Raw genomic sequence first — 70,877 nt, forward strand, 5'->3', positions numbered from 1 at the left:
TAAGCCCCCCAAGTGCCCCTCATTCCTTCTTTTTTAAAAAAAATCTAAAAAAAAAAAAAATAGGGACACTCAGCAGGGAGTCTCCTTGAAGATTCCCTCCCTCTGCCTCCTCCCCCAAGCTTGCACTTGTGTACACACATTCTCTCTCTCTCTCTCTGAAATAAATAAATCTTTTTAAAAATCTAAAAAAAATATTTTTTTAAATCTAAATTTTTTGCCATTTGTACTGAGATATAATTAACCTATGACATTGTATGAGTTTTAGTAACATAGTTTTTTAAAAAGATTTTATTTATTTCAGAGAGCAAGAGAAAGAGAGCATGAGCAGGGGGAGGGGTAGAGGGAGAGAGAGAAGCAGACCCCCCACTGAGCAGGAAGCCTGATGTGGGGCTCGATCCCAGGACCTTGGAAGCATGATCTGAGCTGAAGGCAGACGCTCAACCGACTGAGCCACCCAGATGCCCCACTAACATGATAATTTGATATATGTACATATTGCAAAATGATTACCACAGTCAGTTTAGTTAGCATCCATCACCACAAATAGGTATAATTTATGTGTGTATGTGATGAGAACTTTCAAGATCCATTCTCTTAACAACTTTTAAATATAGGATGCAGTAATAACTATAGTCACCATGGTGTACATTAAATCTCCAGAACTTATTTATTTTATAACTGGAAGTTTGTACTGTATGACCTTCACACACTGTGTCCAGCCCCCAACCCCCCTGCCTCTGACAAGCTCGGTAACTGTGAGTTTGGATTTTTAAAATTCCACATATAAGCGAGATCATGTAATATTTCTTTTTCTGACTTACTCCATTTAGCATAAGTTAGCATATCCTCAAGTTCTGTCCGTGTTGTTGCAAAGAGCAGAATTTCCTATTTTTTGTTATGACTGAGTCATAGGTAGATTCTCACATTTTTTTTTTTTATCCATTCATTCATTGATGTATACTTAGGTTATTTCCATGTCTTGTCTATTGTAAATAATGTTGCAACGGACATGGGGGTACAGATATCTTTTCAAAATAGTGATTTCATTTCGTTCAGACATATTCCAGAAGTGGAATTGTTGGATCATATGGTAGGTAGCTCCATTTTTAATTTTTTGAGGAAACTCCATACTGTTTTTCATAGCAGCTCAACCGGTCTACATTTCTGACAGTGCACAAGGGTCCCTTTCCTCCACATCCTCACTAACACTTGTTATCTCTTGTCTTTTTGACGATAGCCATTTTAACAGGTGTGATGTGATAGCTTCTTGTCGTTTGGATTTGCATTTCCCTGATGATTAGTGATGTGGGGCACCATGAACCTGTCGGCCTTTTGTATGTCTTCTTTGGAAAATGTCTATTCAGACCTGGCTATTTTGTTTGTTTGGTTTTTGTTTTCAAGATTTTATTTTTAAGTAACCTCTACACGCAATGTGGGGCTTGAACCCCCAACACTGAGATCAAGAGTCACATGCTCCACCAATTAAGCCAGCCAGGCCCACCCCCCTCTGCTCATTTTGTTCATCAGATTGCTTGTTACTGAGTTGTATGCATTCTTTATGTATTTGGGATATTATCCCCTTCTTGGATATATGCTTTACAAATATTTTCTTCTATTTTGTTAAGTGTCTTTTCATTTTGTTGATGGTTTCCTTTGCTGTGCAGAAGCTTTTTAGTTGATGTAATCCCACTTGTTTATTTTTGCTTTTGTTGCCTTTGCTTTTGGTGTCAAATCCAAAAAATCATTGCCAAGACCAATGTCAAGAAGTTTATGCCCTGTGTTTTCTTCTAGGAGTTTTATAGTTTCAGGTGTTTGAGCTTTGTCATCTCATTTCTTCTTGCTTTTTTTTGCTGAACGCAAAATCCAAAGGAACAAAAGATGTGTACCCTCCCTAAAATTGGCATAGATGCAAAATCAGAGTTAGTGAGCTCTGTAATTCCCATCTCTCTTACAAATTGCCTGTAAGACAGTTCAATCCTGGGTAGGAACCTAAAATAAAAGGCAAGACAATTCCAGGGTAGAAGTCTAAAATAAAATTTTTATAGTAGGAAAGCTTCTGTGTTATGGTCATAGAAACAAGGATTTATTTTTGTTTCTCTCATGTTGGAAAGAATAAAGAAGTTACTTAGCAATCCCTGTTTCACCAATACCCTATTGCTATTTACTTGACACTGAAGAATGAAGTCATTTAAATGTGTCAAAGGGACTTTTTAAAAATAGGGTGCCCACCATGTTCAAAACATTTACTTATTCACGAAGTATGAATTGAATATTTGATGTTCAAATAAGCCAGGAGTAACAAAAACAGGTTAAACATTATTCTTATCTTCAAGGATTTATTTTGGGAGGGGTAAAAAAAAAATAGCACCTGGAAGCACTGGCCTCCTGCTGCCCATTATAGTGTTATGGAAATCAAGGAGAGGAAAGATTTTGTTTGTTTGGGTGGATCATAAAAGGTTTCATAAAAGCAGTGGCATCAAATCTGGTCTTAAATTTTGGGTAGAATTTTGACTGGTAGGGGGAAAAAAGAATACATAAGCTGGGAAAAAACACATAGTCAAAGATAGAAAAGAAGGGAATAGCGGAAGGTCCAGTTTGTCTGGAAACTAGAGGTAGCAATGGGAAGGTAATGTGGAGTCTCCTTGTTGGGAGTTTAAATGACAGGTTTGCGGGGGGGGGGGGGGGGGAGCACCAGAAACTGAGAGGATGTTGTTGATCATAGGAGCACTGTGACTGGAGCTCAGAAACATTCCTCCAGCCACAAAAGGATGTTAGGACGAGTGCTAGCCCACAGAAGAGTTTCCAACTACTTGAGTAGGAAGTCTTGGACACTGTAGTGAGTTTGCATAAAATTAAATATATGCAATGTAAATGATTCACCTATATTCTGAATCTGAGTCCTCCTTATATGACCATGTTTTAAAAAAGATTTTATTTATTTATGAGAGAAAGAGAGAGAGAGAGAATGAGCAGCAGGAAGGGCAGCGGGAGAGGCAGACACCCTATTGAACAGGGTGCAATGCAGGGCTCCATTCCAGGACCCTGGGATCATGACCTGGCCGAAGTCAGACGCTTAACCAACTGAGCCACCCAGGTGCCCTTATATTACCATTTTTAAAACAGTCTATAAACAAATAAATGATAAATGCCCATGTTTATTGCAGCATTTTTTACATTAGCCAAGACATGGAAACAACTTAAGTGTCCATCAACAGTAAATGGATAAAGAAAATGTAATATATCTCAGTAGTCTATATATCTCAGCCATAAAAAAAGTTTTTTACCTGGCAAAAGTAAAAGTTGGTGATGCTATGTTGGTCCTTAAAACACTTTTTTTTGGAAATGTTACTGGTGAAAAAAAACAAACAACCAGAAGCCTGAGTACTACTGTCACATTGGGTCAATGTGGACACGAGGGAGGTTAGAGCACTCTTAGAGCAGAGAAAGTGGGCTGAAGGGAGCAAAGATATTTGGGGAATAAAACTTAGAAGATGAGGTGACTCTTTGGCTATGTGAGTCAACAGAGGACAACTCCAAGGGTGCCACTGATAAGAATGGGAGAGGAGGAGCATGATGGTATTTTGGTGCAGCCAGAGCAGGGAGAGGCTGACAGAGATTAGTTTGGGGAATGTTCTGTGGATGTTCCTGAGGAGAGCTGTTTGGAACTGTCTCATGGGCAATGGAAATGTCAGCCTGGAGCTTGGGAGGGAGGCTCATTTATTGATGAGCCGACAGACATTTATTTCATGCCTACTATGAACCAAGCACTAACTGTGAGAGAAAGAGATATATTTGTGTGTCATTTCTATAGACTCTCTTACAATTATCTTTTCTTCGTTAAGTCCTTGTGACTTCATATGATTCTTTTATGGCTGTTTTATGGTGCTTCTGAGAACTTATAATTCAAAGATATACTGCAAATACAATAATAAATATTTGAAATATGCAATTCATCTACAAAATCATAAATGGATAGAAAACTAAGACTGGAAACACAACTTTATTAGTGTATTAGTTAGCATAGGCTGTGGTAATAAACAGGTATTGGCACTGTACCATCAAAGTTTCTCTCTTGGTCACCAGTTGTCTCTTGATTAGCAAGTGAACAGGTTGGTGGCCAGGTTCTCTCTGGACACTCAAGCTGAGGCAGGTTCCACCCTCAAGAATAACATGTGGTTCCTCAGGTTCTTTGTCACCTTCATCTCAGCCGGCCAATACATTGGAGGTTTAAGGCATCAAAGCAGCAAATGTCACTTCTAGGAACACTTCATGGCCTAAGAGTCATATGGCTTGACCTAACTACAGGGGCAGTGGGGAAGTGCAATCCAGCTTTGTGTCCAGGAAGAAGAGGAAATAGATCTTGTTGAATAATTAGTAGTCTGCCACAATTTGCATTCAGTCATCTGAGTACAAAGTTAAATTTAAATAAATTACTAAAACTGTCGGTCATGAAGAGCCTGCCTGTTTGTGTGTCAATGAACAGAATCTTCAGCACTGCCTGTCTGGAGAGAAGTTATTGCCATTTGTAAGGAACTTCTATTCGTGTAACAGTTTAATAGTTATACCAATCAAACTCACAAACAGTTGAATTCCTGTAACATTGTTCAGAGTCCTTGCAAGCATTTGCTTTTTCTAGCTGAAAAGCAATCTGTGCTAAGTGACCTGAGATGATGGGGGGCAAGAGGAAAGAGGATAGTACCCCAAGATTAATATGTTTTCTATAAGCAGATCCTTTATGGCCTTCCTCTCTGTTCCCAGGAATATGGGCCTCTTTGATGTGTTTGTGGTTTTGACATTTCTTTCACCATCAGCATTTTTTCCTCAAAGTTGTCCTTAAAGTGACTGCATCCTTTTATGATCCCTTACTTAGCCTGTGACCACTTGCCTACTCCCAATAAATTTTTACAACAAATCTCATCCACTTCAGCTTCGTCCTGCACTTGAGCCTGAACGTGTTCTCAGAGTGGCAGATGGAAACCCATCAGCAGTAATAAATACATCACTACTCAAGATCTTCTATTGCTTGATATCCAGAGATTGCTGCCTTTACTCATGAGCTGGAACAGATTATTAGATATAAGAGATTATTACTATCTTCAGTGTATGCCTCAGGACTAAATTCTTTGTGGCTTAAAATCAGATATCTCTACTGGACAGCCTTCTTCTCAAAGTCTTAAAGTTATGATCAGTTAAGTATTCCATTGACACCAACAATAATAGATTGTTAATTATGGCCTGGGATTTGGAGAGGGAATCATTTGAAAGGAAATTAAGGATTTCAGGTATTAGCTGTTTTAGGTTGATCCCAGGTAGATGATGCAGTCTTGTCTGGTTGGGCTGCTATGACAAAATACCAGATGGGGTGGTTTCTAAACAAACAAGGCATTTATTTTTTTCACAGTTCTGGAGGCTGAAAGTCTGAGATCAGGGGCCACCCTCTTCTGAGTTGTACTTCTTGCTCTATCCTCATTGGTAGAAGGACAAGGGAGCCCTGAGGGTCCTCTTTAATAAAGGCATGAATCTCCATCCTGAGGGTCCAGCTTCATGACCCAGGCACCTCCTACTAGGAGGCCCCTCCTAGTACCATCACCTTGGGGATTAGGATTTCAACATGTGAATCTGAGGGGGGTAGGTGTGTGTGCAAATATTCAGACCATAGCGAGTCTCTTCCTGGTAAGTAGTAGGGAACCAGAGAAGAGCTAAGAGGGGAGTAATTTGGATTACTAGGAAACCTTCACAGTATTGTTCAATCAGAACACTTTAGTGGATTTTACCTTTGGTCTCCTAGCATCTCTTTGGGCAGAATCCTAAAATAGATAGGCAACAGGGTCACACATTCCGCTGTAGAAACTAAAGAGGACAGATAATCATTTTCCCTCACAGCTGGGGCATCTGCAAATGTTCCTGGCAAGAGCTTTGAACCTTGAAGGAGTGACACAAAAATGGAGGCTCCTGAGAGGTCACTTGCAGCAGTGGAGGGGTGCAGCCACAGTCCAGAGATGACTTCTGAGGTTGGGGTTGCGGGAGGTGGTGTGCTGTCCTCTGCAGACCATACAAGGAACACGATCTTGGCCGCACCAGGTTGCCCAGCTTCCCCAGGTTCCTGCTTTTTTCCTGGGCCTTGTTCTTCTTAGGTTCTGTGATTGCCTTGTATGAAATTGCTTTCTGCTTGCATTGGTCAGGGAAGACTTCTGTTGTCTGCAACCAAGAATTCTAGCTGGCACAAACATCCCCCAAATCTGCTATACTTCTATTGCCATTTTAAAAAAACTTTATCTTAAAAAAAAAATAAAAAAAAACCTTATCTTATTGCAAAAATTATCAACTATATCAACTACTATTAATTTTTAAAAATCGCATGACTGTCTTCATCCAACAGTGCTTTTTCTCCATGTCCAACCCACTGAAAAACTTAGAAAATATAAGCAAAAAACACTGTAACACTCTTACCCAGAGAACTATGTAAAAAAATTTTTTTGAAACATATTCTGGTGCAGACTCTCCCCAACTTTTTCCTGGGCATATGAATATATTGTTTCTTTCTTTAGGTATTACAGAAAAGCTCTACCACACTGCAATCACATGCTTGCTATTTGCCTGGTATTATAATAGCTTCATCTATAGCATTTCTTCTTCATATGAACATAACACAGGCATGAGGAGTTGGTCCAGCCTAGTAAAAAATATTTGTCACACTCAAGTTTCTTTTGAATAAATATATGCAGAAGTGAAAGCAAATAAAATGATTTCGGGTACATTCTTAGGGCAGAACTAATCCAGGAGAGCAAAGCCTGTGTTCTGTGCTGGGTAAAAGTCCTCCTGCACCTACCATGGCCACCTTAGTTTGGTCATGTGCAAATGGAGGCATCATTTCTATATTCAAGTTGCTAGGATTCAGGATTTCCAGAGAAAATTTAGGCTATAGGTATACTCTTCCAAGGACCACTATTTCAACTAGGAATTCACTTAAAAATTACTAATTTCTCAGAACGCATGAAATTGATCTCTAATTCAAGATGAGCTGTAGGATTTATATTTTAAAATTGTTACTTATGTGTACAAATAACTGCTGCCACAAAGTAGATAACCAGGACCATTTGGGGCTTATAATTAGAAATACTACTTGCCAAATAGTAAATATATTAAAAGTTCTTGGAAAGTCTGTTTTCTACCTCTTATATTTTAATAGACTTTAGTACCTTTTTTTCTTCAGAGGCAAACTTCAACTGCAGGTAGACTAAAAAAAAAAAAAAAAACAAAAAAACGAGCATGTTCTAAATTAATTGCCTTTCTGCTTTTTCATCCTTGCTTGTCTTTAGCCAGTCTTGTTTCTACTGGCTCCTCGTTCCATTATTTGCCTTTAAGGTATCTATTTTTTAACCTTTATAAATCATATTTTAATTCTAGAAAGAAGAGCGTATAGCTCTGGTTTTCTTCTTGGTGAATGGTCATCAAACTTTCTTTTATCGCTACTCCCAGATTATTGTGAATAAATATATTTAAGAATTGGATTCAAAACATTTCTAGGGATTTCCAAACTAGTGCGCAGGTGATAGCTGTGCTTGGGTTTTTTTTTTTTTTTCTCCCCTCTTTTCAAAATAAACCATCTTTAAGCTGGTGTTAAGATTTTTTACTATTTTTAAAAATTGCATGACTTTTCATCTAACAGTGCTTTTTCTCCATGTCCAACCCACTGAAAAGATAACTTCAATAACTAACTAAATAAATCAAATCAAACCAAACCACCCAATGCTGTATTAAGTAAACGAATTAATAGTTAACTTTTTAGATCCTGGACCTCGAAGTTCCTTTGCTATTCAAATCAAAATGCAGTAGTCTTCACATTTGTTAGCAAGGATTTCAAAAGAATAATCTACATTTCTAAAAGCTATTTATATAGAAAGACAAAAGAGAACATAATTAAGCTGGAGCCTTTCCACAGCATTGTCTTTTGGGGTCCAGGCAGCAGAACCACGATGTAGGTGAAAAAGTACTATGGCCAGCTTCCAATGTATGTGATTCAAGCTGATGAACAAAAAGTTGAACTGTGAATACATTAGCTCAACTCAAAAAATGAATGCTACCCAGAGGGTCTCCATCTTTGGAGACCAAACAAGGGCAAAGAGCTTAAATGGCAGCAGCAGCATCATGGTGGGTTATTTATGAAACAGTCCTTTGCAAACCCTATCAAGAAGCTAATTGCTCGTGCCTCTTAGAGAACAAAATAGGATGCTTGTTTGTTTGGAATGGTTCTTGAAGGAAGATATTCTGGAATATCCTGGAAGGCAGGAAGAGAGCTTTCCTTACTTGAAGGCTTTCTCCCTGTGGGCTCAAGCCTTTGAATTCTCATTTATTCTTCTCAGTGTGAATCCAATCCAGTTCCAGAAGTTACGGACTGCAGCTTTCATAACCTAACTCCCATTGTCGAACGGGCTTCTCTTCTATCTTCTGATATTCGGACCCATTCAGAGCATTTATTTACTACTAGAATATGCAACGAAATTCTATTTATTTAAGAAACAAATCTGCAAGATAAGGAATGTAAGAGCGGTTTGGTCTTTTTTTTTTTTTTTTTTAAACATTTGGTCAAGTAGCATGGGGAAAAATGGCATCGCTTTAGCTGAATTCAATTCCGACTTCCTTTTGATCAGAAATAGTCAAAATTAATACAATTTTCTTAGAAATAACTACAAATATATTTGTAAGAGTGCGAGGAACTCTGTTTTTTCAAAGTATTTTTGGATAGATGCAAAGTATTCAATTGGTTATATGTACTTTTTGGATATTTCAACTTCTGTAAGATTGGAATCTAGTGAAGATTTCTTTCGGTTTTCTAATACCACTACAGAATGTTATCAAAATCAGAATGTATCAAATGTTATCAAAATGTAATGCTTCTAAAAACAACTGTTAAGTGTAATGCTTTTGGTTTAGTGGTCAAGCCATAGTTTTTTCAATTCCAACCTTAATTTGTTCCTGTACACCCTCTTTAGTGGGGGTCTGGGCTTCCAAGTCATCCTCTTGAGATCTTTGTAAGAACAGATGAGCTATACTTGCTGCTGTTTAGCAGAGCTGGATCAGGAACATCTCTGCATTTGATTGGTTGGCTTTTAAAGGATTACTCCTCTTGAAAGGCACTGTTCTGTATCACATTGCTAGCAGTGTAGACTTATTTGTGGTTGATAATTCAAATTGAAGATAAGTATTTGCCGTCAAAGAGAAGGTAAACTTCAGTACTCCTATGCTGCATAGTTCCTACACCTCATATTGACCTAATGTGTGTGTGATGAAGAGCTCTGTTTTACAACAACCTTAAATGCCATATCCAGAAATAACCGACTCTGGCAAAGAGAGGTAATTTGGGGTCCCTGTATGTTCTATAACAAGGCCAATACAATTTAAAAATAAATGAATTCCAACTACACAAATTGAGTTCAATAAGATTAACAAAACCGAGGAGGGTAAATATGTCAGCTAAATCAACAAGTCCAATACATCATACTATTTATACCCAGATGAAATAAAACAATGACTTTCCATTTTTATTTGCATTTCCCAGCTACTCAGAGTAAACATTATCACTTTTCAAATCCCGCCTATCACTTTATGGGAAAGAAAAATTCCCGGAGCAAAATGCTTAGCTGTAGGATTTTACGTTTACAATCCATCAGGTTACAATATGAAAGTTAACTACGGTTTCTTCCCTTGCGTGAGCACTCTGTATGTGCGTTTTATTTACATTCTGTCACTTTATGTCTCCCACTAAACTTTATGTGCTCAAGAATGAAACACTGTATTGGTGTTATGTAACAATATTTCAAATTTGCAACATACATACTGGGTTCCCTCTCCCTTGAACCCATGTGCCTGAAAAACAAACACAATGTATCTCCCTCAATTGAAAAAACCAACCAAGCAAACAAACAAACAAACAAAAAAACACGTTGGTGTACATAAGGAAAGGTGTAGAAGCACTGAACAACAGTGTGGAAAGGTAAAGATGTATCTGTCCTTGTTGACAACAATCCCCAAGATTTATTAACAGCCCCAGGCAGCCAACTTAGTAAATGACAAGGTCCGAGGCCTGGCCTTAAGAAGTGGGTAACCCAGTGGGAATGAAGGCTTTTAGGTTTTACAACTAATGTGATAGAAAAGAAAGAAAAGAAAAGAAAAGAAAAGAAAAGAAAAGAAAAGAAAAGAAGAGAAGAGAAGAGAAGAGAAGAGAAAAGAAAAGAAAAGAAAAGAGAGAAAGAAAGGAAAGAAAGAAAGAAAGAAAGAAAGAAAGAAAGAAAGAAAGAAAGAAAGAAAGAAAAGAAAGAAAAGCCCAAAGCAAGCAAACCGTAACACCTGGAGAAAGTGCTCCAAATAGAGCCTCTTTGGCAACCCAAATTGAACCAAACCATTAGATTAAACTGTGCGCCGTTTTCTTTCCCTAGGTCTACAAAAACCCATAAAGGATGTCGGATCCAGAAAACCGGGAGTTATTAATTAGCACCTTCCTTTTCCACTTTTTAATATTCGGTATATTCGGCAACCATCCTTAATCCACGGTCTTCATTCATTTATTGACCCAACAAGGTCCTGGGTGTCTCCTGGTGATCGCTCCTTCCAGGCTGACCTTATGTGACGGCAGATGGAAAAGCCCCTCGGTGGCGAGGGGGTCACGACCGCGGGGGGAGGGGGGAGTCATCCTAAGGTGGACGCATCTTGCTTTCATGTGCTTGTTTATTAGAGGGGCGGCGATGGCCGCGGCTGGAGGGCGCGGGGCGCAGGGGCGCAGGGGCGCGCGGGCCGCGAGCCGCAGCCCGGGGGTGGGACGCCGCGCGGGAGGCGGAGGGCAGCAGCCGCGCTGCACCGGCTCGGCCCGCGGGACCCAGAAGATGACCAGCCCCTCCCCCGCTGCACCCTTGACCCCTCCCCCTCTTTGCAGGCCTCCCATCCGCCCGCCCGGCCGCGGCCCCACGGCCCCACGGCCCCCAGCCCGCGCGCCGCCCCCTCTGCAGCCCGGCCCCGCGAGGGACCCGGACCCGGACCCCGACTCCCCGCCCCCCCCCCCCCCCGGCCGCGCCCCTCCCCCCCGAGTAACGCACCTGCGGCCCCGCCCCCGGCCACACGCAGCGGCGGCAGCGGGCTGGCGGGGCCGAGCGGCTCGGCCCTCCAGGCGCAGTCACCTTCCCTTCCCCCGCCATCCTGCCCACCCCCCCAGCTCCGCCGCCGAGCAGCCGCCGCGCTCCTCAGCCGCCCCGAAATCTAAAGGGGTCCGTCTCCGGCACCACAACCAAATGGCTGAGCCTCCCTGGCCGGCTGCGCAGCCCGCCCATTGGTCCCTTCCCCCCCCGCCGCCGCCACCATTGGCTGTTGCCCGGAGACCCTCGGCGGCGATTGGCTCCCGCCGCTGCCGCTCATCCGCCGGGCCGCAGGTCCCGCCCCCACCGTGATCAGGTTAGTGTGCGCCGCGGGTGCTGGGGGCTCGAGAACCGAGCGGAGCTGGTTGAGCCTTCAAAGTCCTAAAACGCGCGGCCGTGGGTTCGGGGTTTATTGATTGAATTCCGCCGGCGCGGGAGCCTCTGCAGAGAGAGAGCGCGAGAGATGGACATGGACAAACGGATTCATTTAGAGCTGCGGAACAGGACGCCCTCTGATGTGAGCATTTGCCAAAAATATCTCTGTCGGTCCATTCTCCTACTTTGTGTGTGTGTGTGTGTGTGTGTGTGTGCGTTGGGGGGCGGAGGGGGGGCGGAAGGCACTTTCTTTTTGGGGGGGGCGCCCGGGAGGCGTGGGTTCGGGGGTCGGGACTGCAAATGGATTGCAAGGTTGGGGGGGTTGCAATGCCATCCGAGCATGTTCCGGCTGCCGCCGCCGCTGCCCTTGGTGTGTGACTACCTGTGCGTGTGCTCCCGCGTGTGCGAGTGTGGGTGCGAGAGTGTGCGTGCGAGTGTGCACCCACCGGGAGGCCAGCGGGCGCACGCGTTTGGGTCGGAGAGAACGAGGCGGAATAAGCCCCCGAGCTCGCTGCTCCCCGGACTCGCGTCTGCTGGGGGGGGGGGGGGAGGAAGATTAGCGAGGGAGGAGGAGGAGGAGGGGGGCTGCCTCCCGGATCTAACAACAACAACAACAAAAAAGGGTTTTTTTTTATATTTTATAAATGAATCCCCCCTCCCGCCCCCCTCCCGCGCCTTCCCCCTCCCTTTCTCCCTCTCTCCTCGCTCGCTCGCTCGCGCACACACACACACACACACACACACACAATAAGTTTTGGGCTCCGCGAGTCCGGTTTAGTTTCTGATAAATGTGGGCCGAGGCCCCCGGGGAGAGCGCGTGGGGAGGGGGCGGCGGCGGAGTTGGGAAGGGCTCGAGTTTAAAGTGCGTCTTCATTTCTTTGCAGTGATGAGGCGAGAGACGGGGGAGCCATATTTGTAACTTTGTAGTGTTCGTGAACGCGCCCTTTCTCTCCCTCCCTCCCTTTCTCTGCCTCCCTTCCTCTCCTCCTCTTTCTCCCTCACTCTTTCCACCCCACCTTCGGGCCAGATGCTGAGGTTTCTTCCTCTGCCTCGGAAGGGAGGATAAACGGGAAGGGGGGGTGGGGAGGGGTTTCGGAACGTGCAAAGGCACCGACCGTCCCCGCGCCTCCCCACCTCCAGCGGTCGCGGCTGCAAGTTACCCCGAGGCGACGTCCCGGTCCCCCCTCGCCCCTGCCCCTTCCGGCCCCGCGGAGACGCCGGCCTGTGCGCCCCCGCGCCCCCCGGCCCGCCTCCCTGCAGGGTGGGCTCGCCGGCGGCCATTCGGCGCCCGGGGGTCCGCGGGCACGGGAAACTTTGTCCGGACGCGAGCCGCCCGGGGCCGCTGGCCGCGCCGCGCCGGGTGTCGGCCGGGTCCGGAGTCGTGCGGGCCCGGGAGGCTCGCAGCTCCGGGATGGGACCGAGCCTTCCGGCCGCCGTTCTTGATTGGGCAGCGGCGGGAGTGCGGCCGGAGGGAACTTGCTCGGATGCGACCCGGGAGGCTCGGGCGCAGAGCCCACCCCCGCGGAGGGCACGGCCGGGCTGGGCTCCTCGGGCGCCGGGCCGGGCTCCTCGGGCGCCGGGCCGGGCCGGGCCGCCGTCTCCCCTCTCGCTTCCGAACAGTGTTTTATGGGAGTTGGCGGCTCCGCGGAGGAGACCCCGGCTCCGGGGCGGGGACCAGGGCGGCGCGGGCGGGAGGGAGGGACCCCCCCACCCTCTCCTCTTCCCCTCCTCCTCCCCCTTCCCCTCCTCCCTCTCCGACAGCCTCGGCAGCCGGGGTTCCACGGAGTTGGGAGTTTGGGGAGCGCTGCGCGCAGCTGACCTGTCGCCCCTCCAGCCCGCGGAAGCCCGAAGAATCCCTGCCCGAAAGGCAGGCCTTGCTGCTTCCTCTTTTCTCTAGTTCCTCCCCCAAACCTGAGTGAGACTTTTGAAAACAAGATCCCTTTTTGTGGCCCACCCCCACCCCCCATCATAACGCAGCTGTGGACTGGAGACGTGCAGTGCCTTATGGCGCGCAGGGCGGGGAGGGGGGGGGACACCCGGAGGGAGGGAGGAGGGAGGAGGGGAGGGGGCGCCCGCCGCCCGCCGCCCGGGCAGGACTTTCCGCGAACAATTTGCCGGCGGTCTGCCTTCCTCGGGCCGCTCTCGTCCCGGCCTCGACCCCGAGCCGGAGGATTTGGGGGCTGGGTGTGGTGACGGGGGAGGGGGCCCGAGCCGCGGGCTTCCCGCGTACTTTCCGGAAGCCCCCCGTGCGGGGGGGCGCGGGCGCACGGCCGGGGAGCCCGCGGGCCGGGGCGGGTCGGGGTCGGGGTCCCCGCGGCGGGGTGTGCGGCCGCGCTCCCCCCGCCCCGGCCGCGGCCCCGCGGGGGCCAAGTGCGAGCGAGCCCGAAAGCGGGTCGAACCGGCTCTTTAAACTTCCCCGAGTGTGTGCTGGGGGAGGGGCGCGGCGCGCCGGGCCGGGAGCGGTTTCTCACGCTTCGCCCCCTCGCCTCGGAGCGTCCCTGCCCACTCGCCGGCCCCCGGCCTCGAGGCGGGGTGGGGCGCGGGAGGGGACGGAGGGGGCACTGGCGGCACCGCCGGCGACGCGCGGGAGCGAGACAGCGAGCTAATGAGGGACAAAAGGGGTGGGGGAGGAGGAACTATGGGGTTGGTGGTTTTTTTTTTTTTTTTAGAGCGTTCTTTAAGACAAACAGCTCTGGGAGAGCGCCCCCTGCGCCCCTCCCCGCCGCGGCCGCCCCCCCCGGGGGCCCCCACACACCCACCTTCGGAGCCTCTCCCAACTCGGATCCGGGGGCTGGTGGCCACGCCGCGACGCCGAAATAGGACGAGCAGCCATGTTCCCGGGGCTCGCCGGCCCGCCCCGCCCCTCCCCCATGGCGCGGCGGGCGCCGGGCGCGGGGCGCGGGGCGCGGGGCTGCGAGTGCGGGCGCGGAGCGGGGCGCGCGGCGCGGGGGGCGCGGAGCGGGGGGCGCGGCGCGGGGGGCGCGGCGGGCCTCCCGCTTCCCCGGCCGCTTCGGCGCTCCGGGGGTTTTGTTATCGGGATTTCCGTGCAGGCCAGGCCCGCCGCAGGCCGAGCCCGAGGGCGCCGAGGCGTTACCGGGGGGCCGGGGCCCTGCTCGCCGGTGGCACGACTGCGGGGCGCCGAGCTGCCATTTTGTCACCGTGGCTGTTGTCGCTGGGCGGGGGGGTGGGTGCAGAGTCTTGCGCCATCGCCCCGACGGCCCCGGACGCGGAGCAGCGGGGGAGGCGGGCTCCGGGGACCCCCCCGGGGGTGCCCCGGGCCCCGATGGGGGTGCCCTGCGCGCCAGCGCGGCCCGAGGCTCTCCTGGAGGGCGACGGTCCTCCCCGCGAGCGCTCCCCGCACCCCCCTGCGCGCTCCCCGCCTCCCCCCGCCCCGCTCCTCGCCGGGGTCTCGCCCTTCCTCCCGCTGCCGTTTTAGACGTCGTTAAATGTGGCCCTAAAGACGTCCTGGTCGCCCCGGTGTGCGCTCTTTCGGAGGAGCCGACGGGAGGGGAGGGGAGGGGAGGGGGGCGATGAGACAGGCAGGAGGAGTCTTGCTCGGGAGGGGGGCGCGCGCGCCTCTAGGGCCCCGACTGGAGCCGAGGACAGCAGCCGCTCGCCCGGGAGGGACGAGCTGTCGGTGTGCTGGGGAAACGCCCTCCGGGGCTGGGCTCTCCGGGAAGGTAGGTCGCGCTCCGGGCTCCAGGTGGGCGCTGCAGCGCCCTGCAGCCGGCTAGGGGCGCCCCCTCCTGCCCCCCCAGCCCCTATCATCTGCCCCTCCCCCTTTTAGTTTTGCCTGGGGGAAGGCAGTGTACTGGAGTAAATGTGACCCCAAACCGAAAAGAGAGTAAGGTTTCCTTATTTATTTATTTATTTATTTATTTATTTATTTATTTATTTATTTATTTATTTATTTATTTATTTATTTTTAAGTGAATGATGTCTTTCTGCCGACCGCCTTTCTGCGTCACGTCTCTGGCTTCTCTCCGGGACTTTTTAAAAGCCGATGTCAGTGCCGGTTAAGCACCTCACTGGTTGAACTCTGGTGTCTGTAGGAGACTAGCTTTTGATGGCAGTGTCTGGCAAAGGCTGCCCAGGAAGCCAGCTTTAACTTTGACCTTTGGAACACGTCGCGTGATGTTTTCCAGGCTGACTTGCTGCCTAATTGGGTTCACGTAGCCTGATATTAACTCCGGTTGATGCAGGCCAACCAAGGGTCCACAGGCGGAGGACTGAGCTCCAGCTCCGTAGGGTCCTGGCTAGTTGGGTTTTGTTAACGGGTTGCTGCTGGTGGTAGTTGTGAGTCTGGGGGCCTCCACGGTGAAGCTGAGGTTTGGAGCCCCACGGGCCTGAGTTTGAGTTCTTCCTCCTAGGAAGAGGCAGGATATGGTAGCCTCCTCTTTGCAAGTTAGTTTCCTCACCTGTGGAAGGAGAATAGTGATCTAGTGTAATGAATAAGTGACAGAACCGGCTCAGTGGATCTGGCCCTCAGGTACTCAGTATGTGCTGGTGTTAGCTTTGGAGACCTAACTGGGGTGCGATGAGGCACAGCTCTGAGCTCCTCTCTGGTTCTGGACAACAATAACAACAGTAATAATAGCAGATGCTCACCCGGGACCACACTGTGCCTGGCACAGTTCTAAGTGGATTAAACGGTTCAGTTAATCTAGTCCCCATAGCAGCACTGTGAAGTAGGTACTATTATTATCCTCCTATTACATACACACAGGGAAATTGAGGCATAGAGAGCTTCTCGCAGCCAGTCTCTTACTCTCTGTGCCGTCTCCTGAAGCACCCTTTTCTTGTTGGACACTGAGGGGAAGAGCCTTTTCTTCTCTGGCTTTAAAACAGTGCCACCTTATGAGAGATTGAGTTTTCTGGTCATTGAAGGTACCCCCCTAAATGGCCTCGGGGTTGAAGATACTGAGGTGGTAGTCAGGACCAGGGGCTCCAATAAGGGGGAAGCCATATACTTTCCGAGTTTGGTTTAGAACATCATAATCTGTTTAGGCTGACATAAGTCTGTCCTTTTAGGTGTTGGGGTACCCATTTTGGGTAATGTGAAGACTCTTAAGCAGTGGCTTATGGGATGTTGCATGTAACGCATCTTCCGTTTTTATTTGTCCCCACCTACAGCCAAAAAAACTGAAGAGAGTTGGTATACCCTCTGTACCTAAAATGTGGTGTACTGGTCACAACTCATGAATCAGCTCCTTTAATTCGCCTTAACAACTTGTTCAGGGCAGGCCAAGCAGTGTGATGATCCTCCATGTTGTGAGGGTGGTTGTGGCATGCAACAGAGTTGGGTTCTCCCACCGTGAAACCAGAGGCCCCCTTAGTTGGGCAGTAGGGACTTTGAGAGATTTAGTTTTCTTGTCATTGAAGGTACTGACATGAACCCCCTAAATGGCCTAATGAGAGTATACAAGGTCCCAGACATGGCCCTTCATTGTACTCCCATTAGGTCCCAGACATGGCCCTTCATCAGAATCACCTGGGGAGTGTGTAAACTGCAGATTCTCCCCACCCCTGGATATTGGTTTTAGCACAAGGGTCGTCAAATTCAGGATGAGTGGCCTGTTTCAGTATCATGAGCTAGGAATAATCTGTACATAGAAACATTGCAATCAATTTGATGAAATGGAACACTTAACTTTGAATCTGAATTAAGTGAAATATTATCCCCCCAAAAGAATTCCACTCATCTCATTAGATGGTTGTTACCCTTCCATCCCCCCCCCCACCAAACTGTATTTGTTATACATTTTGAATTTTGTCAATAAAAGAATTGTGGTAATGTGTTTCCTTATCATTATGAAAGTGCCTGTGTAGAATTGTTAGTTTTGTCTCTAAGTAAAGTTTAATGTCTGGCTTTTATAGGGAAAGCTTGGTGTTCCTTGGTTTGGGGAGGGGGGGTTCAGATGAGGATCTGGGGTTTTTGTTTTTAATTTGTAAATTTTTTTATTAAACACGTGGCAAGGCATTCATTTGGGTGGTGCTTTAGGAGTCTCTCCAAGTTCTTTTATGTGTGCCCCTTAACTGGTTGATGCCTAGTGGTAATCGGCCTTGATCCAAGATCGTCCATGAGAAGAGAAATTGTCCCTGTTACCAGTTTAGAATTGTGTGCCCCTCCTATCTAGAAGTTCTTCTGTGTAACCAACCAAAATTCTTCAGTTTGCATACTCAGTATTTCAAAAGGTTTTTGGCATATCTCATAGTTGAACGGTTATTCTTAAATTTCAGATGTCGTCTTAGGGCTTTGGGGCCTGCAGAAGGTACAGCAGCTGTGTCCTCCATGGCTGACATCAGACCCTCAGAACACAGATCATTGAAAGCCACAGATAATCCTGCAATCTCTGGTTCTGCCCTGCTGCTCTCCCACCATGCATGTTTCCTGGGGAACATACCAGCAACAAAGTGGCTTTGAGTTTCAGAGCCCTTCTTTCTTCTTCCAGCCTCTGGTGCCTGAGCTAATGAGCAGAGGGAATAGAAGTGAGATTGACCAGGCCAAGGACAGGAGGAGATAAATCCAAGGCGAAGAATCCCAGTCCCCATAAGTTTTGCCTGTACTTAAGAGGACAGCAGGCCGCAGACCCTGTTCCCTGTCTTGGCCGCTTGTGCTTCCTCGGCCTTTCCAGGTGACTTCCTCTGGACTCTCACAGTCCTTTGCATTTGTAATACAGGCACCTACATGAGCTTTGGGGGCTGGTCATCCCAAAGCTTCAGTCTGAATTAATGATACCACATTGAAATAAGAAGCTTGGGGCTGCGGTTGATCCTTTACGGGTATTGTGTATGATACTGCTCAGCCACGTCCTCACCACTGTGCCTGCCCTCTCTACCTTGCTGTAGTCACTTGGGAGAGGAGCGCAGAGCTTGTTGCTGAGTGGTGATGAGCCCCGGTCTGATGAACTTGGCCCAATTGTTTGGCCTGAATTCTGAAGAGGAGGCTCATTACTCTGGTGTCCAGAGGGGGCCACTCCCTTAACGGATGAGTGCTACCGTGCCTGCCCACCCCCTGCTCTAGCTAGTAGTCTAGTTTCCTGGGAGGTCTACACCACCAGTCCCTCATCACCACTACCTTCTGCCCACAAATAAGGGAAACAAGGACCTGACTCTGAATCTTACAATCTTATGTTATATTGAAATACAATTGTACAAATGATAAATGCCCAACAATGATGTTTTCATTAAAGAAATGGAGTCTGGCAGGGATGGAGAATTGCGAAGGCATCTGTTATTCAGAACTTGTCATTTAATAAAATTTGTTGAAACAAGATGAGCAAAGCACCCGTGGCCCTGGGCCACCTGCCCGGACATGGAAACAGCCTCCTTATATAGAACCAGTTGTCCCAATGATATTTGTTAATACAAAGTCTGTAAACAAGGTGAAACATCTTTCTCACACCAGTCCTTGTCTCGCGCCCACTGAGCCACACCCAGCAACCCCCGTGTTTCCACTCAGGTTTATTTTGTTGTAGTCCACAGCTGCCCTGGTGTACTCATCTCTCTTCTTTACCAGAACTTGCTCTAGGCAGCAGATCTAAAAGATCAGCTTACTTAGTCCACTATCACTTACCCTAATGTGGATTAAAGTCAAGGCTGGCTTTCCCAGAGATGTTTGTGTTTGGAGATTCCGGTTTGGTGAGGAAATTAGCAGAGGACTATTAGAGACTTGTGTGCTGTTCTCAGTTTTGCTACTATTAACTGACTTGGACAACTGGCTGGGCTTCTTGGAGGTCTCTGTTTCCTCTGCTCTAAAATCAGAGTATTGAATTAGATTGGTGGCTTTCAAACTTTTTGATCCTGACAGTAAAAATACATTTTACGCCACTGCCCAGTGTATATACGCTTACCTGTTAAACAGAACAATGATGAGCTGCTTTCTTACTACAGGTAAAACACTTCTGTTCATTTAAAAAAGTGTACTGGCCTTGATCGCTTTGCTGGTGATTATTTTGAGAGACGTTAAAAGGTGTCTATTAAGCTTCCTTCACATGCACATATTTTGTGGTTTGGTTTGAGAATGAGAGAATGCTGCTTGTAGCTGTGTGAAATCCCCCTCTCCACCCCCCCCCTGAAAGTTAATAGTGATTCCTCTGGTTTTTAGTTAAGCCAGCTCTTCTCTGGGTCCCAGGTTCTCAAACGGCACCCCTTGCTTAGTTCTAGCTCTTTCCTACGCCTAAACCTTCTCCTAGCATTAAAGAATCCTTACCCCAAATTCCTACCCTAGGTGGATGCCTTCCAAGGTTCCTGGTAGTGCCAGGGGCCCTCAGCCAACATCTCCTCCCATCTCTCTCCCCCCGCCTCCCTGCCCAATGCCCTCCATCCTTCCATGTGCCACACACTGTGCAGGTTGCCCTCGGGCTCCGACCTTTTCCAGCATGGAGGAGATTCTGTTGGAGAGAGGGGAGAGTGCCTTGGCTCCTCCCCCCCAGACTGCCTGGGTGGTGCATCCTGTCTCCCCCACTTCCAGCCATGCGGCCCTTGTTGTCTCTATAACTTGATGATAGAATAGTACCTGCCACACAGTAAGTGCTCAGTAAACGGTAACTGTTATTGTTATTATGGTCTGTTCGGCTGGAAACACCATCGTTGGCTTTCATTTAAAAAAACACGCCCATACGTACATTAACAACAGACACATTACATAAAAAAGTAACATTTGTCTCAGTGAGGAAAGAGGTTAGAAGCTAGACATTCTAACTTGGCAGAAGTCTTTTCCCCCACAAATGATTCAGTAGTAAATGTGTTGTTCCTAGATGTGAGTAGAGCTGTAGCATCTACGCCCCGCAGCACAGCCCCGGCACTGGACCCCAGGCAGTTTCTGCAGAGGGTCGGGTCCGGTCCTTGCTCACCGGCTCCTCACTCCCCGAACATGCCTTTACTCCCTCACCTCCGGGGGCAGCTGCTTCAGAACCCCCTCCCCAGACTACTGCCCCTGACCCTGCCCCCGGCCTTCCCTCCAGTCCCCCTCCCCTCTCACAGAAGATCACACCTGGGTTCTGAGGAAGTACCCTGCTCCTCTGGCCTTGGGGTCAGCTCTACTCCTGCTCCCCTTTTGCTTCCGGGGCACCTGAGCCGCTCTGCTCCTTTGGTCCTTCTCCAGCTGCGGTATTTCTCCCACCTTAATTTGTCTTTTAAAGATTTTATTTATTCATGAGAGAGAGAGGCAGAGACACAGGCAGAGGGAGAAGCAGGGTCCATGCAGGGAGCCCAAAGTGGGACTCGATCCCGGGTCTCCAGGATCAGGCCCTGGGCTTCAGGCGGCGTTAAACCGGTGAGCCATCCGGGCTGCCCATCTCCCACCTTTAAACCAAACAGAAAACCTGGCTTGATCCTTCAAGCTTGATCCTGACGGCTGCCTGGCTCTCTCCCCTTTTACAGCCAGACTTCCTGAATTGTCTAGAACCACCTTTTCTGTGCCCTCACTTCTCTGACACCTCAGCCCCCCTCCTCTGGTTTGCTTCCTCAACAGCTCCAAAAACACAACCTCCCTGTTTTCCCTTGCGTGATTCCTCAGCAGTGTTTGCACCCTTGACCTTCCTGAGATGGGTTCTCTCTTGCTCTCCCTTTCTCCAGTGAACGTCTCCTTCAGCCCTGGCCACTCCTCATTTCTGGTGTCCTTTGCCCTCCTCTGTGTGGCCTTCAGTATTGTGGCCAGGCAGGTCTGGGCCTTGGGCCCTTTCAGCCTACATTCCCTCCGCATGATGATGCTGTGTCGTCCCGCCTGGATGGCTAAAGGGACCTGGCGCTGTCTGCAATCTGATGTGTGCCTCCCAGTCCCGAACTCCTGGCTGAGCTCGGGACCCACCCGATGTCTCCATCTGAATGTCCCCAGATCACCCCACAAGCGAATGTCCAGGAAGAGCCCCCGGCCTCTGACACTGTCACCTCCATCCTCCTGCAGATGTACCCATGATCTTCTATTGGTCACAAGTCCTGTCTCTTCGAAATACCATCCTCTCCTGCCTGCCAACTGGTGTCCTGGCATCGGCAGCCCCCTCGAGCCATGCTTCAGACTTCAGCCAGCGTGCTCTCCCCAAAACACAGATGTAATTATGTCACCGTGCTTCAGACGGTGCATTCTTAGGAGAGGGTCCAAAGGCCTTACCAGGACCTTCCTAAGGTCCTGCATGGACTGGCCACTGCTTGCCCTCATCTTTTCCCTCACCGCCTTTATTCCTCCAAAACTACTCCAGGCCATAACTGCCACTGTCACCGACTTAGCATCTAATTGTCTCCACCAGCTCCCTCACCCTCCACCCTCCTCAGCTCTGGGTCTGGTTCTTTTGTTATGAAACTCTTATAGAAATTTCCTTCGCAGTGCTTCAGTTGGTAATTATACATTCTTGAATGTGAGTGTTTTAATTAGCATTTCTGTCCCCCTGTGGAGCCGCGTGATTTAAAGGCCCTGTTTTTGGTACACATCACCATGTACCCCGAGAGTGCAGCACCGCACTTGGCACATGGTGGGCATTCTAGAAATGTTGCTTGAATGAAGAGACCAGGGTGCTTGCACGTTCCTGTCATTGTCATCATCCTCTGTCTGGAAAGCCAAGCACAAGCTCCAGAAACAAAGCATCAGAGACACTGCAGGGTTTGTTGTCTCCAACCTCACCCTCCCCACTCCCCACCTCTCCCCTGGGTGAGTGTGAGCTGCCTCTGGGTGGGCGATTCATACTTTCTTAGTGCCCTGTGCTCCTCCAGTTTTCCTGTTGTTGTTTTTTTTTCCACAGCCCTAGTGTAAAGAATTTGAACCTCAGCTGTAGTTTGTCCTCCTTTTATTTAGTTAATGGATTGTTCACACACACCACATACCTGTATGTATGTTGTAAAACGTTAACACCAAAATAAGTAAATAAATAAGACCTCAGAAGTAGAAAATAAGAAAATATTTAACAGTTCTAAAACTATCTTCTTGCACGTCAGTGGATTGTGTTGGCCGATCCACTTAGGAGGCTACTGCTCTAATCTGTGGTTTATTTTATTTTATTTTATTTTATTTTATTTTATTTTATTTTATTTTATTTTATTTTATTTTATTTATTTATTTATTTATTTATTTATTTATTTATTTATTTATTTATTTATTGGTTTATTTTATTTTTAATTTGGTCATGAAGGTCCGTGCTGTGTAAGACATGCCCGCACTTCACCCAGCACTCTTTCCTTACTCAGAACTTCCCAGCCCTGGTGTGTGCTGCGTTAGGGGTGGCCAGCGTTCCTAACCCTTCTTTGATGAGCAGGAGAAACACAGTGGTCTGCCTGAGATCCCCAACGAGAGAACTGTCCATGGCTACGTGTGCCCGGAGGTGGCTCCCTGCATAGGCTATGTGCATGCACCCACCAAAGCCCCCTCAGGCCGGAAGACCGCCCCATAGGGTCCAGCAAAGACAAACCCCTGTGCTGCTCTGCAGATGGCTCGTGACGCTCAGAAGTGTCTAAGGAGAGAGGGTTCCAGGAGCAGCAGACAGAGGCCAGTTGGGATGAGGGAGGGAGGTTGCTCCTGCTTGTCCTCAGGCTGGGAGTAAGGGGGCTGCCGCAGGCTGGAAGACTGGAACGGAGGGCCAGAGCGAAATCTGCAGGAGAAGGGCCTGTTTCTGTGTGGGCATCATTGAGCTGGGACTCTGTACTCAGAAGTGTCCAGGGATCCCTGGGTGGCACAGCGGTTTGGCGCCTGCCTTTGGCCCAGGGCGTGATCCTGGAGACCCGGGATCAAATCCCACGTCAGGCTCCCGGTGCATGGAGCCTGCTTCTCCCTCTGCCTGTGTCTCTGCCTCTCTCTCTCTCTCTCTCTCTCTCTCTGTGACTATCATAAATAAAAAAAAAATAAAAAAAAAAGAAGTGTCCAGAACGTCTTGGTCACTGGTTTCTGCTGCCTCCCTAGGAGTCATGAGAGAGAGAGAAGGGGGTGGTGAGGTTGAGACAAAAACCTGTAATAGTGAATGTAAAGGGATTACTTAGAGGTTTCTTCAGGGGCATGTATCCCGGGGAGGCACTCGTTCCCCATTATGTAACCAACTTTCTTTGTAGCTGCTGGCCTCACCAGCAGGCCCAAATGGTATGGCTGTGAAGGGAAGGAGGGTTCGGGAGCCCACTTTCACTGACATGGCCTGTGTGCCCAGCATCCAGAATGATGCAGGGAGTTCCTTGAATGCTGCTTACAAATCTGAGATAGCAGCTTGAATTTACTGAATCCAGTTCCTGTGTTCTGGGGGGGGGGGGGGGTAGGTGGCAGAGGGTGGGGAGTGGGCTCCGGACGTATTGGAATTGTGTCTCTGTGGTGGGGTTGGGGAGACAGAGCACAGGCCCGAGAAGTAGAGAAGGTATGCTGCTAGAAGGGCAGGTTTCAACCCCAGCTGTGTATTGGAGCCACCAGGGGAGCATTTTAAGAAATTCCCAGGCTCTACCCAGCTACAGAATCAGCTTCCGAGGGTGGTGCCCAGTGTCTGTATTTTTAGACTGCTCTAAAGGGGGCTCTAAACACAGTCAGGAGCCGCCACATTGAGGCAGGGTGCAGAACTTCCCAGCAGGTAAGAAGAAGTAAACTGAGTGGATGTTAAAGAGGAAGGAAAGAGGGGTATGTGATCGCAGCCACTGGAGTGCCCAGCTCTGGTCCTTGGGCCTTGTACCCCTACCAATCTCTCCTGGGGCTGCTATTGGAGCGCCCAGTGGGATTTCTCAAGGAAGCCTGGAGTTGGCCCTTATTCCAGCTGTTGGGGACTGAGAGGCCGGGCTGGAGGGGGGGTGTTTGTAGGAAGGAGGGGCCCCCCCAGAGCCAAGGAGCTGGGTGTCGCGGGCAGTGGCCACACCTCTCCACTGTTTGCTGTTGAGCCTCGGCTGCCTGGTCTGTAAAATGGTGACTAACAGGAATACCTGCTTCCCAGGGGTTGTGGTCAGGCCCGAAAGAAACGTTCCTGCCTGTGTGTGTCGTGGCTAGCCCCCGAAGGCTAGTAGATTCTAACCAGCCCGGGCTTGAAGGGGCTGTTTGAACGGGTTGGGGAGGGTTGGGGAGGGGGTGGCCTGTCTGAAGAAGGCCCTTGCTTGGTGTCTGAGCCTGTGTGTGGTGGGAGCAGTTTTGGGGAGAGCTGTCTTTGCCTGCCCCAGAAGAGGCCTCCCTTGGAGCTGCTGAGCCAGGTGGGAGGGGGCCGGAGGGGCCCCAGGCTAGAGGCAGCCCCATGTTCCGGTGGAGGTGGGGCTGGAGCAGGTGAGCCGAGCCGCAGACAACCCCTGCCCCCCTGCCCCCCTGCCCCAGGGATCTCTGCCTGGCTTGTCTTTCCTGGAGCGGTTGTTCTGCAGCCTGCAGACTCTCCTGCCTCTCAGCTCCCCTCCTGGCTGCAGAACTCTGGGCCTGCCCCACTCAGGCCTGTCTTCTTTCGTGCGGACAGCTCCTGAGAAGCCTCCTCCAGGAAGTCTTCCTCCACTAACGGGAAGAAAGGACGTGACTTGTGTCACTCCTAGGTGACAAGATGTAGAGGTCCCCAGAACTTGGAGCTGTGCTCTCCTCTGAGCTAATTCCCTTAGCACCTCACTGGGGTGTGCGTTGTGGCTCGGGTCTCCATGGGGTCAGGTCAGTGTTTTGTTACTGCCCCTGCCGGAGGGCAGTGCTGAGGGTTTGCAGAGCCAGGCACAGCTCCCCTGCAGCTGGGTGCATCAGGAAGGCTTTGTGATGACGTCATGTGTCTCCAGCCTCCCGCCTAGTTGCCTGTGGGAAGGATCTGTCTGTTCTGGCAGAGGGGCCTGTTCCATATGGTCGGCCAGGAATTGGCCATCACATTCACCCAGGGCGTTCCTGCCACTTCTGTGCGTCTCCTCTTCCCCCTGGAGACTTGGGTGCACCCCGGGTGTGGCCCAGGAAGGGTGGGCAGGCATGCGCTTTGGTGCAGCTCCCCAGCTGTGTCTGGGAGGCTTGAAGAATCCTATCTGCAGAGGTTGGCCTGCCGCCATAATGAGTGGTTCTGCTCCTTCTAGCCCCCGTTTGCTGCTCCGTTGCAGATATGCCTTTGTGTGTCTTGGTCAAGAGAGCTGGTGTGTCTGTACATTTAGGTGTGGTCTGTGAGTCTAGGGAGGCTTCTCCTAGAGTGGGGCCCTCCACGGCTGCTGTTTGGGGTGGAGGTAAAGAAGCTGTGGTCATGGGAACAGAAATGGAATGCCGTCGTCTTAAAAGTGAAAGAGTACGTGGTTCAGGGCAGGCATTTGGCCTCTGTAGGCACTTGGGAGCCTTCCCTCCGTTCCAGTGGCCAGTGTGGTCACTGCCAGGAGTGGCCACGGGGAGGATCTGATGTGGAAGTGGAAATACACCTCTGAGTTGGACCAGTGGCTATAGACCTCAAAGAGGTCTGGATCCTGGTCTGCAAGGTGCCCACTGTAGTGAGAAACCAGACTTGCATTGGGTAAATGCTTTGCTAGCCCCAGAAGGCTTATGATGGCCACAGATGTCTCTGATGGTAAACGGCACTTGGCCGGCTAGTGTCTGATGGCAACCAGAGTTACGAGGGTGATTTTTGCAGACAGAAAATACTGAGGAACGGTCATTCATTTTCTTTCTTTTTTTTTTTTTTCATTCATTTTCATATATTGATTGAATGACCATTGTGTGCTGGGTGTTTCCTGGGCATTCTGGCTGCAGCAGTGGGCTAAACAAGCTCATTGTCTGTGCTGCCTACCTGGAGCTCCTGTTCCGCCGAGGGAGATGCTCAGTAAACTAAAGGCAGGACTGCTGGTGTGCTAGGTCCCAGGAAGACAGAGCTCTGTTAGAGGAGATGGGTGATCCAGGAAGGCCTCTCTGAGGAGGTGGCGTTTGAGCAGTCACTGGAGTAACCTACACTGGACATCTGGCCCCCATGAGCCAGAACCTTAGAACATCTGATCTCGAAGTACGTACGAATCATCGTGCTGATAAGCAAGCTGAGGCCAAGTGAGGTTAAGGTGCAGATTCATGAGGCGATAAATAGGAAAGATGTGGCTGAAGCAGAGGATAGAGCACCACTGGCCAGTACTCCGCTCACCAATGCCGGGCATTTCCCCAGGCCAGCTGACCCTCGGCCTTTTCATCCCAGAATGTCTTTTATTATCCTGTCAAGACTCAAGCTTTGAAAGATCTGTACTTGCACGTTTGCGCTTATTAACAATAGCAGGCTTATCTTCTCATTTATAGCTGTGTGAGTTGGGGGGTGGAGGGCAGAAAGTTTAAACACATCTTGTGTCCACCAGTTGGCCCTCCAGGCAAGGGCTAACTACCTGGTGTTGGTCTTCTCCTGCCTAGGCAGAGATGTGGCCCAGTTTTGGTAAACACAGGCTGCCCATCTCCATGGGATTTCCATGGTTCTTTCTGAAAGAGCCAAATTTCTCAGAGGATCCCATTGTGACTTTTAGGATTCCATCTGGCCCTCCTAGCCTGGTTCAAGGGTCCAGGTGCCTTTGGGTGGGCTAGGGAGACCCTACCGATGCCTCTGACAAAAGCTGGTGAGGTATGACTCACAGGCCCCCTACCCAGGGCTTGTTTTCAGGGAGAACACAGTAAAATCAGGTCATAGAACCAGCCTGACCCACCTCTTCTCCCAAGGACCAGAAAGAGCCTTAATTGGCTGATAGTTTCCATCTAGAAGGTGTCCTGCATGAATTTGAAAGGAGCTTCTGGTGAAGTAAGACTTCATTAATTAGCCTGTTAGGGAAACAGCTTCCCATTATTATGGGGGCTGGATGAATTTGATGACCACCGTTCTGCTTTGGGCTTCTGAAGGGAAGGCACTAGATTTTCAGCGTTTTACTAAATACTGAGAAAAATGTAATGTCTTTTCTAAGTATTTTGTTTGTTTTTAAGTGTATCTATGTGCCAGATGCCATATTTATTCTTATTTAATCTGTATGGAAATGCTATAAGTGGGATTATTCCCACTTTAACAGATGCAGGAACTGAGGCTCAGACAGCTAGTTAAGGAACTAGCTGAAGGTCACATCCTACTGAGGAGCTGTGCTTGGGTGCGAAGCCAGGTCATCGACTTCAGAGCCACGCACATGACCTCGGATCTTAACTGACTTCCCATGTCTTCCCAGCCACTTTAGGGGCTGCTGCTAATAACAAAAATGCTCTAGATTCCTGACTTTTATTTCTTTCTCTTCTCTACCACAACTGCTGCATTTGTATTCCCTAGGAGGGTGAACAGATGACAGCAGCATTTCTGGTTTTTAGATAATATTTTATTGTGACAACAGGACACACTAGAGTAAATGAAAGAAGTGTGAGGTTTGATTATTTTTCTCCTTTGAATTGTACCCGCCCCCCCCCCCCGACCAAATGATTATTTTTACATTGTTAGGAAGTCCCAGCAAAATCAACCCTCGTGTATCTTCCCTGACCTGTGTGCGCCGGGGTCTTATTTGTGCTTCCCCTCGTGGCACTGACATCCCTCAAACAGGAGGGCCTAGGCACACAGGTGGGAAGCATAGCAAGGGTGCCTCAGAGGGTCTGAAAAGCAGGAGAAGACCAGATCCTTTTCCAGCTGCTGGAACTGATAAGGGTTTAAACGAAGCAGCAGTGGTTGTGGAAGGGGCACAGCAGTGTGTTTTGCTTGGAACACCACCGTTGCTGCCTTACCCTCAGCAGGACCCCTCTTGGGACAGGACTCAGGCTTGCCCTCCTTACGGAGCACCTACTGCAAGCCTTGGATCATGCCAGGGACTTGGCGAACAATACTTTTTTTGATCCTCTAGAACATCCCTAAGGTATACATAATGGTCATCTATTACCAGATAGGGAGACTGGCCAACAGAGGTTAGATGGCCCTTGGGGCACATCGAGCTGGCCTTGTGAGTTGTGTCAGTCCCTTCTGCTTGTCCCTCCAGACTGGATGACCCATAGGCAGAAGGCAAGGATACCTTTATCATTGGGTCCCCTGGTGCCTGGTGCAGTGCCTGGCATTTGGCAGATTTTAAGCATTTATTGAATGAATGGAGGTAAGGTAACTTGTCCACCTAGGTACACTGGTAAACCCATTAAATTGTAGGACTCTGAGACCCTGGGGCAGGTTCTCTCTGGGCCACAAGTAGGATCTGCTTATTTAAACAAAAAAAAACAAACAAAAAAAAAGATTTTATTCATTTATTCCTGAGAGACACAGATAGGCAGAGGGAGAAGCAGGCTCCCTGCAGGGAGCCCCATGCAGGACTCAGTCTCAGGACACCAGGATCACCCACCGGAGCTGAAGGCAGTTGTTCAACCACTGAGCCACCCAGGCTGCCATAGGATCTGACTCTAGCTTCTTTGGTTAATAAGTTAGGTGAATGCAAAATGACATATGTGTCTGCTTATCTAAATTGCAACATGATTATAGCAAAAAATTGGAAACAACCCAAATACTCATCAATAAGGGACTGGTTAAGAAAAATGATGGTACATCCACACAACGGGACACAATGGAAATAAGAAACAAGGAAGGTTCTCATGTACTGTATTACATGAACTTCATGAAAAAAGGCAAAGATCAGTATATAATATGTGAGTTTTTGGCTAAAAGGGAGAAAAAATAAGGTTTTGAATTTGCTCGTATATGTGTCAAGAAAACTCCAGAAGGATACTTAGTGGGTGGGATGGTTAACTGGGCAGGATGGAATGGAGAATTAACTGTATATTTTAGGCTTTTTGGTTTTGAAGCCATGAGAATGGATGTTACTTATTCAAAAAATTAAAAAGAAAAAAAATAATGGAAGTGACTTTGGATCTGCTCTTCTGTCTCTCTGGGCTGTAGTCTCCCAGTCTGAACAATGAAGTGATTGGATTAGAACAAAGCTTCATCTGGAGGGGGATGTTGTATATATTGGGTATCTCTCTGGCTTTTGTGGGCTTTTCCGGGGGATGCTGACCCTGTCCTGGGGTGGTCTGCAGTTCCTTCTGTTGGCGGCCTGGCCCTGGTTCGGCTCAGGCTGTTGGAGAAAGGCCGGGGTGATGCCGAGAGAAAGGGGCCTTCTGCAGAGGTGTCGGCCTTGTTCTTGTCCCCATTCCTGGCAGTTTGTCCTCTGCACACCCTGCCCTGGTGTGACTCAGTTGGTTCTTCCCCCAGACAGGAGGATTACAGTGAAGAGAGACTGTTCTGGAGCTTTCTGGCAAAGTGCTGAAGTTTAATAGGAAGAAAAAAAAAATGGCAGAATGTTTTCCCAGGTTATTTTTAATGCTTTTCAGTTCAGCAAACATTAATTGAGAGCTAAGTGCAAGGCAATGTGGGGGAGTCAGAGCTACATAGCACCTCGTCTCTGCTCTCCAGGGCGCGAAGTCTTGGGTGAGAAACCTGAGTGTAAAATCCCTTCTCATACCCTCCAGGACTGCCCAGTTTACCTCATCTGGTTCCACAGAGACTTGTGGGATCGGAAGGGACTCTTCCCATTTTACAGATGAGGAAATAGAGTCTCAGTGAAGTCTTGCCCCAAAGCCACACAGTTCCTAAATGGTGAAGCCTGGAACCAAATCAGAATTTCTGTGACTGCTTTTCCTGAACCCAAACACACCTAGTGAGAACATTCTGTCGCAGGATATTTCCTGGAGGTGTGTGGCTTAGGTCCATTTCTACCTGGAGATGCCAGGTGAGCACAGCCCTAAAATAAACCTCCTTCGCGGGTTTCCTTTATGGAAGGGCAGTGAAAATCTCAGACTTACCGTCACGTGTTGACTCTTTTCCCCCTTTGCTGTTGGTCCCAACAGTTCTGCCCTCCGTTGCGCGTGAAGCTCCCCACCTTAGCACCAGTTACGTGCAGAATGTCCCATATGTGTGTAAGGGTGCATGTGGCAGACAGCAGCTTTCTTCCCACCCTGTCCTCATGCCACCACTTCCCTTTCTTTCCTTCCCTTCTTCCACAAATTCTGTTGCTGCCACCTGTCATCCTAGCTTTTTCCCAGAAGAGCCACACGTGCTCCCCTCTCTCGGGGTCTCTGCCCTGGCTGTTCCCTCTACCTAAAAAGCTCCTCCCTCGGACTTCACTTGGCCTCAGGTCCCTACTGGAAACTCACCTGGGTGGGTGAGTGTCCCTTCCCACCGTTGCTGTTTCCTCCCTGGATTTTTCTGTATGGTATTTGTATATGTTACATACAGCTCACATGTGTTGGTTTATTATCTCACTCCTCCCTAGGATGGAAGCCCGCAAAGCCTGGCTAGTTGGCGCTCAGCACTGTGTCTCTAACGCCAGCCTGGCACAGGTGCCCAGCATCTAATAGAGACTCTGTAAATATTGTGGAATGAGTCCATTGCCCTGTGGCCTCAACAAGTAACACTTCTTTAAAGAGGAAAGAAGCAAATCATTGCAGTTTTTTCTTAAGAGGTGAAAAGACCCAAGGCCTCTCTTTTTGCAGAGCTTCATCATATAATCTTAATTCATTTAATAATTGCTCAGCACTGTGTCTGTGTAGAGCCCTCCTCAGATGTTCACTTAGCAGCCTCTGATTTGTTTGCTGAGGGAGACAGCTCACTGATTTTTCAGCACAGCCCATTCTTCTGTGGGACAGTCGTCATGATTTAAACACTCTCTTATAGTCTACATGGGGCTGAAAACTACCTCGATTGTAATTCCTGCACACCGATCTGAGTTCTCGAAGTGCTGGAGAACATAGAATGATCGGACTTCCGTGTGCCTATGACACACCTTCAAATCGTTGGAGAAGGATGGCTTATCATAAGACTCCCCCACCCTCCGCTAGGACATCACCGGTTTCTTTGATTGTCCTTGCAGTGCCACAGGTGTCAGGGGCCTTCCCACCTTGGTGCCTTCCTCAATTTTGTTCTGCTTCGAGGTTAAGAATTTAATGTTTAGTCCCGTCAGAAGGGAGGGTTCTAGGACCCTGACTGAGGAATTTTGGCCCCTGTGGATGTGGCTGTCAACACAGCCTGGGGGTACCCTCGGCTGATGAAGATAGAACTCAGTATGTTCTTCACACTATCTCTTTACTTCAATATTTTTTAAAAAATTTATTTATTTGACAGAGCAAGTGTGCGCACAGCAAGGGGAAGCGGCAGGCAGAGGCAGAGGGAGAAGCAGAGTCCCTGCTGAGCAGGGAGCCCAATGTGGGGCTTGATCCCAGGACCCTGGGAATGCTTAACCAACGTAGCCACCCAGGTGCCCCTTCACACTCTTTTTTTTTTTTTTCTTCACACTCTTTCTTAAGTGGTTGAGCCCATCCCCAACTCATCCAGAATCATAAAGGTTGTAAGGTCTTTGGTTTTGGCTTTTAGCATTTTGAGATTATAGCAGCTGAATTAGCTCCGTGAAGAACAGGGAACCTGACCTGGGCCCAGTTTTAAAAGACAGTAAATACAGGTCCAGTTCTGTATCCAGAATCCTCGAGAAGAGGGTGGAACTCTAGAAGTAAAGCAAAATGTGCAGAGCCCTTAGCTCCATCATTTCTTCCCTCTTTCTGACTGCCTGTGGCTTTTTTTCAGTGTTTGTCTGTCTGTCCCTCTGCTTCCCCACCCCTTCCACCCTCTCCTGCCACCGCTTCCCATCCCCACCCCACCTGGAGGCAGACACTTGGAAGCAGCGATTCCCCAGCCTCTCCTGCGCATCCCTCCCTAATGCTTTTACCATAAGGCTTTCCTTTACAGACTTAGGCCAGGTGCACATGTCACATCTCTCTCAAGGAGAAAGAACTGGCATTAAATTGCTTCCCATGTGTGACCCTTAGGTAATTTGTTTTGAGGCCTCGGAGAGAGAAAACTTCCCCCACCAGCTTTAGGCTCTTCTGTGAGATTGGTTCCCGGTTTCTGCCCAAATCAGCGGTTTCCGATAGGTAGTTGGACATGAGGACTTCGGTGCTGTGCTGTTTCCTTGCTCCACTTCTGGCATTGCCAGCGCCGCTGTCGTTTGGGGTTGAGGTGGTGGGGAAGGAGGCCAAAGTCAAGGGTTTCGAATCCGAGGCCATGGAGCCTTTCTCTGCCCCTTCTGCACTTCCAGACCTGCAAGGAGGGCAGTGGGAAAGACAGGAGGGCCGGGTTCAGGCTTGGGGCTCTTTTCCTCACAGTTGGTTTCCTTGTCCTCCTTTGCTTCCTCTTGCTTCCAGGAGTTCACCCCAGAGAGGCCCATGACTTGGGTGTGGGCCCTGAATTGGGAGAAATGAGAACAGCCCAAGGACAGATTCTGTAATGGGCTGTGTGACCTTGGGTGAGTCACTGGGTTGGTTTCCATGGGGCTTCATCAATTGCTTGAGGAGCTGGATGGGATCCAGTGGTTCCCGAGAGATGGTGATGATAGGGTCCTTTGGCTCTTCAAAGCCAGCTGGAAATTCCGACAGAGGCAACACCCAGGGGCTGTGGGAAGTGGCCCGGCCTCTGAGTCTGCATACTGCCGAGGCTTCTCGGATGGGTTATGCCACTGGGCCAGGCTGGGCAGAGGCTGGACCTGCCAGCTCATGGATCGTCAAAGAGTGAGAAAGTGAATTAACTTTTGTTTTGCAGACTGTTCTTCCACTCGGGGGGCCATGGGGAGTGGGAAGCAGTCAAGGGCAAGGTCCACGTTGGACCCAGGCAGAGACCCAGTACCCTCTCTTTAGACCCTGCTGATTGAGGACTGCAGATGCATTTCCACAGCATATGGCCCCTGCTGTCCGCAGGTGACCCGGGCTGGGCTAAAAATCCCCAAATCTAATATGAGAAGCCCAGATCAACCCCATCCGGCAGCTGGGACAGGGCCCAGGAAGCCATGTTTGTTGATTTGCCTAAGAGTAGAACTAGTGGGATGCTTTGCTTCAGAAAAGTGAAGAAGTTAGTGAGCCTTTTAGAATCCAGAAGATTCTTTAGAGCCGTTGACTACCCCCACTCCATTCTTGGCTCTAGCTTGAGTGACCCAGTCTAGTTTGACCACTTAGCAAGTGTTTGCTGAAAGCCAGCCCCTCTGGCAGGGCACCAGCGGGGAACACTGGGACCTCAGACCTCGGGAAGGCAGTGTTTGGAGGAGGGACGGCGGGAGGAAGGATTGCCAGGGGCCCTGTGGCCACGCACGGCTCCCGGAGGGCCCTGGTGGACCGGGGCGGTTCACCTATGAGAGGGATAGGCTGGGTAGAGCTCCAGTTGTCTGTCTGTGGATTCAACGAAGTGACACCTGGGGAAGCACTTTGTAAACTGTCACATGGGGAAGAAATGCCAGATGACGTCACCGTGTTTACTGCAGGGCAGGGAGGCTGGCAGAGAGGTGAGGTGGGGACAGACAGACTTGCCTTGGGAAGAGGCACGGGGTTTTTGGTCCGGGAGCACTGATGGTTGGGAGGCTGGGAATTCTCTGGCTTTGCAATCCCTGTGGCCATTAAAGGCTGTGGACCAGGAGTGATGGAACATGACAGGATCTGATCAAAGTAGTGTTTTAGGAAGATGGGCCAGGATTCACTCCTCTGCTCTCCGGGGCTTCCTTTTCTGTCTCATGGCTTTTCTGTTGCATGGGGCCAGTGCTGTGGCTCTTTAATAAGATCATCTTGGACAGTGTGGGTTTTTGTTTGTTTGTTTGTTTTTTTATGAACCACAGCATTGTTGAACAGGGAGTAGGTCCCCATGAGCTGAGCTGCTTGCTCCCTGCTGCCCTGGGAGATAGCAGACATCAGATGGGACGATGCCAGACTCCTGCATTTGGAACCCAACACCCTGGGCCTCTAGGGGCTGTTTTTGTGATCCTGGTGTGTTTTAAGAGACTACACAATTGATTTTTGTGTTTCATTAATTGCCTAGGGCCCCAAATGTCCTTTTCTGGCATCCCTCAGTGATGAATCCTGGGCTTTTTTGATCCATACAATGTCCCACTTCCTTTTGGGAAATAGAGGCTGTGTTTGGATATGAGGTGAGATTAAAAGTGTATGGATTCGCAAATTTTGGAACGAGAAGGGATCTCCTCTCTGTGCCCAGGCTTCATTGTCCAGTGTGTGAATTAGGAGACTAGCAGAAGCCCAGAGAGGGATGTGACATTCCCCCCAAGGTACATAGCAAGTTACTGGCAAAGTAGGCACCAGGGTCCAGGTCATCAGACTGCCTGATGAGCATCCTTTGCGCTGTACCTCCTGCTTCTTGTCCCCCTTCCTTCTCCACCATTCAGATACCATCTGCTGGGACCAGTGCCTTCACTGGACTCTGCTTCAAACTGCTTCATCACACCTCCCAGTACTAAAGGTGGGAAGGGACAGCCACGAGAAGATGTAGCCTGCTAGATTGCCACTTGAGCGTGTCATCCACCAGTTCCAAAACTTCATCTCTCCCTGTTACCACTATACCCTCTTCCACTAGCAAAGTCAGACTAAGACAACTCCTCCCCACTTCTTGGGCCCAAACAGTGTTCTGGACCTATTTTCTGTTGCTCTAGGAGGACTTTCCTTCACATACCTAAAGCAGGCATGGCTAGGGCAGGGGCTGGGCAATCAAGGCAGGCTTCCTCCAGGAGGTGGAACTGACAAGATCTTGAAGTGGAGCAGAATCTAGACCGGTCCAGAAGGGAGGAATGAGGTGTAAAGGGAGGAACTCCAGGGTGTAACATCCGGGAGGCCCCAGCTCTGCTGGGGGCTTGCCAGCGAAACAGGCCCACTGGACAAGCCCAAAGCCCAGGCCCGGTAGCCACGCCTGCTGGCCTCCAGTTGCTGCTGAGTGTGTCCTGGCTGGAGAAGGCACCTGCAGTGGAACCAGCTCCTCTGTCTCGGGGAGGCAGAAACCAAGACCTACCCACACCGTTGGAGGAGGTAGGAGGCCGTTGGAGGAGGTAGGAGGCCGCTTCCAGGCGGCCCAGGAGGCGGTCACCGGGTTTATGTTAATGCGGGTCCTCCCCCAGCCTGCGCTTAGCCTATTACCCGGGCCGACAGCTTAATTACGCTGCAGCGCGCCTCAGCTTGCGTTGCTCGGTTCCCTAAAATAATAAGGATGGCGTCACCGACTTCCCGCGGCCATGTGCTCCCACCCGTGCCTCCCGAGCTCTATTGTAGGAAACAAACAAAATCCAGACACTCAGATGCTTGCTTTCTTGGAGAGATATTTTTTTTGTTTTTGTTTTTAATATTGGGACCCTGCCCCGTAGTTAAGATTTTCAGAGTCTTAGCTACAAGGCAGCTGCGGAATATCCTCCTGTTAGCAGAAATTCGAGAGCTGGATGGATGATTCCACAGTCTTCCACTGGGGACTGTGATTTCTAATCAGAGCAATGGTGTGGGGTGGCGTGGCAGGAGAATCTTCCAGCGCCTGGTTCCTGGGCTCTGGACCAGCTCTGGACCTGGCTTTTTCCTCTGGCTAAACTCGACCAGCATTTTACAAGCTGTGGATCACATTTAAGAAAGAAAAAAAAATGTTTTAACGTAATAGATAAGAGCAGTGGTAATAAGGTATGTTTTGTTTTGGTGTGTGTGCCTGTATACACAGAACATGTATGTGTACACCGAGCCAAGGCATAAATATATTTTTTACTGTGGGTTGTGGTCAGAAAGCCACTGACCTAGATGATCCCGAAGGCCTTTCTAGCTTTCGAAATGTCCGACTTTTCTCCCACAGCCTGTCTTTCCCCTCGTGGAACCTGACTGGTTTTTGCAGGCTTTGCACCACAGACTATTAAGCAACCGTAGAGATTTTTTAGGGTCAAAACAACAAAATCACTAGCATCTGTCACTCCTATTGAACACCTTGGGGAAGAAGCTCATTCCCCCTCAGCCTTGGTGACTCAAACAGTTTGGCCTTCTAGCTAGAAATGGGATCTGCAACAGGGGATGGCCCATTTAAAAACTGACCTATTTAAAACCCATGAGCGCCAAAAAAACACGGGGTCAATTTGATTTGAGTCTCCTCTTCTGTGTAAGACTGGAACCTGAAAGCTAAATTGGTCAGGGACTGACAGGGTTGTAACCGAAGCTACGAATATTTATTGAACTCTTGCTCGGTGAAAGAAAAGAAAATCTCAAGGCTCGAGGGTAGTCGGGGGGTGGTGATGGGAAGACACAAAACAAGGTGTAGATGTGAAATCAGGAGGGGTATATTTTGGGTGTCACGATCTTCGCTCTCCAGAGTGTTGGGAGGCTTCGTGCGTTCCGTGAGAGCCAGCTTTGGCGGCTCGGACCTGCTGGCCTGCCTCTGCTCCCATCTTGTGCCACGGCTGTGGACACGGTGGTAAAGGTGGCTATGGATCAGGGAGAAGGCCAGTGGCTCTTCCCAAGCTGGAGATGCTCTAAGTGCATTATTCCACTTAATCCAGCTCTAGGTGACGGGCACTATTGTCACTGGAGGAAGCGGAAGCTCAGGGGAGGTGAGATGAGCTAGCAAGTGGAGAATGTGGACTTGAGCCAAGTCTGTCTGACTCCAGAGCCTCCTTCTGTCCACCTCTCCACGTTGCCTCCGGAAGTGCTGGAAAAATAAAGAGCTGTTCTCACTTGAGCTTCCCTCTGCTTCTGGCCTTCCGAGGGCTCTGTTGTAGGCCTAAGCTGCCCATTTAAATCAGGGCCCCCTGACCGTGGGCATGTGACCCATGCAGTCACACAGGGCCGTGGGCTTTGAAGGGCCCTCCCTCGGGTTTCATGCACCGCTGTCGCTGTTTTGGAATTCTTAACGATTTTTGAGCAGTGGGCCTTACATGTTCATTTTGAACTAAAGTCTTGCCAATTAACACAGCCAGTCCTGGCTTTGATACAGCTCATCCCCTTTCTGGGTTTTTCTGGGTCCCTCCTGTCTTGAGCATGCCTGTCCTCTCTGGGGAGGAGGCATTTGAAGAATGCACTCCGTCCCACCCTCCAGCCTGCTACCTGGCACACTGCTCCAGTAGCTGTTTACCAGCCATCAGCCTCCTCCCCGCCATCACCACACCTCTGGCTGGCAGGGACCCCCAACTGTGGCTCACCACCACCTCTGAGTCCCCTCAGCATTTACCCAGGTGAACCATGTCCTAGGAACACCCTTTATGGAGGGAGGGGCTTCTCCTAGGCAAGAGGTCAGTGTACCAAGCACTGGGTCAGGGCAGGAGGAGTGTGTGCAATTGGCCTGCCTCCTGGGGACACACGACACCCTGCAAAACATTGTTTATAAGAGGTCAGGTTCCTTCAGTCTCTGTGGGGCCAGTGACACTGTAAGTTTCACGATGGTTTGACTCACTCTGTATGCCCGGCACCTAGTAGTGTGCCTGGCACGATAACCAGGACATTTGTTAAGCAGTTGCTCCGGTGTCCGCTCCCCGCTAGGCTGATTACGAGGAAGGACAGTCCCTGACCTCTAGGAGGATCGGATGCTTAATACACGATTAAATGATTCATGTGGCAGCTGCCCTCAGTGCCCTGGGATGCTCAGAGCTGGGTGGGGGAGGCTTCCCGGGGAGCGGGGCCTGAACTCCATTTGTGGTGCAGGGGTAAGATGTGGGGAGGGGTGGAGAGGGGAGGGCCGGTCCTCCTTAGGTCAGTTTAGGAACTCGGGGCACCCTCCCCCCACAAGCGGCTGGAAGCCAGGAGGAATGTTTCTTAGGCTGGAGTTTGCACTTTGTAGGTTAAACAGATACCGTCCTCCCCCTTCCACAGAGGCAGAGCCTCAGACCTCGGGGACAGAGTCAGGGTCATCAGCCAGCCGGGTCCTTGGCCTGTTTCAGTCTTCCAGTGTCCCCGCTGTCACAGAGACCCCTCTTTGGAGGCAGAAACAGACTCGGAGTGACTTAGATGATGACCGTGACCAGGACTGCAGTGTAGAGAATAGAGAGGAAATGATCAAATTTGAGAGAGCTGTGAAGACAAGATTTCACAGTTTTGAAACAAGCAACGGGTTGTTCCTTAGAGGAATAATGTGTTTGTGTTTATCACGGACGTTTCAGCTCCCATTGGTGAGAAATGATTGCTGTGTCCTTGCTCTGGGGACAAGTTTTTCAGGAAATGCTGGAGCCGGACAGTCTGATTTCTTGGGAAGCTTCACTGCCCACCCCCAGCCCCAACCTCTCGTGGGGGCCGAGGATGAACGTGCAGAGTCCTCGCAGGGCTGACACCTGAGGAGCGAAAGCAAAGAGTCCTGTGTCGTTCCATCCATGGGTGTTTGAAAAGCTTCTGACACCAGCGGAGTAAGCTAGTTGTTGGGCTAGAGAGAGAGTAACCACATTCAGATATTTTTAAAGGGCCAGTGGAGTTGGGAGAGAATCGAAACCCAAAGTACAAATTTTCAGTTTAATTTTAACTTTGCAGTTAGCTCACACCCAGGATTTGGCACGGGGACGTGGACCTTAATTTTTTTTTTTTCTTTTTTAAGCAGAACACACCCTGAATGTAAAAGGGGATACGCTCTTTGCCTGGAATGGCTTGGAATGGCTTGGAGCGGCGGCCACCACACAGACAGGAGGAAGTGGGTTGGAATAGGAGCAGGAGTTCAGAGTGGCTTTGGGGAGCGTTGGGCTGGTTGGAGGTTTGGAAACATGTGAGCCTGTCCAGAACTCTAGGAACGGGTGGCCCTCCCCAGAGGCCAGGGGACCCAGAGGGTACATGTAACGACTCCAGGCCGCCTGTTGGGCTGGCATTTTTGTTTTTTCCTATTTGGTACATTCCAGACACTTCGTAGGCAGCCTGCCTGCCATCTCCAGAGTGACAGTCCCTCCCCAAAGCATCCCCTGCATGGTTTGGGCTTTCTGGTGATATCAGCAGCCTCCAGGCCTAAACCTCGACCCCCCCCATCCCCTATCTCTTTGGTCTCTTGCCCCACACACTGCTGTGAAACCCCCTGGCAGGAAGGAAGTGCAGAACCCCGTTGAGGTCCCCAAGGCTCCACAGACCTGACCTGTGAGGGCCACCTGCTGACGCTCCAAACAGCACAGGCTCCCCCAAGTGGCTGGGGCGTGACCTCTTCCTACTTGGCAAGAGCAGGGTCTGAGGTCTCCCAGCCCCTCTCCACATCCTTGCTCCCTAATAGCAGTGTCCTCTGAAGGAGGGCCGACTTGAGTTTGTTTTGTTTAACGGAGGAAGTGTAACCAGGCTAGGGACCGCCGGGATGGCCCCCACCCTGCTGGTGGAACCATGAGAAAGAGGGGTGTCAGGGGAGCTCGTAGGGTTGTGTTGGGTCTGGGAGAGCCTGCGGCTTACATTTGGGAACGTCTGAGAAGCTATCAGGAGCCAACACCGACCAGCTGGGTCCACTAGGCACCATCCTGTTCCATTCCTGGGACTTCAGGATTGGTGGTTCTGAGGTGGCTGTCACGTGGGAAGCACCCCCCTACCCCCGGGGAGCCCTAGTGAGGATTAAGCAAGCTGGTGCAGGCAAAGCATGTCGAGGGTGCCTGTGAGGGCTCAGGAAAGATCCGCCCGTTACTATTAATAAATACATTAGTGGTAGTGGCTTGTGTATTGTCCCCGAGAGGAACGGCCCCCAGTTGGTGGTGGTGCTGAGACTGGGCCCCTGGGTCGGGCCGTAGAATTCCCAGGCAGCATTGTGCTTCTCTAGAAAAGAGGCCAACTTCCAAGAGGAGTTCCCCTGACTCCCAGCACCACCTCCCCCATCTCAAAGACCTTCTTTTCCTTGGCTGATGGCCGGAAGAGGAGAAGCCCTTGACCCGTCTAGAAAAACCACATGTCTGAAATCTTTGAGGCTGGACTGGAATCCCCCATATTTGTCTTTTCTCTGGTGGAGCTTCAAGAATTCCCGGTGCCTTCTGAAGACCACGGGCCCTGGGGCTCCAGTGTTAGGAGCCACCAGAGGAGGTGGTCCTCCCTCCCCCCATGGCAGCTCTCCTGCCATTTGCCCTGCTGCCCTAAGGCCTGGCTTCCTGGCTCTACACTGATTTCCTGCCCTGGGGCAGAAGGCCTCGCAGGATTTATTCCCAGGCACTCTTGCCAGTGACCTTGAGAAGGTGGCTTGACCTGGACATCTGGCCTCTCCTGGGGACTGAGGGAGTGGAAAAGGATTTAACTTCTCCCTTCCCAGATCCAAGGGGAAGGCGGGCCTTGGCGGCCAGCGCCTCGGCCCGGAACTGTGAGCTCTGGGAAGGAGCTCCCGCGCCTGGCTTGGCCCCTTCTGGCGCGCTGCCGCTGCCCGGGGCTAAGCACACCACCTCCCTCCACCAGCGAGGAAGAAATCGGGGCAGCCGTGGGGCTCTGCAGCCCAGATGTGCCCCCGCACTCCTCTGGCCTGCCCCCTGGGCACAGCAGGCCCCCTGTGGACTCTGTTTCCCCCAGGCTTCCTGTTGGCCCCAAGAGGCTCAGGAAGGGGGAAGGACCAGAGATTGGCGAGCCAGTCGTCCTAGAGCCAGCAGGAAGCTCTGGGCAAATCGCCGTGCTTATCCAGGAGAAGAAAAGTCTCCAAGTGTCTGGAATGACCCTTTGGACAATGTGGGAATGTGGGACTGCTGTAGAGAAGAACTAGCCATACTGTCTGACCCATCGGTGACAATAACCTGTGGGTGGAAGTCCCAGGGAGGCAGCCTACCATTGAGGCATGCTTCTTGGGGGCTGCAGGAAGCGGGCAAGTGGGGATGTTGTGTCAAGCACCTGGTGCCGCCAGGAGGAGTCACACTTATGGTGCCTGCCAGCCCTGAGTGGCCAGGGAGCAACCAGACTGCTGGAGCAGCAGTGGGTAACCAGAGGCATCTGCCTGGTGGGCAGGACACCCTGGCCTCCCTTGCTGACTCTCCAGGGTCATTCAGGCCCGAGACTCGATTACCCTCCTCGGCTTGTCTCCCCCTGTACAGGAGCCTGGATCACCTTCAGCCACACCGACCTTTTAGCAACCAAAGGAGAAGTAGCTTTTTATCAGTCTTTCTACAGTCTTGGAAATACAGGATTTGAACCCAAATGGGGGTAAGAAGAGAAACAAGGAGAATCTAAGAACTCTAGCAGCAAAATTGCCTCCAGGCAGTTTGAAAGAAGAGACAGGCAGGGTCACAGAGGTGCTTCCAAAGACCAACTTTTGTACTTTGACGGCCTCAGTGTGTCACTATGGGGCCATCCTCCATTTGTGGGGTTTCATTTTTTTCCCTTCACGTCTAACTCAGGACCCTATGAAGAGCAGGGTCTAGAGAAACTCCCCTTAATATGGTAACTATAAGTAGTAAGTATTTATGCTTAAAACGAGGAAAATGAAAACTCAGTCCCTCATTCACACCAGCCGCGTTGCAGATGCTCAGTGGCCACGCTTAGCCAGTGGCTCCTTTCACGGACTCAGCAGGTGTCCATCGTTGTGGAAAGTTCTATTGCACAAGGTTGGTGTACAGAATGGAGAGTGGGGGGCTCCCTAGTCTGGTGACCATGGTGATGAGCACCAGACCTGGTGGGTAGGCTCTGGCTGGTGAGCCTGTGACAGCAGGTGTCCTGGTGTCTTGGGACCCATCCGCACGCAGAGTTACAGACATGTAGAGGCAGAAAGGAAGGTGGGGCCCGAGGATGGGAAGTAAGGTAGCAGGTCAGGCTGCGGCCACATGGGCATGGGGTTGGAGGGATCTGATGGTGTGGCTGGTGTTGGCGGGAAGCTGGGGACCGTGGTGGCTTATTTTTTAACGGCAGTTTTGGAGGAGTGGGGCAGTGGGGTCAGAACGAGCCTGCGGGGCCTTGCCCACAGCAGCAGGGCTTGTGGAGTTTGTCACCTGCAGTCTGGCCGAGGCTCCTGTCCCAAGTGTGTGCCGCCGCCCGTCCCCTCCCTGCCGCGCTCCTCAGTTGGTGGTGCCATGCTCCCAAAGAGGCAGAGCAAATGTTGCCTTTAGTACGCCGACGGACGGCTTTTTGGGCCTGTCTCTTGGTCCTCCCGAGGGGGACGACCCCCTCCCCAGCCTCAGCCCCCAGTCCGCGCCTCCGTTCACATTGGCCTTCCTTTCCAGGTGAAAGAGCTTGTCCTGGACAACTGCCGGTCGATTGAAGGCAAAATCGAAGGCCTCACAGATGAATTTGAGGAACTGGAGTTCTTAAGTACAATCAACGTAGGCCTCACCTCAGTCGCAAACTTACCAAAGTTAAACAAACTTAAGAAGGTAAAATGGGTGGAGGAGTCTGTGTGTGTGGGGAGGTGGGGGTCGTTACTTTGTGATGAGGGAGCTTCCCTGGAGGTGAAGCCAGGCGAGCACCGACTCGCCGTCTGCCCAGGGCCAGCGCGCTGGGCCCTCAGACGTCATTATAAGAGCTCTTTCTGCTTTCCCCCTCCCTGCCCCGTTCAGCTTGAACTAAGCGATAACAGAATCTCAGGGGGCCTGGAAGTATTGGCAGAAAAGTGTCCGAACCTCACGCATCTAAATTTAAGTGGCAACAAAATTAAAGACCTCAGCACAATAGAGCCACTGGTGAGTCACTTGGGTCTTTCCCTCTGCATGGGATGGGAGGGGGGAGAGACTGGTATCAGGGAATATTACTCTTAGGTTTGTAGTATGGGTTTTTTTTTTCTTTCCCACTTATCTTACTTTATTGGGCTCCCATTACGTGCCATGAGATCGAGTTGGAGCTACTGTTTCTGCTTTGTCCATAGAGAAGTGGAAGCCTAGAGACGTTCAGTGGTTTGAGCAAGGTCACACAGCCAGAGTGGGCAGTCGGGGGCAAGGACGGGGGGTCAGGTCAGACCCTTGCCTCAACTTCTGGTGGCGTGCTTTTCTTCTTCCACTTTCTGCTCAGCTTCAGAAACATGAGCTGTCATTTCTTAGAGCCTGATTCCTTGGCCCTTGTTGGGGAGGGAGGAGCCATCCAGGAGTGAAGCTGCCCCTGGAGTTTGCCACCTATTTTCCTTCTTGGATAGCCGGCCTTCCTGTAAGGGGCACACAGGAAGAGTGGCTGACCCCTGGTCTCCAGGCCTTGCAGTGATGGTGACCAGGGCCTCATCTCCATATGGCTGCACATACCCCCACACTTTGTGAATTGTCTCACCAGCAAGGAACAAGGCATGGTCAGAACAGCAATTTCTGCATTACCTGGGATCTGATGGATTGTGTTCCCTTGATTTGAGCTATGTCATCGATTAATAGCTTTCTCGAAATACAGAAATACCGTCACCTGAAATAAGCACATTTGCCGTAAACGTACATATAAGAACCCTCCCAGAGGATCACGCACCTTAGGATTGGGGGAAGGTCATAAGGATATTTTGCCAGGTTTGCCACATTTCCCGTTTTTTAAGTTTATAGAGGAGAGGTTGGGGCATCCCTCAGTTTGGGTTTGTAGGTTCTCGTCCAAGAAGCACCCCTTGCCCTCTCTGACCGCTGGAGAGGCAGATTGATGGGCAGGGCGGCAGAACCAGACGTTGGCCCTGCTTTCTTAAGCTCAGACTTCTCCCCTCTATGGCCTGGAGTCAACTATGAGATATATTTCCCGTAGATCTTCTTTTCAGGTCTTCCGCTGACCTCCTAGGGCAAAGCAAAACTATTTTGATCTACCTGGAAGCCTTGATTTTATGATTTCATAAGAAAATCTTTGAAGTTCAGTATATGTGTATTTTGGGAGGCGGGTATGGAGACCAAGTGTACGTGTATATAAATCATTCTGATTCGGTTACCATTAAAGGTCAGACCTAGACACAGTGTACACACACACCCTGCTGCCCAGGCCACAGGTGCTTTTGTAGCTTCTCCTTCCGTGGTGACCAGTGTGATGGATGCGCTGTGCTCACCTCCCCAGGACAGGAAGGTGCTGGGCTCACCCACCCAGATCGAAGCCCAGACACCTTCCCTGCCCTTGACCTGCTGAGCATGACTTCTCACTCCTGAGATCTTGAGAGCAGCCAAACTGTGATCCCTTCTGCCTTAGCAGGGTTGTGAGGATAAACGGAGTTAACACCTGGTGTGCTGTGTCCATGGCCAGCACCCTCCCTGGCATTACTGATAGACCCCCAGGACTTTGCTAGCTCTTGCCACCTTCTTCGTTCCCCTCTGGCTCCTTAGCCACAGAGGCGGCAGCAGAGCTTCTGGCTGGAGCCCCAGAGGAGCCCAGGTTAATTTGAAGCCAGTCACTGATAGGGCCAGAGCTTACTTGCAGACTAAATGTGTTGGCATTGGATGAGGCTTTAGAGGTAGGCCCTAGAGTCCATCCTCTGTTTTCCAGATGAGGGACCTGAGGCCTACCAGCCAGGGACGGGCCAGAGCAGAGCCGATTCCTCTGCCTGTTGTCTGCTCCCTCACTGTTGACTTCGTCTTTCCACTTGCAGAAAAAGTTAGAAAACCTCAAGAGCTTAGACCTTTTCAATTGTGAGGTAACCAACCTGAACGACTACCGAGAAAACGTGTTCAAGCTCCTCCCGCAGCTCACGTATCTCGATGGCTACGACCGGGACGACAAGGAGGCCCCCGACTCCGACGCCGAGGGCTACGTGGAGGGCCTGGATGACGACGAGGAGGACGAGGATGGTGGGTGTGGGGGTGAGGGCGGTGGGGGCGGCCAGGTGGCCTCTTCTTTCCGCAGCTGCTTCGGAAACCTCTGTCCCTGATCTTTCTCACGGGGGCTCAAACCCCCCAGAGAAGCACCCTGAGGCTCCCTGATTGCACAGTAACTCCTTAAAAGAGCATCTAACTGAACCCTCCCATCAGGTTTTTCCTCTTTTTTCCAGAGGCTCCCCCAGAATGAGATCCTACAGTGTCTCTCTGTTGTGGGGAAGGGGGGTGAGCACCTGGAGGAAGGTGGGGTGTGGCCTGAGGGTCCCATTCAGCTGAGTCTCCACTAGTGGAGCTCAGGTCGGGAGCCCCCTGGTGGCTGCAGGCCACAGGACCATGGGACTTGCAGGGTGTGCCCCAGGGGTCCCCCGGAGGTGGAAGAGGCTTGCGGGAGGTACACTGGGCACCCTGGCAGTACAGGGGGGTGAGGGTGAGCCCGCAGGGCCTACAGGGAGGAAGGAAGGAAGGAAGGAAGAAAGGGAAGGACCACCTCCCACTGTCCCCTTCCTGTGCACCAGCACAGTGCAGCTTCCCTCGGGTCTTCATGGCCACAGGAACGGTGGGAGTGGAGACATCTGGCCCATGCATTCAGGCAGCAGATTTCTTGTTTTTCCTTCTCAGGTCAGAGTATTTTGCAAGATAGTCACCTACCCGTTTGCTTTAGTTTATTCTATCTTGTATAGCAGGCCCCAGGGCCTGAGTCCTGAGACCCGGTTTCTAGGCCCACCTCCGTGGCTGACTTGATGTGTGACCTTGAAACAAGTACCCTCTCCCCTCAAGGACTCGTATCTTTGCCTTTAAAGCAAGGAGTCTGGCTAGATGCTGTTTGCAAAGAAATCGACCTCTTGGGCTTTTGTAAGCCCTGTAACTTCTTCCTCTGATCCAGCAGTGTCTCTGTGATCTCAGCCTCTACATGGGATCTTTTGTTTTTGTAAAACTCGGGAGGAGGACTTATCTTTGGATTACTTTAGGATGTGTTGAGTCACATTGGAGCATCCAGGCTTTGAGCCTGGGTGGCTGTGGGAGGGTCCCGGGGCGCCACAGAAGACCTGTGCCAGGCCCATGAGCCTGGGTTTGTGCTGTGAGGGAGGCCAGCTTACCACCAGTGCCCTTGTCCCCATTTCTGGTGTACAGAAGAAGAATATGATGAAGATGCTCAGGTAGTGGAAGACGAGGAGGATGAAGAGGAGGAGGAAGAAGGAGAAGAGGAGGATGTGAGCGGAGAAGAGGAGGTAAGAGGCACCATCTCCCCAGAGTCCCCCTTACTTAATGCCTATGAGTCGGTCCCACTCTGTGCCTCAGTCAGTGATCAATCTTTGGCAGCCCAGAAACCCCGGGTGGGGAAATGAGACTGTCTGAGGGCCTTTTATCGGACTGCCGGAGGGAATCAAGACTTGCAGCATGCAGGAGGGAGAGGATCCTGGAGGCAGGGCACACGGGACTTGTGTGCCGTGTAATAAGCCCGGGACTTGTGTGCCGTGTAATAAGCCTAGCCCTTGTTTCTACCAGAGAATAAGTTCTTAGGGAATCCACATCCCTATTTTCTGCCTTTTTGCATTCCTATGTTAATTCAGATATTTACTGAGCGCTTAGAGTTTGCTAAGGAAAACTGAAGACTACTTTGAACTCATGGGTGGTTGGGTAAGACCCAGCTGGCTGCAGATCAGAGTGACAAGGGTCCTTAGCACACATGGCAGTAGTACTGTTATCCTAACACCTTCACTGGCTCCCAGTTTCTTGAAAAGGTCTGCATGTCTATGAGGGGGTGGATCCCAGTTCTATCACTTGCTAGCTGTGTGTCCCTGGACAAATACTTAACCTTTCTGAGCCTATTTCTTTGTCTGTAAAATAAGTATTGTTTTATATCTGGGTTATAACAATAGGGATCAACTTGGTGAATTCTTGAGAATGTAATTCCCAAGTTACAATTGAGGACAGTGTTTGATCACTTAGTATTTTAGGCTTTCACACCCTTCAAAGTTCATGGCTCTGTGTGTTGGGTTTTGAGTTTGGATGATCCGCGTCTCTCTATACCAGAGTCATTTTCCATAACTTGTTTGGAATTCTTAATCAGCTCTTCCTAATTACAAAAGTCAGACCTGGAAAGGCTTAAAATGACAACAGCACGGACAAGGTACCTGCTTTTCCTTCCTGACTCCCTGTCTCCATCCTTTAAGGGTGCAGACAGCTGCCTGTCACACAGACCCACGTGGGCAGGATCTCCGGCCCACCCCAAGCTGGGGAGAAACAGGTCGAGACGAACAGAAAAATCCAGTGGGATTGGCCTGGTTCCTGCCTAGTTCAGCTACTGGGTTTCCCTTCTCCCTAAGTGCAGGCTGGTACTAGGCTCAACTCTGAAGAATATTGCGAGTATTTTAAAAATAAAGAGTTAGAAAAATAGGTCCTCCTAGGACAGGGCAGTAAGTCATGTTGGCTAATGGATTTTTCATCTTGCACTTCCCGTCACAGGAGCCACAGTATGTGGGGTTTTTTTGCCCTTTTTTTTTTTTTTTTTTTTTTTTTTTTTTTTTTTTTTTTGTAATCTCATTGACCATCTGCAGAGTTCCAGCTTCCAGTGAAGGAGAGCTTATACACAGACCAAAAAAAAAAAAAAAAAAGAAGAAGAAGAAGTCTTAGCAAACAGACTGAAAAAACTATTTGGTAACATTATAAAAGGATATTTCCCTTGACAAAAAGAAGTCTATCACCAAGTTCTTTTTAAACAATGGGTTGGTTGCCTGACGCTTTAGGAACGGTGTTAACATGCAGAGATTCAGCTAGCACAGGACTTCAGAAACAGCATGAAGCAGGAGTCCTGGGTTGAGAGTGAATTCTTGCACCTTGCTGGGATCTCAAGCCTGGGAATGATGTCTTTAGGGGAGGCCTTCACCTTCCCCTCCAAGTGATCCAAGTGTGCGAAGTGGAGACGGACTGGGTGGAGTGAGGTTGGACTTGCCCACAGAATCTGGATGTGCTAAAACCAGGATCCTCCCTTAAAGCCAAAACCATTTGGAAGACAAAGGAAAAAGGCTGGCTGGCTTTGCAAGACAGTCAGCTTGGGGAGTGTTTTCTCCAGAGAGCACACAGATGGGAAAGCTTGCCTGAGTTACAGGGACTTTGGGTCGAAAAATCTGAACCTGGTTTAGAACCTGCCAGCCCCCAGACACTGCCTGCAGATCCTATGTGTGATGTGGGTATTTCCTGGAGAAGGGGTTTGAGGCTTTCTCAGATTCTTAAAGGGATCCCTGATGCAAAAGAACATCTGCTTGGCATCCCGCGGTGGCAGGTTCTTGTCGGGGCTCTGGGAAGTGGAGCGGCCCCCATCTTTTTGATCCAGCTGTCTGGGGAAGGGGCTTTGTCAGCATGCCCCGGGCCGGGGAGGGGCACTCCTAATGTCTGGTGTCGGTCTTCTCTCCTAGGAGGATGAAGAGGGTTATAACGACGGGGAAGTAGACGATGAGGAAGATGAAGAAGATGTTGGTGGTATGGCGGCATTTTTACTCTCCGCTGGTAGCAGCCTGGTGTCCTCAGTTGGCGGTAGATGGCCAGGGCCCGGGGACCCGACTGGGGGCAGACTGCACCTGTGCAAGGCCCACCCCCTGTGCCTCCCTGGCTTCACAGATTTCCCAGGGTTGGCAAAGCTTCCCAGATGCGTGGTCCCATGGGTTCCGGGCAGGTGGGGTGAGTTAGAGGCAGGATCAGCGCCTTAGCCTAAACACCTTTTCCTTGCTCTTCCAGAAGAAGAAAGGGGTCAGAAGCGAAAACGAGAACCTGAAGATGAGGGAGAAGACGATGACTAAGTGGAATAACCCTATTTTGAAAAATTCCTATTGTGATTTGACTGTTTTTACCCATTACCCCCCCTGAAATCCCGCCCCCCGAAACTTATTTTTTCTGATTGTAACGTTGCTGTGGGAACGAGAGGGGAAAAGTGTACTGGGGGTTGTGGGGGGAGGGAGGGCGGGAGGGGGTGGAATAAAATACTATTTTTACTGCCACTCTTTATTTTTTCCCCCTACTTTTTCTTTGTGTCTGGTTTTGTCCCTGTAAATGCGATAGCTGAGTACACACCAAGTGAGCATTTGTTCCTTACTCTCAAAGAGGACGGTTTAGAGGGCTCTTACAATCTCCTGGTATTTCCCTGAGTCTCTGCAGTTGGTTGGAAGGTCACGGCTGGCCTCCCTTTGGTTTCTCAAGAGCCTGGGAGGGGCTGAGCACCAGCCACATCTTACCTGGCCCCGGTTCCCTTGATTTCTGCATTTCTTGGGCCTGCTCAAGGCATCCAACGCCCTGGTTTGTAAATAGCAACCTCAAGGCGTATTTTGGCTGGTTGGGGGACATTCCCCGTCTCTCATTTCTTTCCTCCTTCACAGATGGTGGTGGGCTTTGCTCTACGGAGAAGACTCTGATGTCACTCTTAGAGCTGGAGCCAGAGGGCTGAGAACAGCAGGCTTAGGAGTTAATGAATAAAATGGATTTGGTAATGATAATTAAAAGAGAAGAAGCAAACCCTCAAACTTCAACCTCTTTAAAAGATCAAAAACAACAACCACAACAACAAACTGTCCTATCTTGTTCTGTAAAATATTAGAACGCTTTGTTTTACGAAATGACAAGAGAATCCTTCCACACGTACTTCTGTGCTCAGACCATTTTTACAAACCTGAGCACAGGAGACGCTGCTGCATGTCGGCTGGGTTGTTTTTTTTTTTTTTTTTTCATACACCCGAGCACGGAAAAACTAACGCAAAATTGTATTTTCTTACCTAGTGGAAATCTGAAATGACTGCAAATTCCTAGTGAATGTACAGGTTTGCTCCCATGTCCCTCTTCTGGATTGCTTTAGAAGTGACGTGTTATTTCCTAGCCCGTGTTTCATCTGTATAAAAGAACATCTGCACCAGTTTTTCTCCTCTCCCTCAGAAGAGCCAAACTTTGAGTTTTATGTCTGTTTGTCATTGATAAATTTCAATAAATCTTTTTATACAATCTTTTTTTTGGGGGTGGCTTCTTTGAGTCCAGCAGGCCATTGATCTTTCTAAGATCTTTCTAAGATGCATTCCAGATAAGCTGCTAGCTGATGGGGGCGGGGAAGCAAGGGGGGGGCCCCGCTTAGCATTGTTATCTGATAAAATAGCTTCTTTTCAGGGTAGGTAACCTGACACCGAGTTTGGATGCTTTGGGTCTCAAAGCAAGGCTCGGTGGTGAGCTGTCTTCATCAAAAGCTTCATCCTCAGCATAAAAACCCAAAAGATGGAAAGATACAGAGTTATTCTAATGCCAGAACTGTCACAAAAAATTTTGTTAGGCCAACTTTGGGGCCTTATTTTGAATTCTCTTTCACGGTTTCCTTGTTCAGACTCTCAAGGAAGAACACGTGCTCGAAGACCTCAGGAACGCATAAAACAAACCTGTTGCTTTTTTACTCATCGTGATGATGGTAAGAGTTCAAAAGCATGTATCGTCATGCCTCTGAAGAGTTCAAAAGCATGTATCGTCAATGGCTGTGTAGTAGTCCATCAGCTCTCCTGACTCGCCAAGCTCTAACCGCACGGTCAGTTAGACAGACGTTTGGACTGTTTCCCTCTTCTAGCTACAGCAGATGTTCTGTTGTGATACTTTTTGTGGGTTTCTTAGTACAAATACTTAAAAGTGGGGTGATTGAACCAAAAGTTGACATTTCTAAGGCTAATATGCAAGGAAGGTTCTATGTTTTCCACAAGGGTTATACCAATGTGCTGTGTAATTAATGCATAGACGCATATGTTCATTCTCAGCCCTATAGCCTCGAACCCCACAGCGAGGCCTAGTTCTGTGCAATTCCAACAGAATGAGGTGCTTCTTGGGGAGAGACTGACACAACCTATCCCCTCAGTGGTGCCCTGGCACCGCTGTCCTTTTCTTTGGCACAGACATCCTCTGGCTCCAGGTATAGGATGGGGAGATAGCCTCTCAGAACCAGTGAAAGATTGTGGGAATGGGGTAAAACGAGGCACTCAGACCTGGCCCAGGATTTTCGGCCCTGACTCCCTCCATGGAGCCTTTAGGGGTTAGTTGACTCACGTAGATCGGGACAAAAATGCTCTAAAATGTCAGGTAAAATGGTTAGCAATGAATGGGTTAGTGCTGATGGGATTAAGGGAAGAGTAGGCAATCTGTACCAATCATACCAAGCTTTCACTTCAACTCTCAAAGAAAGGTCTTACTGTGCCCATTTTACAGATGAGGGAAACAAGTCAAAGTGACGGGAGGTAAGAAGAGATGGAGAGAGGATAAAATCCAGGTCTGTTGGGACTATTTCCATGTCACTGAACTCCGTTATGAATGGCAAGGAAGAAGGAAGCTCAGCCCAAGGCAGTGGAGAGGCAGTAAAAGCCTATCTACTGAACTTGCTATGTGCCAGGTACTGGGTTTTATTTACTGAGCCACCTCATTCATCTTACTGAATCCTCACAGCCACCCTAGGTAAATGCTGTTATCTTTGTTCTATGCGTGGCTCAGAGGGGTTGGCCCAAGGTCATGCAGCCAGAAAAGAGCAAAACCGGTAATAAGCTGAGGGGTGGGCAGGGGGGCGGGGTTTCCAGAACCAGGTTTCTTTGTACACCAGACTGCCAGCAGCCTCCCCACCCTGAGCTGGGACTACCTATACAGGCCAGCTGTGTTAAAGCAGTTCCTCCCCCTTGCCAATCAGGGTCCTGGGGGCAGAGCTTTCCGTGCTGAGTGCTAGCAAATAGCGTAGCATGGACCCTTGAGAGGGGGCGGCCCTTAGAAATCACCCAGTCATCCACTGTCCCATTAGACCAAAGAAGAAGCCAAAACCTGGGGTGGGGGGGCGGTGAGTGATGTGCCCAAAGTAGCACTGCAAGGCAGTGGCAGGGCCCAGCCTGGACCACAGGCCCCCGTTCCTGGGCTTCTCCTGCACCATATCTGCCACCTCACTGGGTTGCAGGGAGGCTGGCTATGTGGGAAGTGTGGGAGCATCTCCCAGAACAACAGAGCCAAGGCTTCGGTGGACAGGATGTAGCAAGAGCCATGGCACGTCCATGTGTTCTATGTGGCTGTGGAGTGGATCCTATGTTTTAAATATCCATGGGGGTTTGGCTCCCCCATTGTGTCACATCGATGATGCCTGGAATCGGTGTGCATTTCCTGATAAAGGACCAGTCCCTGGGAAGAGTAACGATGATGATGATGCATCTAGATCATGAGCCACTCTGTGCCATGTGCTTTATATCCATTGCCTCCCTTAATCCTGGCACAGAATTCATAGAATTAAAGTTTAAAGAGAAGACAACTAGCCTGGCTTGTAAGTAGCAGGTAAGCCTCAACCCTACGTCCTGCCGGTAGAGACCTTGTTCTTATCCAACATGTTAAAAGAGGCAGGCAGATGGGGCAGGAGGGTGATGAGCAATTTCGTTTTTCTCATTTGCTGACTTGCAAAGGCTGTTTTTATCCTTGTTCAGAAACTCATTGTTCATGGCTGGAAGGATTCCCACAGTGGGTCTCTAATAAGCAGCTTTGCACAATGGTGGCCGAGTCCCTGGACCAGCCCTTGGACAGGCCCCTGTGGCAGGCTGGGCCCCAGGGTGAGTGAGCAGGGCCAAGGAGAGGGCTGGGGATGGTGGCATGGGGGAGAGTGGGTTGGGCTGAATCAAGGCAGGCCGTGGGTATGCCAGCAGGGGAGAGGTGAGAAAGATTCCAACCTGATGGGACATGCGGTAGTCTGCTGACTGACGGTGACAGGAAACTGATGCAGGGGACATCCATGGAGTCAGTCTGGCAGCGACACTACAGGGACCATCAGAGGAACTCGTGTGGATACAGGACCACTCCTTCCCATTCCTGACGTTCAGGTGGGGCTACCCTCTCTGGTTCCTGGGCTGACCCAGTCCTGGTCAATCGGTGTATTCCAAACTGACTATAGGGACTGGTACAAGCAAGAGCCTGTAACCCAAACTTTAAATGAAGCTTGGTCCCTGGAATTTGGAAAATGAGAAACTTCCTGTTGTGGGGTTGGGGCTGGGAGGTTGGAGGCCTGGAGTCGTGGAGGCACACACATCCCCTGGAGAGAGCCTCTGGATCATTCCATCTCAGCCTGGAAACATCCTGACCACTAGGATGGAGAGAAGACACCAACATATATTTAAAACTTGTTGTCCGCTGGACATTGTATGTCCTTTTGCTTGTTTCTCATCTGGGAGAGTCATTCTTATTCCCATTTCAAAGACTGAACACATAGAAGTGCTAGATAAATATTAGCTGCTTGGTGCCAGATACAACAATAAATGCCTTCTAGAAATCAACCTGATGCTTTCCCAAACGCCCCTGATAAGAATCCCTGGGGCTTTTCTGATGACCAGCCCTCACCCCCTGGGAATTCTGGTTCAGTCACCCTGGATGGAGGCCTGGGAATGTGTGTGTTAACAAGTACCCAGAGGATTCTCATCACTGGCGACGTTTGGGAAGTGCTGCGTCAAAGTCAGTGCCCACAAGGGCCTGGCGAGGATGGTGTGGCCATCCCCAGTTGAAGTTGAGAAAGTGAGGCTCGAGAACCAGATTAACTAACCTGCCCAAGCTACCACAGGCGCATGATAGAACTGGGATTTGAACCCCAGTCTCCGCCACTTTCACGCTTGTTACAGAAAGAGAGTGATACTAACTACTGTGTAGCTCATAGGTTGTAAGGCAACGGGAAAGATGGGAAAGAATATTGCAAAAGGGAAGGCAAACTGCTATTAAAAAGAGAAGGAGAGGGGCACCTGGCTGGTTCAGTTGGAAGAGCACACAACTCTTGACGTCTGGGGTCGTGAGTTCGAGCCCCACGGTGGGTGTAGAGATCACTAAAAAAATAAACTTCAAAAAAAAAAAAAAAAGCGAGATGCCACTTTTATAAAAAGAGGCCCAAACAACCCAAATGCTTTCTGTAACAAGCAGAAAACAAAGTCCTAAAAGCCACTTGGTAGGACACCTGGGTGGTACAGTTGGTTAAGCGTCTGCCTTTAGCTCAGGACGTGATCCCAGGGTCCTGTAATCGAGTCCTGCGGCGGGCTCCCTGCTCAGCGGGAAGCCTGATTCTCCCTCTGCCCCTCCCTCCTGCTCATGTGTGCACACTCTCTCACTCTCTTAAATAAATGAATAAAATCTTTAAAAAAAAAAATAAAAGCCGCTTGGTAACTAAGATAATCTACAAGGAAGGTTCTTCTTCCCCCTCAAAAAATTTACATACAATAAAATTCACTCTTTGCATCAACTGTCACAGTCAGGGTTCAGTTTATGAAAGATCCTAGTTGTAAAAAAGAAATGGATTTGCGCTCCTGGGTATCCTCAGTCTTGCTGACCGCCCTCTGAGTGGTGACATGCACGTCCTGGCCCGGGCTCAGGAGTCGGGGGGGCCTGGACCCCCCCATCCTAGCTCTGCTCCGAGACTAATGGGCTGGGTGATCACGGATGCGTGGCCCTTCCGAGCTCTGAGAAGAGCAGTGCGGATTAAGTGACGTCTGACAGCCTCAGTTAAGGGTTTGCTGTGATTGTCTTTCCCTCTTGCCCTGAGTCCCCCAGTCAGGCCTCTGCTGAAAGGGGGACTTGGTGACGGGCCTGGGTGCCCACAGGGAGGGGCAAGGTGGGAGAAACAGCCTTCCTGGGGAGACAGGTGCACTCTGATGAGGAATTAGCAGAATGAGTCTCTGAGGTCTCACTGGTAGACAGATAGCCCGGTCTATGCACACCCACAATTGCCTGGGTAACCCAGCTGAGCCAGTCAGGAAGCTGAGAGAAAACCCATCTGTGTGGAGGGCTCACTGTGTGCCCAGAGCTTGCCATGTGTGATGTCACTTCAACCTCACAGCAAGGCTGTCTTTGAGGTGTCCTTCCCGCTTTCCAGATGAAGAGACCAAGGGTCAGAGACATTCTGGAACTTGCTCAGGATCACACAGCCAGGAAGGCCCCAGCCGGTATGAGAACCCATGGCTTCCTGGCCTGGAGGCTGGAGAGGCTTCCTCGGTGCTCAGCCCCGCGTAGCTGCAGCGAGATTCGCCTGTTCCAAATCTTGGTTTGACTAATCTCACACCTTTTCTCAGGAATCTAGCTCTCAGGCCCAGCACGGTCCTCCCACTCCGCTCTGCGGTTCTCCAGACTCCTAAGCCTGTGGCAAAACCAGTCTCTCCAGAGTCCCTGGGAACAGATATCTATAACAAAAACAATCTGGACCTCAGGAGCAAGGAGGCTTGATCTCTACCTCTGGGGTGAGGGACACTGGATGTTTTGAAGGAGCAACAGCAGCTCCTTCCAGTCCTCACAAACATAGGAAGAGGCGACATCTCCGGGGACACCATCCTGGGCGAGAGCCTAGAGGCCCTGGGACCTGGGACAAGCCACCTCTTTGCAGGATCTACATCCCAGAGGCATCGGGACATGCAGAGCATGTTTGTGTGTTGACAGGAATGATCCAGGAGAGAAGGAGGTGTTGATGGTGTGCACGAAATGCATATCATCCTGGAGGAAGTCAGAGGCAAGGGATCCTGTTTAGCTCTTGGTAAGAGGAAAAGCCACTTCCTCCTCTGTAGCAGGTGAGAAGGGAGAGAAAGGCCGCAGATGCTGGAAGGTGGGTAGATTTGGTAGAGCGAAAGTGGTGGGCTTCCTGTCTGCTTTTGGAGGAAATAGGAAGCAAAGTGGTCCGTGGAGTTTGGGGGGTAGAGGGGGGCAAAATGGGAGTGAGGGTTTGAAGAAAGATGAGAAGGCAGGAGAGAGCTGTTTGAGAGGGTGGGGAAACAGCCACCCCTGGGGAAGCCTGGGAGGATCCCATGCCCACTTACCTGCAATTGGGCACCACGACTTTATTTTAAGATTTTATTTATTTATTCATGAGAGACACAGAGAGAGAGGCAGAGACACACACAGAGGGAGAAGCAGGCTCCCTGCGGGGAGCACCATGTGGGACTCCATCCCAGGACCCCAGGATCATGACCTGAGCCAAAGGCAGATGCTCAACCGCTGAGCCATCTGGGTGCCCCAGAACCACACGACTCTAAAGGGAGACCAGTCAGCATGACCCAGTGGCTTGAGTGTCCGCAGTGGGGTGGCAGACAGTTGGGTTTAAATAGCAGGATGATTACACCGAGTAAGGCAGGGGACAAGGAAGACCGGATGTCTGGGAGATTGTCAGGGCAGCCTGGAAAGGAGTTCCAGGTTGGCTAAGGGGGGAAGCCAGTCCTGATTGATAGGAAGTGGGATAAGGTCTGTAGACTGAAGAACTGCCAGGGTGGAAGGACTGTTGGGAGGGGACCATCGAGGCAGGTGAGCTGCAAGGGGGTAGGAGGCAGCCCTCAGAAGGAAGTTCAAGGACAGGGCTGTGGGGTGGGTGTCCGACTGGGATGGAAGAGTGGATCTTCACTGGAGGTGAGCCGTTGGCAGAACCGAGAGGCCAAGGCGTTGGATGGTTCATCTGCGAGGTCATTGCTGAGAATGATAACAGGAATTACAAGAGGAAAAGGGATGCTAACCCACCTCCCTGACGAGGAGGCACAAAAGCAACAAAGAGGTGGTCATAACTTTTTAAAAGAGTAGGAAGGAGACATAGAAGCCACAATGGGGAAGGAGAAAAAGTCTCGGAAGGAGGGGGCCTGCCTCCCTTGTGCCTCCTCATGCAGAGGCTGCAGGGGAAGTGGAGTCATCAGGTTCAGAGCAGGCTCAAGTTCGGACAAGGGAGGAGGCCCGTCCACTGTTCACCGGTGGACTGCACACGGTTGCAGAAGGTGTGAGGAGGTGAAAGGGGGGAAGACGAGCCCTGGTTCCTCCTAATACAACTTCTGTGCATCTTCGACGTCGGAGGCAGGCGCGGCTAAGGCAGGCAAAAGGACCAGGTCTTTTCCTTTCTGGTACTTGCAGGTGTCCACTGAGGAAGCTCGTGCCTTCTGCTTGCTGTCTCAGACTCTTTGGAGCTTGCCAGCCTCTCCCCACAGGGGGCCAGCCCCCTGCAACCCCACACTCCCCGCCTCCTGTTCCAGCCAGGTACAGGTGCTAGTCTCTGCCCATTGGCTTGAGCCCACTCCCCCTCCAGAACTGTTCCAGCAAGACTTCGTGATAGGGCATCAACGGGCCAAATATCTAAGCCAGATCATACATGCCTTGGGCCAGCATTCCAGACTTCATCACTGGGATTCCAGTGGCAGGGACGGACCATGGAGATGCCACCCTAGCCCACCCCCTCCGTGTCCTAGCCCCTCACAGACTACATAATGAATATTCTGGAGAATTCCAGCAAAGACTTCTTTGTCACTCAGCTATAATGGCGGCTGCAGGGCCTCAGCCATTCAGTGGACTCTGCTGCTCTCTGCACATCTCACCTTTCCTTCCCTAGGCAGAAGCTGGGGAGCTGACTGTCAGGACCCCCCACTATTAGGCAGGTTCTGGCTTGGACACCAAGCCCTGCTTCAGTCATCTGGCCGGAGGGCTCCAACTCCAACTCACAAACCCTATCAACTGGGCAGAAAGAGCTTCCAGGGCCCCCTCTCTCAGGAGGGGCTGTTGGCAAGCTAAGCTCTTGAAGCTTCAAGGGTTGTCGAGGAATTAGTGTTTCTGAGTTTTGTTGCTCACGCTTTGTGCACCCCAGATCTTTTGTGGGCCTCTGTCACAGTCCCTGTCTTTGCCCACTTCCTTGAACTCTTTTCCAGATTCTGCGAGTTCTCCGCTGCCTTGATTGGCTCCTGGACATCTCCTTGATCTCCATAATTTAGGTTCCTGACAGTCCTTTTACTCCTGACAGCCTCCAGGCTGTGCCAGTCAATTCCTCAGAGGGCAAAGGAGAGCAGAAACAAGGCCCTCAGAGCAAGAGGTCTTACGTAGGAAAAACTGATGGTCCTGTTGATCCTGGGGATTCAAATTCTCCCCCACAGATCAATATTTCGTGAAATGGACCACACCACAGGAAATATTGAAAAAGCAGGTATTGACCACCATGGCAGCCATAGTGGAAGGTATTGGGTGGGACCACAAAGTTTAGGGAGGCTTATCTTCTCCCTAATTTCAAGATGGCGAACTGAAGTCCAATCTGAATGTGCGGCGTCCCTTGAGATTTTATGGTGACAAATTAAATTTTTCCAGATTTGGTCAGTAGCCACCCACACTGATAATTCTTAAAACTGTATCAGCATGGAAAAAAGGCTTATGACAAATGGACCAAGCTTCCAGCTGTCCAGGAGGAAAAAAGGAGAAATGTTATATAATTGTTTTACAAAATTTTTGCAAAGATGAGAAAACAAATTAGCATGCATACAAATAAGAAAAATATGTAAAGTTTATTGCCATATGAAAAAGATAATGTGGTCTATAATTCAATAAGAACAAAAAAACCCAATTAAAAAAAATGAGTCAAATGAAGAAATCTGAACAGTTTCTCAAAGGAAGATACAAATAGCCAATAAGCACATGAAAAAGTACCCAACATCATTAGCTATCAGGGAAATGAGTTATCACTCACACCCCCTACAATAACTAAAATTAAAAAGACTAACAACAATAAAAGTTGGTGAGGACGTGGAGGAACCAGACACTCCTATGTGTTTGGTGGGTGTATAAAATGGTACAGCCCCTTGGGAAAAAGTTCTGCAACTTCTTTTAATTTTATAATTGTATACTTACCATCTAATCCAGCAATTCCATGCCTAGATATTTACCCAGCAGACATGAAACATGCTCACGAGAAGACTTGTACAAGGATGTTTATAGCCTCTTTGTCTGTAATCGCCCCAAACCGGAAACAACTCAAATGTCCAGCAGCAGGTGAGTAAAGAAACAAATTGTAGTATGCCCATATAATGGAGTCCTTCCCACCAATAAATAGACTGATCAACACAACTCAGGAGATTATCAGAACTATTATGCTAACCCAAACCAAGCCAGACATCAAAGAGTGCAGACTGTATGATTCCACTTACATAAAATTTAATAACAAGCAAAATTGATCTATAGTGACAGAAAGCAAACACTGTTTTGCCTCTGGGCCCTGGAACTGGGGATTGATTCGAAAGGAGCATCAGGAACTAGCTGGGGTAATGGGATTGTTTTTTTTTTTTTTTTTTAAGATTTTATTTATTTATTCATGAGAGACACAGAGACAGAGGCAGAGACACAGGCAGAGGGAGAAGCAGGCTCCATCCAGGGAGCCTGATGTGGGACTTGATCCCAGGACCCCGGGATCATGACCTGAGCCAAAGGCAGGCGCTAAACGGCTGAGCCACCCAGGAGTCCTGAATTATTCTATATCTTGATTAGAGTGTGGGTTTCAGAGGGGGTACATTCATCAGAGATCATCAAACACAAAACTGGTGCATTTCACTATGTGCAAATTTTAACTGAAAAAATTAAGAACCGTAAGTAAATATGGAACTTTAGCTAATGACATGCATGCTGAAGTAATCCGAAGTAAAGGGCACTGATTTCTGGAACTTATTTTTAAATGCATAAAAAATAAGATGGAGGGGGCATCGGGGTGGCTCAGTCCGTAGAGCACCTGCCCTTGGCTCAGGTCACAATCCTGGCCTCTGGCTCCCTGCTCAGCAGGGACCCTGCTTCTCCCTCTCCTCCCTGCTCATGCTCTCTCTCACTATCTCTGTTAACTCTCTCTCTCAAAAAAATAAATAAAATCTCTAAAAACAAAACAAAAGAAACAAAAATTATGGATAATTTCTTAAATCACCTGAAAAATTAACTTTGTATTTTGTATTCAGCTTATTAAACTACTTTAACATAATTCTGTATTACCAGAGTAAAAAATAAAAATAAAAATAAAATAAAATAAAATAAAATAAACTTTTCATAGAAAGTTTGGAATATGCAGAATAGAAACAAAAATTTCTTCCTTTTTTTCTTCTTTTTTTCCTTTTTTTTCTTCCTTTTTTGAAACAGAAAGTTTAAAATCTGTAATCCCATGACCCATAGAAAATTGTTTTTTATACATACATACCCATAGAAAACAATTTTCTATGGATCTAATACACAACCTATTAGTGTATTTTCTTAACAAACATATCTCGAACATTTCCCTGTCATTAAATATTCTTGCAAATGTGATTTTTAGATAGTAGTGCATTTCATTGTATGTATGTACTATATATAAATTGTTAATCATTCCCTATTGTTAAGTGTTGGCTTGTCTCCAAGTTTTTCTATTGCAAACAAAACTATGGTACATACATCTTTGACCACATTTTGATTTTTCCGTACTATGGATTCCTTGCAGCTGGGTTACTAGGTCAAAAGTTAGGAACATTTTTGTACGTTTAATACTAGAAAATTGTTTTGCAGAAGGGTTACCAATTTACATACAGCAAGTAGTATGTAAGAATGCCTTTTCCCCCCTGCAACTTAGTCACCTTTGAATATTTTTAAATTTAGTTTTTCTTTTGCCAATTTCATAGGAGGGAGATTGCATCTTATTATAATTTTAATTTGTATTCTTTTGACTACTATTAAGCATTTTTAAAAGGATTTTATTTATTTATTCATGAGAGACAGAGAGAGAGAGGCAGAGACATAGGCAGAGGGAGAAAGAAGCAGGCTCTCTGTGGTGAAGCAGGCTCTCCCAGGACCCCAGGATCAAGACCTGAACCAAAGGCAGATGTTCAAACATTGAGCCACCCAGGTGTCCCTACTATTAAACAATTCTTTCCCCAAATTTTTATTAGTGATTTGTATTGCTTCTCTGAATTAATGTCTGCGTCCTTTCCTTATTTTTCTGGGAGGATTTTTACTATATTTATATTGTTTTATTAAAGCTTTAAAAATATTGATATTAAAGCTTTTTGTGGGATCCCTGGGTGGCGCAGCGGTTTGGCGCCTGCCTTTGGCCCAGGGCGCGATCCTGGAGACCCGGGATCGGATCCCACGTCGGGCTCCCGGTGCATGGAGCCTGCTTCTCCCCCTGCCTGTGTCTCTGCCTCTCTCTCTTTCTCTCTCTGTGACTATCATAAATAAAAAAAAAAAAAAAAAAAATTTAAAGCTTTTTGTAAAATGAATTTATTAATCCCATGTGTTTGCTAGATGTTTTCCCCAGATTATTGAATATATTTTAAAAATATTTTATTTATTCATTCATGAGAGACACACAGAGAGAGAGAGGCAGAGACACAGGCAGAGGGAGAAGCAGGCTCCATGCAGGGAGCCCGATGCAGGACGCGATCCCGGGACTCCAGGATCACACCCTGGGCCAAAGGCAGGCGCTAAACCGCTGAGCCACCCAGGGATCCCCTATTGAATATTTTTAAATTGAATTTACTAATTTGGAATAATTATAGATTTAAATGTAGTTGTAGAAGACAATGCAGAGAAATTCTGCACACCCTTCATCCAACTTCCCCTTCACCCACCCTTCGCCCAGCTTGCAAATTATGGTATAATATCATCACCAAGATATTAACATTGACAATATCCAGGACATTTCCATCACAACAAAGACTCCTCGTGTTACCTTTTTTATAGCTACACCTACTTCCCTCCTGCCTTCAATCCCTCCTTAACCCCTGGCAACCAGGATTCTGTTCTCCATTTTTAGAATTTGTCATTTGAGGAATGTTATATGGATGAACTAATACAATATGTAACCCACTTGGGATTGTCTCTTTGCACTCAACCTAATTCTCTGGAGACCCATCTCAGTTGTTGTCTGTATCAATAACTTGCTCCTTCTTATTGCTCAGTAGTGCTCCATGATACAGATGGATCACAGTTTCTCCGTTCCCCCCATTCTAGGTCATCTGGGTTGTTTCTAGTTTCTGGCTATTATGAATAAAGTGGCAATAAGCATTCACATATAGGTTTCTATTAGACATAAGTCCTCATTTCTTTGAGATACACGCCTCGGAGTGCATAACTGGATTATATGGTAGTTGCATGGTTGGTTTTCAGAGAAAGTACCAAACTCTTTCCCAGAGAGGCCATACCATTTTACATGCCCACCAGGAATATAGAATAACCCAATTCCTCAAACTCAAGACCCAGAGGTCAAGAGTCCCATGATCTACCAACTGAGCCAGCCAAGTGCCTTTGTTGTATCACTATTTTTTATTTTAGAAATTCTGATAGCTGTCAAGCAATATCTCCTGCTGGATTTAATTTGCTTTCCTCTAATAATTAATGATGTAAGTCATCTTCTCATGTGCTTAGTTGCCATTGCTATATCCTCTGTGATGAAGTATCTTTTCTAATTAGATTGCTTCTTTCTTTTATTACTCTTAAATTTTGAGAGTTCTTTATTTATAATAGTTACTAGTCTTTGGTTGCATGTGTGGTTTACAAAAATTTTCTCGCAGTCTGTATTTTGTCTTTTCATCCTCTTAACGTGGTCTTTTGCAGAGCAGAAGTTTTTAATTTGATGAAGTTCAATTCATTCTTCCACGGATAATGCTTTTGGTATCAAGACTAAGAACTCTGTTTAGCTCTGTATCTGGAAGATTTTCTCTCATGTTTTTTCCTGAGAGCTTCATAGTTTTACATTTTACATTTAAGTCTAAAGTTCTGTGTGTCCAATTGTTCCAACACCATATTTTCAAAAGGCTATCTTTCCTCCATTGAATTGTTTTTGCACATTTGTCAAAAACCAATTGGGCACATGTGTGGATTGCTTGATTGATTTCTGGGTATTCCATTCTTTCACTCTATGTGTTTGTCCCTCCACCAATAGCACACAACCATGATTACTGCAACTAATAAATCTTGAAATTAGGTAGACAGATTCCTCCCACATTATTCTTCTTATTCAAAATGGTTTTAGGTATTCTAGTCCCTTTTGCCTCTTCACATACATTTTATTTTATTTATTTAATTTTTTTCCACACACATTTTAGAAAAACCTGATCTATATTTACAAAACAATCTTTTTGGGGTATTGATATAAATTGCATTAGTCCTATACCTCAATTTAGAGAAAAGTAGCATCCTTACTGTGTTTCGAGTCTCTCAATCCCTTAATGCCATCTGTCTCTCCATTTAGATATTGTTTCATTTTTTTCTTAGTGTTTTGTAGTTTTTAGCACACGAGTCTTGTACGTGTTTTGTTAGATTTATACTTAAGTATTTCAGGTTTTTAAAGGAATTTTAAATGGTACTTTATTTCATTTTATTTATTATTACTTTTTTTAAAAAGTACTTATTTATTCATGAGAAACACAGAGTGAGAGGTAGAGACACAAGTAGAGAGAGAAGCAGGTTCCCCACAGGGAGCCTGATGTGAGACTTGATCCTGGGACTCCAGGATCATGCCCTGAGCCAAAGGCTGACACTCAACCACTGAGGCACCCAGGCGTCCCTGGTATTTTATTTTTAATTTTAGTGTCCACGTGTTCATTACCAGGATTTAGAAATACAATTGATTTTTCTTATGTCGGACTTGTATCTTGCAATCTTGCTGAACTCACTTATTGGTCATGGGAGATTTTTTTTTATTTTGTTTTTTGTAGATTCCTCGGAGTTTTCCATCTAGAAAGAAAGTTCTCTGTGCAGATAATCATATCATTTGCAAATAGGAAGTTTCATTTCTTCCTTCTGATCTTTATGCCTTTCATTTCTTTTCTTGACTTAATGCTCTGACTGGAAAGAACTCCCTGCACTATGTTGCAGTAATGACAGTGAACATTCCTGCCTTGTTCCTGAAATTTGGGAGAACGCATCTAGTCTTTCTCTAATATGTATAATGCTACCTGTAGGTTTTTTGTATCAAATCTAGGAAGTTCCTCTCTATTCCCTTTTTCCTGAGTCTTTATCAGGAATGCTAAATTCCATCAAATGCTTTTCCTGCAATGATAGATATGATCATTTTCCCTCTAGACTGTTCATGTGTATTAATTACATTATTGATTTTAAATGTTGAGCCAAACTCACAGGCTGGAAATAAACCCACTTTGCCATACTATATAATTATTTTTATATAATGCCAGATTCTATTTGCTAGTATTTTGTTTAGCATTTTCACATCGTTATTTATGATGGATATCAGGTTCTAGTTTCCTTTTTTTAAATTCAGTTTTGGTTTCAGACTGATACTAGTTTCATAAAATATTCAGTTTTTTATTTATTTTTTATTTTTTATTTTATTTATTTTTTTATATTCAGTTTTTTTAAAATTCAGTTTTGGTATCAGAGTGATACTAGTTCCATAAAATAAATTGGCAGGGGCTGCCTGGATGACTCAGTTAAGTGGTTAAGTGTTCGACTCCTGATTTCAGCTCTGGTCATGATCTCAGGATTACATGACTGAGCTCCATGTTGCGGGGGGTGGGGGGGGTCCATGCTCAGTGAGGAGTCTGCTTGATGATTCTCTCTCTCCCTCTCCTTCCTGCCCCTCTCCCAACTCATGTGCTTTCTCTCTCTCTCAAATAAAATAAATAAAATCTCAAAAAAATAAATTGGTAAATATTCTTTCCTATTTTCTCTTTTTGAAAGATTTTCTTTATTTGAGAGGAGAGAGAGAGAGAGAGAGCATGCATGCACAAGCAGGAGGAGAGGTGGAGGTAGAGGAAGAGGGTGAGAAGCAGGCTCCCCACAGAGCAGGGAGCCTGACTTGGGGCTCAATTCCAGGACCCTGAGATGATGACCTGATCCGAAGACAGACGCTTAACCAACTGAGTCACCCAGGTACCCCTTCTCTCTTATTTTCTAAATAAGACTGTGTAGGACTGGTGTTAATTCTTTAATGTATGAATTCAATTTCCTTGTAGTTATAGGGCTACTCAACTTATCTATTCCACAGTAAGTGAATTGTAGCAGTTTGTGGGTTTTGAGGATTTTTTTTCCATCTAAGCTGTGAAATTTATGTGTGTAGAGTCATTCATAGTATCACCTCAGTTTCTTTTTAATCTTGGCAGGGTCTGTAGAAATGTCCTCACTTTCATTCCTGATATTGGTAATTCATGCGTTCTCTTCTTTTCTTCTTTTCTTTTTTCCGTTTTCCTAATTTTGGCAATTTCATTGATTTTTTTTCAAAGACCAAGTTCTTTGTTTCATTGCATTTTCTCTATTGTTTTTATGCTTCCAATTTCATTGATTTCTCTATTTGTTTTTATTATTTCCTTCTTGCTCTGAGTTTATTTTACTCTTTTTCTAGGTCCTTGAAGTGAGGGTTTAGATAGCTCATCTGGGATTTTCCCTCTTTTCAAAAGTATGCATTGATGACTAAAATTTCCCTCTTGGTGCTGCTTTATCTGCATTCCACAAATTTGGGTATGTTTCATTTTCATTTGGATTCAGTTCAATGTATTTTTTTTTAAATTTCTCTTGCATGATCTTCATTGACCCATGGATTTTTATAGTAGTGTGTTGTTTAGTTTCCAATTGTTTGAAAATTTCACCAGTAACTTTTAGGTATCTAATTTGATCACATTGTGTTCAAAGAACCAACTCTGAATGCCTTTAATTCTTAGATTTGTTGAGTCTTGTTTTATGGCATAGTACGTGGCCTATCCTGGTGTATCTCGATATGTGTTCCATGAGTACTTGAAAAGAACGTCTGCTCTGCTGGTGAGTGGAATGTTCTAAATATGTCAGTGAGGTCCCACTGCTTGTTGAGTTTTTCTCTATCCTTACTGATCTGCTGTCTCATTCTATCAATTGTTGAGAAAGGCCGTATTGATATCTTCAACATTAAGGTGAATGTGTCTATTTCTCCACTAGTTCTACCAGGTTTTGCTTCATATCTTTTGCAGCATCATTGTTGGTGAGTACACACTTGGGATTGCTATGCTTTCTTTTTTTTTTTTTAAAGATTTTATTTATTTATTCATGAGAGACACACACAGAGAGAGAGAGAGAGAGGCAGAGACACAGGCAGAGGGAGAAGCAGGCTCCATGCAGGGAGCCCGACGCGGAACTCGATCCCGGGACTCCAGGATCACGCCCTGGGCTGCAGGCGGCGCCAAGCCGCTGCGCCACCAGGGCTGCTCTTGCTATGCTTTCTTGGTAGATCCCACTATCATTGTGTAATGTCCTTGGTTCAAGTCTTAGTTCTGAAGTCCAATTTATCTGATAATAATAATATAGCCCTTCCTGCTTTTTTTTCTTTTTTTTGATTGGTACTTGCATGGGAGCTGTATTTTATTTTATTTTTTATTAAAACTTTTTAAGGATTTATTTATTTATTTTAGAGAGAGAGAACAAGCAAGCAGGGGATGGGACAGAGGGAAAGGGAGAGAGAGAATCTCTAGCAGACTCCCAGCTGAGGGCAGAGCCAGAGTTGGGGCTCAGTCTCATGACCTCAAGATCATGAGCCAAAGTCAAGTGTCAGATGCTTAACTGACCAAACCACCCAGGGGCCCCTTTTTTATTAATTTTTAAATTTTAATTCCAGTATAGTTAACATATAATATTATATAAGTTTCAGGTATATAGTATACTGATTCAACAATTCCATACAATACCCAGTGCTCATCCAACAAGTGCACTCCTTAATTCCTGTTATCTATTTCACCCATTCTCCCCACCCACCTCACTGATGGTAATCATCTGTTTTCTATAGTTAAGAGTCTGTTTCTTGGTTTATCTCTCTCTCTCTTTTTCCCCCTTTGCTCATTTGTGTTGTTTCTTAAATTCCACATATGAGTGAAATCATATGGCATTTATCTTTTTCCACCTGGCTTATTTCACTTAGCATTATACTCTCTAGTTGCACCCATGTTGTTGCAAATGGCAATATTTCATTTTTTATGGCTGAATAATATTCCATTGTATACACATACCCTATCTTCTGTACCCATTCCTTAGTCAATGGACACAGACTGCTTCCATAACTTGGCTATTGTAAACAATGCTGCTATAAGCATGTATCCCTTTGAATTAGTCTGTTTGTATTTTTTGGGTTAAATACCCAGGAGTGTGATTGCTGGACTGTAGTTTCATTTTTAACTTTCTGAGGAACCTCCATATATTTTCCACAGTGACTACACCAGCTTGCACTCCCACCAACAGTACACAAGGGTTCTTATTTCTCCACATCCTCTCCAACAGTTGTTGTTTCTTGTGGTTTTGATTTCAGTCATTCTGACTGAAGGTGTGAGGTTATCGTTCATTGTAGTTTTTGATTTGTGTTTCCCTGATGATCCGGGACATGGAGCATTTTTTCATGTGTCTATTGGCCATCTGTATTTCTTCTTTGGAAAAATGTCTGTTCATGTCTTCTGCCCATTTTTTACATTGGATTATTTGTTTTGGGGTTGTTGAGTTTGTAAGTTCTTTATATAATCTGGATACTAGCCCTTTATCAGAGATGTCATTTGTAAATATCTTCTCCCATTAAGTAGGTTGTCTTTTCGTTTTGTTGACTGCTTCTTCCACTGTGCAGAAGCTTTTTATTTTGATGTAGTTCTGGTAGTTCATTTTTGCTTTTGTTTCCCTTGCCACATGAGGCATACATAGAAAAAAGTTTCTGGAGCCAATGTCAATGTCAGGGAAATTACTGCCTGTGTTCTTTTCTAGGATTTTTATGGTTTCAGGTCTCACATTTAGGTCCTTAATCCATTTTGAATTTATCTTTGTATATGGTGTAAGCCAGTGGTCCAGTTCCATTCTTTTGCATGTAGCCATTGTATGAGAGCTATATTTTCTAAAGAGCTTCTTTCAAATGGGGAATGGGTGATAAGAATTCTAATTAAATACTTGTAAAAAAAAAAATATATATATATATAGTGAACTCTTAGTTATCCATAATAAAAAGAATCTTAAAGTGCAAAGACCAAGTAGCATTGCTGACTTCACTTACTTTACTCCCTATATGCCTTCTTATGGGTAAACAAATTAATAAAAAAAAAATAGAAATGAATTCTAGTAACTTTATTTTTTTTAAATTTTTATTTATTTATGATAGTCACACACACACAGAGAGAGAGAGGCAGAGACACAGGCAGAGGGAGAAGCAGGCTCCATGCACCAGGAGCCCGACGTGGGATTCGATCCCGGGTCTCCAGGATCGCGCCCTGGGCCAAAGGCAGGCGCCAAATCGCTGCGCCACCCAGGGATCCCGAATTCTAGTAACTTTAATGTCCCCAATTCAAAGCTGGTTTATACCAACCCTTGCAGAACTTATGCCAAAGAGCAGAACCGTTGTCAGGACGCTTCTAATTTCTCTTTTTGGGAATAATTCTCCCCTGCCCCGAGAATTTTGCTGAATTCCCCCAGGCCTCACAGGAACAGACCATCTTAAATAAATAGAATTTTAATCTTATTTCCAAATGAGATTATACACATAACCACAGAAACACACCAACAATATCAAAAGAAGATGTTCATCCAGCGCCTTTAAACCTGTGGCCCGTCACTGGACCACACTGCTGATCTTGCGCTATGAGTTAATGTTTTTATGAATTCTGAAATTATCTTCCAATTAGCAGAAATACAGTACATTGTGTCATTTTTGTTTTTTAATATTCAAAGGACTGACTTAAAAATGTGTATATTTCAAATATGCCATAATTTTGTGGCCCCATCTGGGTGTTTCTTCATTTTATAACCTCACCAAGAATTCTAAAATGTGGCATTCCCTGAGGTCTCTTCTGATGGCTTAGGGAATTTACAGTGAGTCCTGAGTCCTCTGACTACAGTACGCCCTGATCTAGGAATACTAGAATTGCATTAGCTGATTATTTAGGCCTTTATCTGGAAAGAAACAGAACCCAGGTATTTTCCCCTTGAGCTGGAATAGCATGTGGAAAAATCAACATTAGAAGGATGGCTGTTTTTTACCCAGGCCCCTGTAGCATCAGAATGGGGTGCTGGGCTATCGGGTGCCCCTTAAAATTCATTTTAAAGCTGATGCCACAACAGTGGACTACAAAGAGCAAGGCAATCCAAGCCCCCATCCTTCAAGGTAGGATTTCTGGGGGAACCTAGATACTCAAGAGATTCAGATTCTCTGAATTATGATGGGGAAAATGTCAGGTGGGTCAATGGCTCTATAAATTGAACATTACAGAGAATTAAAAACTTTAAGAACACAACACAACTGGTGTTCACGCTACTCCACTCTTCACACCCCAGGACAACAGCCATCAAAGAGAGGGGTGGGAGGCACCTGGGTGGCTCAGTGCTTGAGCATCTGCTTTTGGCTCAAGTAGTGACCCTGGGGTCCTGGGATCGAGTCCCACATTGGGCTCCCTGCAGGAAGCCTGCTTCTCCCTCCGCGTATATCTCTGCCGGTCTCTTTGTGTCTCTCATGAATGAATGAATGAATGAATGAATAAATAAATAAATAAATAAATAAATAAATAAATAAATAAATAAATAAAATCTTAAAAAAAAGAGAGAGAGAGAGAGCGATGGAACTGTGCGTGGGTTTTACACTACCATCCTCGTAGTGGCATGGCTTGACAGAGCTATATATGCAGTGTGTTGATGAGACACAAGCCTTGGAATCATGGTATATGTGATCATGATTGATGGAGGGTTTCATCTCTTTTCCATTGCTATTTTAATAACAATAAAGCAAAAACCTTCTGAGGCTTAAAAGATAGATATTAAAAGAGAAGATGGATATAGAAATCTTATTGATACTTACGATCACCACTGGTTTATTAATTTAAAGTTAAAATTGTCATTGTGCTTGGTTCAAACAGGTCATACACTGACAGGAGACAAAAATCAAATAAGAAAAAGGTATACAATAGGAAGTTTTGTTTCCCAGCCCTTCCCCAGTTACTCAGCTCCCACCTACTACCCTAATGATACACTTGTAATTGCTTCTTTTATTCCTTCTAAGATGCCATTTTGCAAATCCGAATATATCATAACCCCCTCTTTTTATACCAAGGGCAGCATAAAGAGTATTATGAGCATGATCTCTGTAGCCAAATCCCAGTTCTTCCACCTGTTAGCTGTGTGGCTTCAAGCAAGTTTCATAACCTCTCAGTGCCTCAGTTTCCTCTTCTGTATAATGAAGACAATACTAGCAACTGTCTCATATGGTGATTGAGGATTAGATGAGCACATACAGGTAGGAAGCATTTAGGGCAGGGCCTGGCACACAGGGAGTCCTCTACATGAGGCACGTGGTGCTGTCATCACAGAGAGGTACGGTGTCAGGATTCTAAGGGCATGGGCTCTGGAGTGAGACTGCCCAAGGTCAAATCCCATTTTCTTACCTGTAAAATGTAGAAAAGAATAGTACTTATCCTCCCAGGTATGTCATGAGATTGAAATGAACGGTGCCTTGGGCTTGGTAAGCGCTATTGTATTTCATCAGATCCAAGATGCCACAGACTGTAAGACATCATTATTTCATGGGCTAGGAAAGAAAAACCATTCCAATTAAATTATGACATGTCTCTGACTATCACACATCCTTATTTCAAAAATGTAACAAAGTGAGGAAAAATGCACATTCAGAATTGATAAAATGTGGGATCCAAGTGTTATCTATTATACTCTTATTTTCACCTAAAAATACATCTGGGATATTGTTCTGTATTGATACAAAACAGCTCAAAACAGCTTCTCTCTCTCTAAAAAAAAAAAAAAAAAAAAAAAAAAAAAGGCTGTATAGTAATCCATTGTGTGGATGAGCCATCAATTATTTAACCAGTCTCCTATTAGCTTCCCACCTATTGCTGTTACAGACAATACCTCAATGAATAACCTTGTAGACCCATCCTTTGGCAAGTCTGTTAGTCTATCTGTAGCATCAGTTCCCAGAATCAGCACTGCTGGATTAAAGAGTACAGGTATTTGAAATTTTGGCAGGTGTTCTAAGCTCAAGTTTACATTTCCAGGCCACTTCAAACCGGAATCATACTAAGGAAATCATGGATCAGGAATGTTTGAGGAGCACCAGGGTGGTTCAATGATGGAGCGTCTTACTTTGGCTCAGGTTGAGATCCCGGGGTCCCGGGATCGAGTCCCACATCAGGCTCCCTGAATGGAGCCTGCTTCTCCTTCTGCCTGTGTCTCTGCCTCTCTCTCTGTGTGTCTCTCATGAATAAATAAATAAAATCTTTAAAAACAAACAAACAAACAAACAAACAAACAAACAAAAGGAATGTTTGAGAAGGTTGGGCCTGAAATCTGAGTCGGAGAACAGAATTAGAAAAGTCTCAGCACAGAGGTGAGGGAGAAGTGACATTCCTGTAACTGACT

At 47.9% G+C, this 70,877-nt stretch overlaps 1 protein-coding gene across 3 annotated transcripts; it reads left to right on the plus strand.

The window, feature by feature from the left end:
• The first annotated feature begins 11,421 nt into the window (after positions 1–11,421).
• On the plus strand, positions 11,422–49,767 carry ANP32A (acidic nuclear phosphoprotein 32 family member A). 3 transcript variants are annotated; one of them, XM_055319952.1, is made up of 7 exons: positions 11,422–11,643; positions 42,249–42,398; positions 42,582–42,704; positions 44,552–44,750; positions 45,909–46,006; positions 48,194–48,257; positions 48,513–49,767. In XM_055319952.1, the coding sequence occupies exons 1-7, from the start codon at positions 11,590–11,592 to the stop codon at positions 48,572–48,574; spliced, it is 750 nt and encodes a 249-aa protein (XP_055175927.1). In that variant the 5' UTR covers positions 11,422–11,589; the 3' UTR covers positions 48,575–49,767. The 3 variants fall into 3 exon arrangements, with proteins under 3 accessions (XP_055175927.1, XP_055175925.1, XP_055175926.1); XM_055319950.1 differs by lacking the exon at positions 11,422–11,643 and adding an exon at positions 15,017–15,181; XM_055319951.1 differs by lacking the exon at positions 11,422–11,643 and adding an exon at positions 37,867–41,636.
• The last annotated feature ends 21,110 nt before the right edge of the window (positions 49,768–70,877 follow it).

Source organism: Nyctereutes procyonoides, unplaced genomic scaffold (genome assembly GCF_905146905.1).
Source record: "Nyctereutes procyonoides isolate TBG_1078 unplaced genomic scaffold, NYPRO_anot_genome, whole genome shotgun sequence".
Lineage (NCBI taxonomy): Eukaryota > Metazoa > Chordata > Mammalia > Carnivora > Canidae > Nyctereutes > Nyctereutes procyonoides.

Coding starts and splice junctions, on each gene's coding strand:
- ANP32A (XM_055319950.1), top strand. CDS start 15,032: ATGAGACAGGCAGGAGGAGTCTTGCTCGGGAGGGGGGCGCGCGCGCCT. Junction 42,705..44,551: donor TCAGCACAATAGAGCCACTG/GTGAGTCACTTG, acceptor TTCCACTTGCAG/AAAAAGTTAGAAAACCTCAA. Junction 44,751..45,908: donor CGACGAGGAGGACGAGGATG/GTGGGTGTGGGG, acceptor TCTGGTGTACAG/AAGAAGAATATGATGAAGAT.